The following is a 60677-nucleotide window of genomic DNA, read 5'->3' as shown; positions in this document are numbered from 1 at the left end:
CCATGCAGATGTTTTTTCTTCTTTCCTTCAAGCAGTCTTTTCCCAATCTAGTCCTTCCTGGAAATCCAGCCCCTGTCCTCTCTAATGCTTCCAGGAGCCTGCGGGCAGTGGGCATCCTGTTGTTTCTAAAACATTCCCTAGGAGCCTCAGACACCCAGGTGGTGGGTCTCTAACAAAGCTATCAGATGTTGGAAAATGTCTCAACTAAGTCATAAGTTCAAACCCTCTGCCTCCAGATAGGTCATTTCCTAATGGCTTCAAGGCAGACAATCATGGGTCTTATCTTGAATAAAATATCAACATTGCCACAGTCTCCTGAACATTCATTCATTCATTCACTCACTCTTTCATTCCTTTAACAAAAATGTATTTATGCCCACCTATGTGTCAGGCAGTGCTCTAGGTGGTGTGGATACAGGACAGACTCTGCCTCTGTATGTCCCCACAGTGAGCCCCTGCAGTTTCCTGGGACCTCAGGAGGTACTTGGCAGATGGTCTGAATCCTGTTGCTCTTCATATTCCTGAACCTGTCCAGTGGAAAGACCAGGAAGCTTTTCTCGAAAAATATCTGGTAGCAGATAAGGCTTCAAGGAAGTTGAGCTTGGCCTTGGCATTTGGCTAAAGTCTGTGATTCAGCTTTGCAGTCAGGCTTGCCTTTGGAAGGTCGAATAGTGTATTAGTCTGGTTTTGTGCTGCTTATAACAGAATACCTGAAACTGGGTAAATTATAAATACAAGAGGTTTATTTGGCTCACGTTTCTGGGACAGCTGCATCTGGCGCGGGCCTCAGGCTGCTTCTACTCATGGCAGAAAGTGGCAGGCAGCCGGCGGGTACAGGCAGATCACATGGTGAGAGGAAGCAAGAGAGAGAGAGACAGAGAGAGAAAGAGAGAGAGAGAGAGAAGGTGCCAGCGTCCTTTAAACACCAGCTCTCGTGGGAACTAATAGATCAAGAACTCACTCACTACCCGCCCCCCAGGGAGAGCATTAATCCATTCATGAGGGATCCACCCCCGTGACTCAAACAGCTCCCAACACTGACAGATTGGGGATCTGATTTCCACATGAGTTGTGGGGGAACAACACATCCAAACTCTATCAACTAGCCAACTTCATTGTCTTTCTGGACATCTTGACCTCGTGCACCTAGGTTACCGTTAACTCATGATGACAGTAATCTCAACAAGGAATGCTGTTCAAATTTATTGTTATACCTGAATATTTACTTTCAAATATGAGCAAATATTCCTGATCAATGTGTAATGGAAATACTCAGAGAACATGTTCTTTAAGCAATGCAGAGATCTTAATTTGTGGGGTTGCTTCAGTGAACTTTATCATTACCATCGATCAAATCTTTAAGTTCGGTGGTTAAAGAATAGATAAATCTTGGCCTTTATCACTTACCACTTGGAGAGGAAGAGAAGCTTAACAACTTGGTGACAACATTATCAACATCAATGCTTAGCTCTGGCAAAGCCAAGCCAAAAAAATTATTCCCCCCTCATCCCCACCACTGACTTTAGTTCTACGTGAATGACTAATCTCATAAAAATGTGGTTTAGTGACCACAAGAGAAATCTGCTCTGCATTGAAATGTCAAATTTTAAAAATCGACTTCTAAAATTTTTAATGATGGTGTTGCAATAATAATTAAATGATTTTTAATGAAATTTTAGATTTATTTTTGTAACCCACAAGTTTAGTCTTTGATGCTTATATTTGGCTTTGGCATCAACTGAATGTTGGTTTTAACACTCAGCCATTCCCATTCAGCCAAAATAAACATTCGCTGCTTCCGTAGTCACAGAGGAGACCCGCAAATTCAGTCTACACCATTCTAAATGACTGGCCTATGGGGGTGTCGGGGTGGGGACAATCAAGAACAGTGAGGGCAAAGGTCAAAGTGCAACCGAAATAGCTGAAGGAGTTGTGAGTTCACATTACACCAATCTCCCTTCCTTCTAGAGGAAGGGACAGCTGCATTTCTTTTTTGAGCCCTAAGCTCTGTAGGAACTAGCATTTTAGCACTTGGACCTTGCTCTTGTCCCCGTTCCTCCTCTGAGTTCTTTTGTCCAGAGGACTTGGCTCCTCCAGCAAAGGGATCGTGCCTTGTTCCCTACATCTACTCTTGAAACCCTGAGCTTGTGGATATGCCCCATGGCCCATTGTCGGGTTCTCTGAAAGAACTTTCCATCTCTCAGAGTCTAACCCTGGGACCCCACTGCACGCCCCCTTCCTGCAGCAGTTGCTTAGCTGAGCCCCAGCTCTCCAGGTTGAGTTGGTTCTGCTCCCGTGTTTGCGTAACCTGAAGACCTTGTGACAATGGCATGGCTGTCAAATTGTAGCAACTCACCTGATCAGAGTGTTAAGACACAGTAAACTGGAATTCAAGGTATCTTTGGGATAAACAGGTAAAGGAAGAAAAACATATCACAGATAAAGGCATTTCAAAAAAAATAGCTCTCGTACCAAGCCAGATGATGCCTGGCCTTGAATTGATGCTGATTGTATCAGTTAATGGGAGTGCGGACCCTTTTGAAGACCGAGATCAGGCAACAGGAGGGAGCAAGCCCCCTGCTGCAGAATCTCCCTTCATCCTGATTATATGCCTGGAGGAGTGGAGTAGATCCCCCCAAATCTCCACGTAATTAAATGAAATAGAAAATCTTTCTAACATATTTATTAATATTGAAATACTTACAATGCTTATGTTTTCTTTCTTTAAATTTTTTATTCTAAAAAACAAATCAGACATCAGAGAAGTTACAAGAACAGTACAATGAACTCCATATACCCTTCACTTGAATTCTCCAATTTTAGCCATTTTCATACATTTGCCTTCTTGCTCTTATTCTCTCTCCTATCTTATTTGCTTCATTCTCTTTCCCTCTCTCTCATATCTCATAAGAACAAAGACATTCTCTTACCTAACTACCGTACAAGTAGTCAAAGTCAGGAGATATAATAATAATAATAATAATGCCACCCTATTGTCAAACGAATTGCCCAGTAATGTTTATAGCACTTTTTTTCTGATCCAGGATCTGATTTAGGATTGTGCTTTGTAATTAGTTATTATATTCCTTTCCTTTCCTTTAATCCGGACTAGGTCCTCAGCCTTTTTTTTTTTTTTTTTTTTTTGTCTTTAATGACATTGTCATTTCTGAAGAACACAGGCCATTTGCTTTGAAAAATGTTCCCCCATCTCAGCTTTGTTTCCACATGATTACAATCAGCTTTTCTCTTGATTAGAGTTGGTTGAAAGACAGAGATCGTGTCTCCCTGAAGGAAAGGGCAGGCATGCTAACGCCTTTTATGAAAGCTTTCCTAAGCTCATGGCTCCTCCCCCTTAATGTAATGCACAGTGTATGCCGGTGTCACCTGGACTTCTTCAAGTCACCTATGAGAATTAGGGCTTGGGGACAAGAAAATACTGATAATGCTGACACTTGGCTCTATCCAGGAATCTCATGTGTTCTACCAGCATCATGAAACTGTGGCAGGATAAACTTGTTAGCTTGCAAGGACAAAATCCCAGACTCTTCACAGTCCTTGATGTTATCTTATAGAGTGGTCCTTCCTCAAGGACCATGCAAACTTAGAATTATCTAGTGACAAAGCAAAATCAATCTATCAAACAGACAAAACATCTAAAACCAAATCTTGGATTTTGTTTTAAATAAGGTGAAACACCTTGAAACCTTAGGATGAAAAGCATAATGGCTGAAATACGGCCTGTCATTTAACAGAGCCCGAGCTCCATCTGCAAAACGGGACAATAGTGGAGCAGATAACACAGGGTTGTTGGGAAGACCAGGTGAGTTCGTGCACAGTAAGAGCTCAACAGACGGTGACAATTGTTATTATCATAATTGTTTCCTTTTTGTAATAGTGGTCTTTCATCTCATTTGGTCCTAAAAATCCCATTTTTAACTACTTTAAAATGTAAAAATCTGTACAGTGAGGAAGCTCAGAATAACTCTTACAGTACGGAAATATGATTTATTGGACACCTATTGAACATGGATTCATTAATTTGATTAATATGGTTATTATCATCTATAAATAAAATCCTCTCCCTCAAATTTATCTTTTAATTGAAAAACATTTTCATTTCTCATGGAGACCACTGCTTAATCATTTTTATAATTTACTGATAATGAAAGTCCTACTTTTTCAAAAACAGGTTAGTAATTGATGGTTTTGTTCTATATTAGACTATGATGATAATTCTGAGTCCTCTGTCCTTGGAATTGTTTGGTTCACAGATTAAAACTGATAGAAGTTACTGTGATCAATTTTCAGAGTTTTACTGGAATTTGGCTATTTGCTTTATTCCAAGGTATATTTTTCTATTTTCAATATTTCATTTGGATATTAAAAGTTGTGCCTTTTAGGTCATGATAAAGTGTCTGAATGATAATATGCGAACATTCTTTTTTCAGCCTAAATCTAAAATGCAAGGGGAGTCTAGAATTTTTAAGAACAAGTCACTGAGCCTGGTAACCTCGTCCAGAGACAGGAACCAAGCCCGGGCGCGGCCCTCGTGGGCCTGCTGGAGAAGCCGGTGGGGCTTGAGTCATGGTCCCCAGTCCACAAACAATCCCCCGTCCCGGGTCTAACTGGCTGAGGAACACAGTTCTCACCGTGTCTCCTTAACACCCATTCTAACCAGGGAAACCAACAGCTAGTTAACGCCGGCTGGTTAGCAGGGATGAGAACCTCAGATTGACACATTTCTTGGGAAGGAATTGGTCATGGGGTACGTCTCATGAAGAGCTTGTAAGACAACAGAAGGGCACTGGCATCGAGTCCCATTGGTGGTGACGCCTGTGGTTTCCCCTTAGATCCCCTGGTCCCCCAGCCCGACCTTCCGCTCCTGTCATTTCCACACTCTTCTGGGGGGCTGGTGTCCCAGCAACTACGGTCATCTGGGATCTCTGCTCCAGTAGACGAATGGAACCGTGGCTAGGATCCGGTGCCGCTAGAGTTAGTTGCTTCTCTCTCAGGCGCCTGACCTTTGAGAAAAAGCGTCCTGTGTAGTAGCTGGTTCTCTGAGAGGCTGCAGCTAAAGCCACACTCCCTGCTGGTGACTGGCTGGGTATTTTCCACGCTGCATCTGCCCCAGGAGGCCGGTCTGCTGGAACCGCATCGATGGGCTCCTTGCATTCTGGCTTTGGGTGGGTTTGGCCGATGGGAGGCGGGAGGAAAGGGAGGTCTGGGTGTCACTGCCTGCCAGGTTGCCTTGGGTTGGCTGCATCCCTCCGTCAGAGACCCCAGCCCTCCCTACAGCTCTCACTGTTCGCTCTCCGAGGCTCGGTAACCACTCCTACCCCTTGCCCTGGGTCTAGCACTGGTGAGGTCTTTACGAGATCCAGAGCTTCACTGCCATCTGCCTTTTGCAGGGGGCCTGGACTAGTTTCCTAGGGCTTCTGTGACAAACCACCATGGATTGGGAGGCTTGACATAGCAGAAATGTATCCTCTTACCATGCTGGAGGCTGGACGTCTGAGGTGAAAGTGTGCGCAGGACCATGCGCTCTCTCAGGGCTCTAGGGCAGACTCTGTTCCAGATGTTTCTCTTAGCTTCCAGGGTTGCCAGCAATCCTTGGAGTTTCTTGCTTTGTAGACACATCACTCCAATCTCTGCCTTTGTTGTCACATGGTCTTCTCCCTGAGTGCATGACTGTCTCCCCGTCTCCTCTCCCCTTCTGATGAGGACAGCAATCATATTGGATTAAGGGCCCTCCCGAGTCTAGTACGACTTCATCTTAACTTGATTACAAAGACCCTATTTCCAAACAAGGTCACACAGTCACAGGTACCAGGGCTTAGCACTTCAGCATATCTTTTTGGAGAACACGACTCAACTTGTAACAGGGCCCGACTGATACCGTGCCCTAAGAGGGTTTTCTCTTCCTCCAGGTCCTCGTGGCCCCGGGTCTCCCTCCACTCACCATCTCCCTACCTAACCTCCCAGGAGCTCCCCTACTTGATTTCCCTATTACTTCACACCGTGAAGCTCTTCTTTCTGTCCTGCTCCCATTGCCACCACTCTAGGTTCAATGCGTTCATTTTCTCTGCTCTGTCCTGGTCTCCTGACTAACTTCCCCACCTCCCAGAGCTGAGGCGGTTGCACATGGCATTCTCTGTTTGCAGTCATTGGTTCCTCTCATCTACGCACACGCACGTTGGGCTGATTAAGGAAGCTCTGCTACTGGCATAGCCTTCCTGCAACCATGCAGAGAATCGGTTTTGGAATGAGACAAGAATCATGGGAATAGAGAAAGCCCGGAAGAGCATGAAAAGACTGAAAGAACTGGGTCATGATGACCTTGTAGAGCAGCAGGATTAAATAGCCTTGAAGGGCATCATGCCTTTGGACTTTCAATGCTGTGTATCAAAAAACATCCACGTTGCCTAAGTCAGTTTAGGTTCAGATTTCTGTTACTTGCAGCCAAAAGCAACTATACCACTTGGGCTATTTCCTATTTCTAAATGATTCAGCAGATGGAAAGACATTTTAAACAAAACAAGTCAGAAAAGCAACTTCCTGGATGTGTCATGGCCAGTTCCAGAATTTGAGGCTGCCTGGCTGTTGGGGCTGAGGATATTGATGGGGGTAACTTCTACTCTTCCTGGACCCCTGGGTTTTCATCCCCAACCAGGTCTGGCCTGAGCGGATACAGCCACCCAGCTGAAGGCTCGGAAGGCCCGGGAAGAGAGTGGGCGTGAGCAAATCTCTGCAGGAATCCCGCAGAGCAGAGCGTTGGCTCTGGGACGAGCTGGCAGACCAGCTGCACCTGGCACGAGGGCGTGTTGCTCCCAGCCTGCGACAAGCTGGCAGAGGGCAGGAGCATGAGGAGAAAGGACGCTCAATAAAAAGAAACTTACATTAGGACCTCTGGATAGAGATGAGGACCAAACACAAATATTTACATCTACTCCCTCCTTAAACTCACTAAAATGACAGTGAAGACGGTGAAATGTATTTTTTTATGTATAAGCCCAAAAGAATTTGGGACAAGACAGTATTGACCATTCCAGAAGCTGAAAAGCAGATAGATGAGTGGTAGCAGCAGATTTCAGAAAGCCAAAGCCAAAGCTAGCAGTAGAGAAAGCTGTAAGACAGCTCAGATTGTACACACACAGATGCACACACACACGTCTACACAAACCAGGAACCGGCAGCACCTGGTGCTGAGGAGCAGGCGCGAGGGAGGGCGACAGGTAGGAATCATCCATCCAGTCTGTCCCCCCTGCACGGCCAGGTACCTCTCCCTCCCACCCCCTCAGCAGGCAGCTGTAGCTTCTGGAGAGGGTGGAACCAAGGGTCACGGCCCAGGACATCTGGCACAATTGGGGGTGGGGCTCTAGGTGACAAACAAAGGGGCTAAATGAAGTTTCCACACTGAACGCTAAGACCTTCCTCCTCCTCTCGCACTCCAGGCTGGGGAGTGGAAACGCTCTTCTCTGGGGACCCTGCTCATCTAAAGGGAAAAGAAATCTAAAAACGCGCCTTCTGGGTTTCTGCAATAAAATGGCTCATCCAGCCTTCCCCATGGTGAAGACCACGGTCATGTGCACAGAGATTCCAATCAGCTGACCCCGTCCTTACATATGAGCAAACAGCTGGGAATCGTAAGACATTTGATAAAATCCACCATTTGAAAAACATGCTAAGAAACAAGCAAATCAGAAAAAAGAAGCAGCTTGGAGGAAATAGAGACTACACATGGAAGAAAATTTCCAAATATCTACATAATATTCCAGAAGTTATGAGAGAAGATACTGTAATCCCAAAATTCAAGCTGGATACTATAATCAATAACAGTTCAGATAATTTAAAAGACCCTTTGGATGAAAGAGATGATGGCAGAAATTTTTTTAAAAAAAGAGAATTTGGAACATAAGCTGAGGCAATCTCCAAAGAAAGTAGAACAGAAAGAAAAAAGAAGTAGGGGAGAAAGACAAGAAAATTAAAGGGCTGGTCAAGGAAGACTAACATCTAAATAACAGGAGTTATAGAGAGAGCAGAGGAAATGGAAGGGAGAAAATGAAAAATAAAAAATTCATGAAAATGTCCCAGAATCAAAGGACGTGAGTTCCCAGTTTGAAAAGGCCCCTGAGCATCTACCACAATGGATAAAAACGGGCCCAAACTAGATATATAACCATGAAATTTCAAATCACTAGAAACCAAGAGACGATCCTACAAGCTTCTAGAGAGAAGGATGTTTTTATACAAAAAAACCCAAAAATCAGAATAGCTTGGGCTTTTCAAATAGCAACATTGAAAGCCGAAACGCCGTGGAGTGATACTTCGAAATTCCCAGGGAAAATGACCTCCCACTGGAATTCTGCGCCCAGGTGAACGTCAGTCAAATGGGAAGGAAGAATAGAAACATCTGCAGACCTGGAAGGCCCTAGAAAAAATCTACCTCTCATGTTCCGTATCTCAGGAAGGCAGTACAGAAAAGTGCCCCACTAAAAAAAAAAAGGGAGGGGGGAATAAATCCAGAAAGACGACATCAGCTACAGGATACAGGAGGTGACAAAGTAGAAAGGTGAAGAAAACCCCAAAATAGTTTTTAAAGGATTTTTCTGGAATTGTGCTGTACAACAGGCCTCCAGATTGGAGTCCTTCAGAAAGTTCCAGAAGAAACACCTTCGAGATATTGAACTTGATAAGACACTTATCATCTTTGACTAAAATATCAGCCTCATCGTTCTCCACCCCCGTACCCTGTTCATCTCGCTTCCCAGCACCTCTCAACACCTGACGGCACACTCTTTACTCATTAGAATGTCTGGCCTACCTCAGTGCCTGGAAAATAGTAACGTTTACTAAATACTTGTTGAGTGAATAAGTGAATGGACGAGGATATACGTAACCCAATACAAACTCTGGCATGTAGGAAGTGCTTTCTAAGCGTGAATTTCTTTCCTGAATTCTCCCAGTTCAGGCAAAGCCAGTTGCTTCCATGCTGCCTGGAGCCAAACCGAGGAACGGTGGCCTCTACTGGAATCTGTACCTGAGACCGGACAGACTAGCAGTCCACTGTGCCGTCCCAATATTGAAACTTCTAGAAATATAAACAGTATCTGACAAGGCCTTCTGATGTGCATGCACAAAAAAATTCCCAAGAAAATGTTTACAGAAGCCTTTGTGGTCACATTTTCGCACGAATGGACTCTTCTGCCATCTTGTGGCCAAGCTGGGGAACTTCCAGACAAACAGTTTACCATGACCTCACTTGGTCAAAAGGAAAGGTTGGGGCAGCTGGGCTTGTCCACAGCCATGTGGCAAAACGCCTGTGGTCATTTGACCAGCCCCCAGGCTATCCAGCTTCAGGCTTCCTTTTTTTTTTAAAAAAAGAAGCCACTGAGGTGACTTTATTTGGTGGCTTCTGCTGAGGGACAGCTGAGAGAAGTGTAAGAGCCACCTCCCAGAGCCCAACCCTGCCTGACTTTTGTCCTTTCATTGAGACCCCATCTCCGCTATTAATCCAAGCACAGGTGGACCTTGAGGATTTGGTCTGGGTACTCATTAATGCCCGTGAACTCCATCAGAGCAGGGCTTTATTTTGTGCCCCAGACAGCATTTACTACACAGTAGGTGCTTACTAAATATCTGCTGTTGAAGGAATGAAATAATGGCTAGCACTTACAGAGCACTTATTGTATGCCATGCACTGCACCAAGCCCAAGCACTTTCTATATATAATTCTCATTAAATTTGAGTGACCAACTCATCCCTGTTGGTCTAGGACTGTCCCAGGAATCCCCTCAGTCCCAGGCAAATGCGGATGCTTGGGACCCTTACATTACATCTTTACAGCATGTCTCTGGGGTTGACACTACCACTGCCTCCGTATTTCAGATGAGAAAACTGAGGCTCAGAATTCTACTGACTTGCCCATTATCACACAGCCCATAAGAGGTGAAATAGGGACTTAAAAACCAAATATTGGATTCTACAACCTGCATTTTGAGCACGATTCTAAACTATTTCCTGAAATGGAGTGTGGCTCATTGTGGACTGGGGTTGGTGAATCTGGCTCCTTCTGGCTGCAGACAGGGGTGCCTCTCTCTCAAGGTCTTCCTCAAGTCCTTTCTGAAGAAACCTGACAGGCAAATAAGAGAATTATGAAGGTGAGCTGTGAGAAAGAGGGAGAGAGAGGACATGCTCTTCTTAGCAGTTAAACCTTGATATGTTTATGGACTGGAAGTTTATACCTAGACCAGGTAACCAAGAAGACAGACGGAAACTTGAGTTTCCTACTTCCCAGCTGTGGTTCCTATTTCTAACCACAGACTGTTCCAGTTACTTCTCTTTCTGCTGGGAGCCAACATCGACTCCATTTCCTCCCTAGCATGGGGCACTTCTGGAATGTGAGAGAACAGAGTCACAATAAAGCCTGGGTTCGTCTCCGTCACTTACAGAGTTGTTGGATCTCGTGCCAGTTACTGAACGACAGCGTGCCTCAGTTTTCTCATCTGCAGCATGGGGGTGCTGATGGCGCTCACCGCCCAGGGCTGCTCAGAGTATTACATAAGGTAAAACACTAGAAGCCCTCAGAACAGGCCATGCGGAAAGTAGCACCTTTCCTTCTCTCGTCCCCCACATTCAGTCCGTCAGAGGATCCTGTTGGCTCTATCTACCTCCGAAGTGTACCCGGAAGCCCACCACTTCTTGCCACCTCACTGTCACCCTCTGGGCTGAGCCACCCTGCTGGAAGGTCACCTGGGAAACTGCTTCCACCCTTGGCCTCTTTTGGTTTATGCTTAAGACAGCAGCTCGAGGGAAACTGACACCGTAGCAGTCAGTTCCTGTGATTTCTCTGCTCAAATCCCTCTGGAGACTTCTCCAAAGCCAAAGTCCTCACAATGGCCCCCGCAAGGCCCCCATGAAATCCGCTCTCCCTTCTGTCTCTGCCACCACCAACCACCACTGCCCTCGCTCCCCCTACCCCTGTGAGCTGGCCTCTTGCTGCTTCTTGAAGAATGGAGAGTGCTCTGCCTTGGGCCTGTGAGTGGCTGTTCCTCTGCCTGGCACTGTCTGTCCTCAGCTGTCCCTGTGATGGCTTCCCTCACCTCCTTGAAGTGGTTGCTTAAATGCCACCTCTCATGAAGTGTCCTCTGACCATCCCTTGCAAAATTGCACCCTCTATCCTGGTGCTCTGTTTTGTTAACCCATAGCACCTGATACCTTCTCCCATACTACAGAATTTCCCGTCATCTCCTTATTTACCACATTTATTGCTTATGGTCCATCTGCCGCTGCTAGAGTGCAAGTATGCACAAAAGCGAGGGTCTGGGTTTTTTGGTGGTGGTTGTTCTCAGATGTATCCCAAGTGCCCAGGTGGCGTCTGGCCCATGCAATGCTCAGGGAGCATGTGCTGGCAGAACAGCACAGGGTCTGGGCCAGCTCTCAGTGCCGTGAATGCTTCACACTGACCCTGGGAAGCGGGGACTGTCTCCATGGTACAAATAGTAACGCTGGCTCCTGCAGCGGCCTGCCCAAGGTCACAGAGCTCGATTTCTGTGTTCTCACCCAAGACCAGCTGTCTTGCCACTGGCCCAGCCCACCTGGAGTAAGTGGTCGCCCCGCTCCAGGGGCTCCAGCAGTGGGTCTGCTTCTCCCCTTCCCCTCCCACCTGCAGGCAACTCGCCCCCGAGTCGCTGCTTCTTTGCTCACGGAGCTCCACTCACCTGAAGGAACCTTCTGGACCCCAGTGTGGAAAGCCTGCTGCATTCATTTTCTCCTCCTGTCCCACGCTGATCACTGCCGTGGTTTCTGAGCCCCTGCCCTCGGCTACTGATTTTGGATCTTATTGGGTTCATATGTTTCTCTCGTTTTGTCTTTCCTGTAAGCTCTTTAGGGAAGATGGATACACACACGTGCACACACTCACACACACACCCACACATGTGTGCACACACAACACATACATGCACACACAACACACACATGTGCACACCCCCCCACACACCCACACACGTGCACACCCACAACACACGCGTGCACACACAACACACACATGTGCACACACCCACACATGTGCACACACACGCAACACACACATGCACACACATGTGCACACACACCCACACACGTGCACACACTCACACAACACACACATACACACACACTACACCTCCCCACACGTACACACACTCACACACACACTGGCTCTCTCTCCCGGGATGGCTGCTGCAGGTCCTTAGTAAATAGTTATTGGACACACATGGGTTGTGACTTTTAGTTTCTGAGTAGCACCTGTTAAGAATTCTTTCCAGGTTTGTGAACCGAACCAAGAACTTAGTAAGTCAGACCAATAACTTACTGAAGTTTAGTTTTATTGAAGTTCAGTCTTACTGAAGACTACAATCCAGGCTGAACAGCAGGAGGCAGCAGGGGGCTAAGAAGTAGACTGTGCCTAAAGGCACATCTTCGGGAAGGGGCTCTTGATCCCATTGGCTGGCCACTGCAAAGCTGGGGACATAGGTCAACCTGGGTTCTGTGACAGATGGCCTGAACCTCCCTTCTCTCTCTTACCTGTGGCGATGGGGCCCCCTATGAAACGGAAACTGTTAAGTGAAACACCTGTCTTGACTCATCACCAAGGACAGGACGGTTCCCAAGCACAAAGTCTGTCATCTGTTTGGATCAATCCTCTGATTCTCAGAAAGCAGGAAGCTCGAAGAGCTGTACATGGGCCTCTAGAACACTCGGCCCTAAGAAGTGCATGGCTCTCTATTCCAGGGGCCCCAGAATAGCAACCTACCAGATTCAGTTCCTGTTCCTTTTGTGCCTTTAGACACATGTAGACTAGGAGTCTCATTAGGACAAGCTGGACATTAGATCAAATAAAAACGCAGGTGGCTCTGAATCGCCAGAAGCTGCGGGGAGGCTGAGATGAAAAGCCAGCCTCCTCCGGCTGCACAGGCGGAGGTGGCCATGTCCCTGCTAATGAACCTGGGGGCCCAGCAGGCCCGGGCTCTCTCCCATTTACTGACTTCAGTCAGGGTTTAAGACAGAAGCCCCTGATGCACAGGACACTCTCTAGAAAGCCCAGAAGCCCGCGACATCGCAGGATGCAGGCAAGTGCAGAGAGAAATGTTCCTTCGCTTCTCCCACGCTGGTGGCTCTGGGATGAGGGGACATAGGGAGTTTCATGAGCATAGAGTTCCATTCGGGAAGATGAAAAGAGCTTTGGAGACCGGTGGTAGGGAGGTTGCCCAACAGTGTGAATGTTCTTAATGCCACTGAACTGGACACTTACAAGTGGTTAAAATGGTAATTGTATCTTATGTGTATTTTATCACAATTTTAAAAATAAATAAAAGAGCCTGCACATTCTCTGCTGCCCTTGCTGTAGGCCCAGGGACTTCGCTGCCTTCCTTTCCTCTCCGGCCCTGCCACCAGCCACTCCTCCTGCGGCTCTCGCTCACTCTGCCCCCAAGCAGCTGCCCCTCTGCATGGTGACATCAGAGCTAATCACCATGACCTTGCTGGAGGAGTCACCCACTGAAACTCCCACTGGCATTTGCAAACCAGGTTGGGAGGGGGTGGCTAATGACATCCTCATAGGAGGCCCTGACTCCGTCTAAGAAGGTAAACATGCTTCATGGCTTCTGGTTAGTCCTGCGAGAGCAGAGTTTTCCAGCCTCTCCTCCCTGATGCGCCCCCTTATCCATCCAGGCCGGCCCTGCAGCTCCATCCTGGGTTTCAAGGAGCCAGTCACCCTTCTGAGGCCCTCCAGCCCCACTTTGCCTTGCCCTTGCCCACTTTACATGGCCTCAGCCATCACGCATTTGCTTTTTGTGTGAGAAAGGAGACAGTACAGCCTAGTGGTTAAGAGGCAGGTCTTTGTCTTTGCTCAGACGTACTTGGGTTCAAGTTCTGGCTCAGCCAGTTGCTGGGTATATGGCCTCAAGCAAGTTACTGAAGCTGGCTATTCCTCAGTTTCCTTATCTCTAAAATGGGAGTAATAAACCCTTCCTTAGTGTTGTTATAAGGATTAAAATGGAACTAATCCTCACCGTCCATTAAACATTGGCAGTGAGTGGCAGGTCTGTGTACTGGCTACAGCCTGGGCTCTGGAGCCAGACCGTGGGTGTGGCCGTGGGCAGGTCACTTGGTCTCTCTGTGCCTGTTTTCTCCTCTGTGGAATGTAATCCATATTACAGAGCTGTCGCAAGGACTGCATGCTTGTAAACTTAATTCAGGAGAGTGCTTAGCACGCTGTCTGCACATATTCAGTGTCCCATAAAGGTTAACCACTCTTGTTTGTCATTAAAAAAAAAAAAAAAGAGGCTACAAAAAAAAATTCCACGATGCAGGACAAAATCTATGGCTAAAGTAGTCAACCCAAATCAAACTTGAACATAACGTTTATTAAAGCAATTTTATAAAGTCTAAAAGAGACTTCAATATAAATATTTTAGTGCCCTGAAAGATCATTCACAAAATGAAAAAAAAAAAAAATTGTGGGCATGTGGAAGCAAGACAACAATAGGCCAACCTGAAAAATACTCGTATGTACATCATAAACACTTCTCAAAATACTCTGGATTTCAGATATGAGCTACGAAGTCCTGCTATGTCCAGTGAAAGCATTTCCATTCCAGGGGCTTCCCCCAGCTCTCCCCAGCCCATGTTGAAGTGTGTTATTGGGCTATCCACGGATCAGCATGCAATTTAGAGAAAGGTGTAAGGCACAAAGGAGTGGGTTGTGTGAAAGCCAATGAATCACTTTCTGTCAGACCCAGACAAAACAGGGCCGGGAAAGGCACGAGGAAGGGGGCTCATGCTTGCTTGTCGCAGATAAGAACTGTTTCCAAGGATTTTCTAAAACCCATCAGAAATCCCTTCACATCCTTCATGTACGTCCTGCTTTGCACATGCACACGTGTTTCTGTGACAGGTTTATCACTAGACATTCTTTAGAACTGCAGAAACTGGTTAATGGACACAAAGAATGATTATGTTTTGTAATGACGAATATACTAATCTTATTTGAGCATCACCTATTGCACACAGGTATTGATATTCTACTCTGTATCCCACAAATATGTATGACCAATTATGTTTCAATAAATAAATAAATAAAAACAACAAAACAAGAAATGCAGTAATTCAGACAAGATGCTCCAAGAAGAAACCGCCCAGTAATGGCATCTCTACTGCTAAACTAATGACAAATCTGACTTTGAGCCTCTGAAACTCATGAACTCTACTTCCAAGCAGCTTACACGAACCTCTCCCTTTTTGCCAATAGAAGCTTTCTCTTACCTTCCCTCACCGAATGCACTTGTGGCTTGCCATGGTACACATCCTGGATTATAACCTTATTTTCTATCCCTGAATAATTTCAATATATTTGGAGATATTTTTCTCTAATTTTTTTTAGATTAATAGTGGCTAGGAAAGGGCAGAAGTGCAGAGGTTATTGATGTGGCCTCATGTGTTTCCCTTTGTCACCCTGACCCCATGACGATTGCCATGGTCTGAGGTCTTGTGAAGAGAACACCCATGTTGGCATCTGTCAGCCTTGATCATGCTTGGCAGAAAAGGTCAAATAAAAGCCAGTGGGAGGATTGCTCCGAAAACTCAAAACTGATGGGCAGAGGGCCCAAGCTCCCCTCTGTGCCCTTTTCAAGAAGGTCCCATAGGTGCCATTTCCATCCATGCGTAAAGCACACTGCAGTGTTAGTATCAGAGTTGGTTGCGGACATGACAATGTCTTTTATTCAAATATTTGGAAGCCCTTTGTGTGCAAGACACCCTCAAACAAAGGACTTTTAAGGCCTCAGGTTGTCTAGTGTCCTCTTTATTTCATAGGAGAGAAGATGGGATCTAAAAGACCAAGAGTTGCCCAAAGTTTCTCCGCAGCTATAAGAAGAGTTAGGATGAGAATCTCTTTCGAGGGTTTAGTTCTCTTTCATTGATGGTCACGAGTGGGGCGATGAGAACTGAGTGCTCATCACTGTAACTGTGGGTCTCCCTCATCAAAGGCACGATGTGCAGATTAGAGGGTAGAAACCATCAGGGTGCAAAATTAGTAGTCCCTTACCTCTAGTCTTTCACACTGGACCTTGTTAATTAGGCTCATTCAAATCACACTCTGATTAAATTTCAATAATTTGTTCAGTTCTCTGCCTCTTCCACCTCATGTCTCATAGCCCAAGAGGTTTACGACGTTTATTTAACAAATAGAACATCTGCCATGTTCTGGAGATTGAATGGTGACCGAGATGCATAGCGTCCTTTCAGTTTGGGGAAGCTGGACACTGTCGATACAGTAAGTGCCGCGCAATGTGAGGGTGTTCCGGTGTGTGGCGCGAGCTCAGAGCAGGGATACGATCCAACAAAGTCTTGCAAGAAGTGGCCTGAGAGTCAAGAGGACTTATCCGGGTGGATGGGATGGGGCGGTGGGTAGAGAGAATGTGCTCAGGATGTGATTTTTCTTTGCCTTTGATCTGGGAATGAGAACTTGATGCACTCCAGGAACGCGAAGATGCTCAGTGCTGATTGAATCCGATTGTGTGGGGAGAAAGGAAATGTGTCCAGAGAAAGAGCGAGCCTCGTGGGCCCTAGTTAAGAGACTAGGACTTGATCCTAAGGTAAGAAAAGGTGTGAAGCAAGGTTTGATCATCACATCTGCGTTTCTCCCTCTGGACTCTGAGTCTCCCTGTCAATTCAGCCTCCACAGTGCAGTGATGGGTTTGCGTACGAAGCACCTTCAAAGCCAAACGTGGAATATTCCTCCTAATCCAGGAACCAGTGTCAGTCTTCAGAGCTGTGCGCAAGTTTTTCTAAGAACTGTTGCTGGTTCGTGCAGGAATGCCAAAACAGAATCATTTTGGCTCTAATACCTGGGGTAGTTAAATGATAAATATCTGCAGAATGTATTAGGCATTGAGTGTTCACGATATTTTGGAAGAATTTTTACTCAAGCAGAAAAACGCTCATGAGTATTGAGAAAAACTCTATGAGATGACACACAAATATGCACATAGAAGGTCCTAGTAATCAAGAGAAAATGTGTATATGTATTTATCTCCCTGGCAAAAATAGGACCAGGAAGTAAACCTTGATGTTTCACGTCCCTGGGATTTATTATATGTGCTTTTGTGAATTACTTTATCACCTTCTGATGAAATTTTCATGAGGGTGTCCTGCTTTTATAATCAGGTAGCATATTAAAGATTTCTTACCGAAAATAAAGACACACGGACGCCTACTCTTAAGAACAGGAATTTATTTCATGCCACTGAAACTTCAAAAATCATTACTGGCCTTCACCCGAGAGGTCTTTTGAGTTATACATACTTTAAAAAGAGGTAGGGACTGAAAAAACAAAACAGAAAACCGAAAGGTAAAGCTGTCAGTTACTACTAGCTGGCACTTATCACATACCATTCTAAAACCTGTAAATTCACTTTTGGCCCTGGCTCCTGCCTCGTTTCACGTTGTTTTCATAAGTGTTAGAGCACAAACAATATGGAACTTTGTTACCCTTTCAAAATTTAGTTAGTCCAAAATATTTCATTCGTGTGGTAGGAAAGGAGTTAAATGCAGGGTATACGCTCAGTGTTGTAAAGTGTGTGTGTGTGTGTGTGTGTGTGTGTCTATGTGCTTTAAATAAGACTTAAAAAAAAAAAAAAAAAGACTTCTTCCAGAGTGTTAGATGCATTGCTTTCTTGGTTTAGTTCACCATTCTGAAGTCTTCTCCATCAAAGCCATCCAGTGGAGTGTCCTGCCACCTGGGGACAGAGGTCAGGGCATGTGCTGGGCCCAGCCCGTCCTCCACTTCCTTCCTTCACATCTGTGTCTGGGAGATGGACCCCACCACGGAATACGGGTTAATCTTTTCTGGGCTCTTTTTCTTTTCATCCTCATCAAACTGAGCTTCAATCTCTGCTGGATTGACGTAAGTGTAGAATCGAGCCATGACAGCAAATATTATACAGACGACCAGAAGCAACGCAGCAAACAGAATGTACTCGGCCCACTGTGAAGGAATAGGAGTTGAGACAGTGAAAAAAACACCAAAATAATACAGGTCTTATTCACGTACATATTGCATGCACCTTCTCTTGCTATGTCCAGGTGGAAGGTGTTATGAAATTAAATGGTTATGGAAAACTGGTAGGCAACTAATTTAGAAAAAGAAGGGCGGGCTTTTCTTGAATGCCCAAGTATGCAGATCACATTTTTTCCCAATAGCTCTGGAGTGCAGAAACACAGGCTTGGGAAAGAGGAGAGCAAATTTCTGAAAAATCAGAGCCTTGGGACACCTGGCTGGTCCGAAGGACAGAGACCAAGAGAACACAAGCAGTACCCTTGACGGAAAAAGAATGAACTGAACTGTGCCAAGTTAAGACCCCCATATCGTCCCCTGGCAACACCCTGAGCTCCTGAGCATGCAGCATTAGTCACCCTCTCATGACAGTCAGTGCAGGAAGTAATGAAACTGATGGTCTAACAGACAACTCTCTGATGAGGTAGATATGCTACAAGTGCTGAAGGAAAGAGTTTAAGTATTGGAAAAGCCCTTGCTTTATTTTAGCTGGTAAAATTACAACCATCTCTAGAATGGCTTTAGCTTCAGGAATTTTGAAAGTTTGTCGATAATGTGTCTGGTTTGGGGCTATTAAGGTGCATTCACTGAAGCTAGGAAAGATGTTTCCTTTGATAGTAAACCACATTACAGTGTGTGTATGTTAAGTCTATCAGTTTATTTTGATCACCAGTTCCCAACTGCGTAATACCATGTGGATATAAGAAGAATCATCAGAAACTTTGCCATAAGGCAATTTGGTAACAGCCCTCTCTGACTGGTCTGGCAGTTTTAACTAGCCATTAGCCCAGACTACGGCTGGGAGGGTCGTCATGATGACCACTAACAGACAAGAAGAGGCGCACGCAGCCTGTTTTCCTACCCCGTGCATACCTGTTTGCTGATCTGGCCAACCCCTGCCACAATGAGCACAATGATGTTGCCAACAGCCACTGTCAGCAGCCACCCTGCCTGCAGCACCGACTTCATGTTGGAAGGAGCCTGAGGAGGCAAAGCAGAGTGAATTCCAATCTAGATCTCAGCCCCAGGGCAGGAGGACACAACTCACTGATTCATTTCATTCATTCATTTCGTTGCATATAAAAGTCAGGTTGGTTTAAATGCTAAAAGGGTCATCACTTGGGTAACAAGATACCAAACGCTCACGTTATATGAGCATACAAGAGTCCTTTGTGTGTCACTCTCTTCACGCTTGCAAAGTTGTCCTCTTAGTTAAATGGGCAAATCTACAGATGAACTGACTCTGTCTACAGAAGTGTGTCCAAGCAAAGCCATCTGGCATGTTCTTCCCCCAAACGGAGGCTGCTGTCTGGGCTGCAAGCTTGCTCTTCTGTGGCTTTCCTGCCCCATTACCAAAGTCTCCCTTCAAACTCTTGTCACCTGTATTATAGTCATCTCCTTTATTAGACTGTGAGGTCATCACAGAAACGGACTCTCTGACTCATATTTATCATCTTTACTACAAAATGAGGGTCCTAGGCATCGTGGGATACAATAACTATCACTGTAGTTTTGACAAAAGAGTTCAGAGATTAAGCTCTGATTTGGGAATCAACAAAATTTGCCTCATTAGTCTAATACACTTAAAAGCAACATTATGTTTTAACTTGTTTTTAAAGCTAAGCCTTATCTGATGTGTTTATCGGGAGCTACAAAGAGACCTCAGCCCGACATTGAAGATAAGGAGGACACAGACTTGTAAATGAGCACTTCTGGGGAGAGTGGGTCCCACCGAAATGTTTCAGAATGTTAGCATCCACTGACTGTCAGGACCTTGGTGGCAGTCATTACTACAGTTTTTCCTCCTAAGGACTCTAAATCTCTAGCGTATGACACTAGAATACAGACACACAAAGCTGAACAGAGTAATAGCCTTATTCAGTAAAGACCAAGACTTGGTGATCTCAAAGACCTTGTTCTGTGGAAGATACCATAATGCTTTCCAGAATTCTTTAAAACTGAAGCACACAGCTATCCCTGATTTAAATGAAGTCCCAGCAGCATTTTCTGAAGGCAAGGCTCTAGCAGAAGTGTGATAAAAACAATGAACAAGAAACCTGAGAATATGAAAACTCCAGTCCAGTGATAGAGAAGACCACCTCGCCACAGGTCAAAAGGAAATACTGCGGGATTTGCAGAGCCATGTTAACTGTGTTGGGTGAAATATCTTCAAATTCCTTCACTTCGGCGCAGCCATCGTCCTAAACCAATCAGGCAAAAGCAGGAAGAAGAAATTAAAGTTGAAATGGTTTCTAGAATAACAATTGTTCAAACAGGTAAAATGAGTTTGACTTTCTAGGGTTACATCCTACAATTTGTCAAGTAAGTACACATTTTAAATGCAAATATGCAACGTTGCATTTTATACTTGTGAGGGGATTTTATATTCATGATGGGATATACAAGTATATTGGTATATTGGTATATTTCCTCTTAAATAAGAGAGCAGATTGGAAATCAGGTTTGTTTAAAACATTGCCATCTCTTTGAATTATAAGTTCCTAAAGTCCATGTTAATAGTCTATCCTGGTGAACATGAACTTTTCATCAGAGTGAGTCAGTTTAATTTTATTCTAATGGTTAACAATTTAAGCCAACAATAACCTAAAGAATTAGCAGCAACTTAAACTAATTCCAAGCCCATTTAAAATACAGATCCTAATATGATTCTAGTTAAATCATTACTGTGTCCTAAGTGTTTGTGAGGGTTCATATCAACAAAGTTTGAGTAGAGCCTCTGGTATGACGGATGAGTCACTAACCTGCCTTTTGATTACATAGGTATAAGCACTACCAAATTGAAGTTTGGAAGATTGGAAATCATGTGAACACGGTGGTAAAATCTCTGTTGAGCTTATTGTGAAGCTTTTTCTATTTAAAGAAAGAATAAAATAGGTTAACATTCTTGGTATTAAAAGCTTCAATGTATTTTTTAAAGAAAAAGACTTGAAATCTTTGAACTTTGGAGCAGTGTCCACTGTAGATACTTACATGCCAGAAGTAAAAAACTGATATTCGCTGGCATTGTGACTGGTGATATTTTCATAAACTATCCCACTCATTGTGATGTTGATGGCCTCATTAAAAGTATTTACAAATCTGAAACAGAAAATCATCTGTCTTGTAACCAAACTACGGTATAATTTATTCTAGTCACCATTGCACCTGCAGTTGGGCTGCACTCCCTTTTTTGAAGGAATTTAAGATATTTACATGTTTCTAGAGTAAAAAGGCAGAAAGTTAGCAACCCTAGGTTTGCCCTTGCTCACCCGCTCGTGAGAACATACCTAAAAGAATTTATTTAACACTGTTTATACGTGCCAGGTACTGTTCTGCGTACTTTGTAAATATCACCTAGTTCAATGCTATTTGGGGATATCAAGTAGGTACTGATCCTTTCCCCTTCAAGAAGGTAGGGATGCTTTCACGTTCCTTGCTTGAGAAGCTTTAGAGCTAAAGTGGAGGACCTAAAAGCTAGAAGACAGCCCCCAACCAGGGCTTCTTTTGGAGGGGTGGGAAGGGAAGCCCTGTAGGGATTTCCTTTAGGAGCCTGAGGCAGGAAAGGACTCCAAGGATTGGAGAGGAAGAAATGGGCCAACCCAGTAATAAGAGACAGTTTTAAGGAATTCTCCTTAGTTGGTGAAGACCTGTGTGGTCCTGGAGTGACAATGACCAGCGCCCTGCTGTTATATAGCTAGGAATGGAATATACAATAAGACTGGGCCCTTGGTCCCAAAGCTTCCAGACTCTGCAAAGTCCCCCATGCCCCAGGTCCACATGGAACCAGCTGAGCTGCTTGCCTTCACAGGACCAGACAGGTGAACAGTGTGGACAGGTGGTTAGAGATTCCTTCTTTAGATGTTTCAGGAGACAGAAGACCCTAAAACTCCTGTACTACCCTAAGGAGCAGGAGGGTGGTACCCCAAAGAGGACCAGGTGATTTATTCCTACCAAACAGATAAGTGAAGGCCTATAGCAGGTTATCTGATATAGAGAACAAGAAGTAATAATAGTATATAACTAAGTACCATAAAGAACAATTTAACCTTTATATTCCTAAAATATGCGGCCAAGTTTCATCAGCTTTGTAGCAACAAGTAATATTGGTCAAATTCTAGGTATTGGGAGAAAATTTCTATGAATTCAACTCAGGTCCTGAAGTCCTGAAGCATTCTACTTGGTGCAGTTTGACAGGTGATTAATATAGAAAATTGAACCGGACACAAGTCAACATGAGCCTAAGTAGAAAGAAATATAAAAGCTGCTTTTATCAAGGATTAAAATCATTCATTCAGAAGAGATAGACAAAGTATGAGATTAGGAAGTAAACCTTAGAGCCTGGGGCCTGGCTTTATAACTTACAAGACTCGACATTGAATGAATCCCTGAGTGAATCTCTGAATTACCTGCCTGACATAAGTCTCAGGGGTGGTGTGATAAGAAATGAAAACAGTCTGGAAAAAATGCAGTGTCATGCATATCTGATGTGTTTTCGTATGCAAACATGCAAACCAGTAGAGCCTAGCAGCAGACACACTCTGAGTGTCCTGGAGGGTGGGAGGAGCAGGGTCAAGATCTACTGTGCTCTCATAGTTTGGATCATCCTTCAAGTTAGCTTAGGCCTCGTAAGGAGCACCAGGATCAAAGGCTAAGAGATGGTCACAGGGATGAGGATGAAGAGTGGAAAACAGCTGAGAAAATGACGAGATGGGACCAGTTACTTAAAGACTAATCAAGAGGAAGAGGCATTTGTTCCTTCTCAATCTTTTTAAAACATCTCTAGGAGATATAATTCACATACCGTGAAATTTACCTACTTAAAGCACACATTTCAGTGGTTTTAGTATATTCATAGGCCTGTGCAACCACTGCAATAAAATTCTCGTCACTCCAGGTAGAAACTCCATACCCACTCGCAGCCACTCCATTTCCTCGCCTGGACCCTAATTAGTGGCCACTGATCTGCTTTCTGTCTCTATGGATTTGCCCGACATTTCATTTAAATGGAATCATACATTATGGATCTTCGTGACTGGCTTCTCTCACTTTGCATATTGTTTTTAGGGCTCATTCACACTGTAGCATGTATCAGTACTTCACTCCTTTTTATGACAGAGTAATATTCCATTGTATGGATATAGCACATTTTATCAGTTAATGGGCATTTGAGTTGTTTTCCCATTTTGTCTATTGGGAATAATGCTGCCATGAGCATTCATGTGCAAATTTGCGTATAGACATGTTTTCATTTCTTTGGGGTATATAGGTAGGAGCGAAATTGCTGAGTCATATGGTACAGCTCTATGTTTAACCCCTTGAGGAGCTGTTTTTCAAAGTGGTTGCACCATTTTACATCTCCACCAGTATTGGATAAGGGTTCTAATTTATCTGCACTCTTACATGTGGTGATTATAGGCAAGATCTTTTCTAGCTACTTATAAATATACAGTATAATATTATTAGCTCTAGTCAGCTTAGAACACCTATCTACCAGTAGGTTTGTACCTGTTAATCCACCACTTACTTTCCCTCCCCGCTCTACCCCCTTCCCTTCCTGGCCTCTAGTAACCATTATTCTACTCTCCACTTTTATGGGAACCACTTTTTTTTTTTTTTCTTTTTTTAGATTCCACATATGTGTGAGATCATGTATTTGTCTTTCTGTGTCCGGCTTACTTCACTCAACATGATGGTTTCCAGTTCCATCCATGTTGCTGAAAATGACAGATTTTAATTTTTTCTTATGGTTGAGTAGTAGTATATTGTATATCATAGTTTTTTTTTTTTATCCATTTATCTGTTGATGAACATTTAGATTGATTCTCTCTCTTGGCTATTGTAAATAGTGCTGCTATGAACTTGAGAGTGCAGGTGTCTTTTTGATATATTGACTTCATTTCTTTTGGGTATATACCCAGTAGTGGAATTGCTGGGTCATAAGGTAGTTCTATTTTTAGTTTTTTGAGGAATCTCCATACTGTTTTCCATAATGGCTGTATTAATTTACATTCCCACCAACAATATAGGAGTATTCCCTTTTTTCTGCATCCTCACCAGCATTTGTTTTCTGTCTTTGATAACAGTCATTCTAACCGGGGTAAGATGATATCTCACTGTGGTTTTAATTTGCATTTTCTGGATGATTAGTGATGTTGAGCATTTTTTCATGTGCCTGTTGGCCATTGTATCTTCTTTTGAGAAATGTCTGTTCAGGTCCTTTCCCATTTTTAAAATTGGGTTATTTGCTTTTTGTTGTTGTTTGTTTTGTTTGATTTTTGCTGCTGAGTTAAGTTCATTATATGTTATGGATATTAGCCCCTCCTCAGATGCGTAGTTTGCAAACCCTTTTTCCCATTCTGTAGGCTGTCCCTTCACTTTGTTGATTGTATTCTTTGCTGTGCAGAACTTTTAAGTTTGATGTAGTCCCATTTGTCTATTTTTGCATAAGTTACATGTGCCTTCACCGTCTCACTCCAAAAAGCCCTGCCCAATCCAATTTCATGTAGTTTTCTACATTTTCTTCTGGTAGTTTCATAGCTATGGATCTTAAATTTAGGTCTTCAGTCCCTTGGAGTTGATTTTTTGTGCATGGTGAGAAACAGGGTTCTATTTATATCTTCTGCATGTGGATATCCAGTTTTCACAGCACCATTTATTGAAGAGGCTGTCCTCTCCCCAATGTATGCTCTTGGCACCTTTGTCAAAAATCAGTTGGTTGTAAATGCATACATTTATTTCTCGGCTCTCTATTATGTTCCATTGGTTTACTTGTCTGTTTTTATGCCAGTACCATGCTGTTTCGGTTACTGTAGTTTTATAGTATATTTGAAGTCAGGTAGTTTCATGCCTTCACCTTTATTCTTTTTGTTCAGAATTGCTTTGGTTATACAGGGTCTTTTTTGGTTCCATACAAATTTTAAAATTGTTTTTTCTATTTCTGTGAAAAAAGTCCTTGGTATTTTGATAGGAATTGCATTGAATATGTAGATTGCTTTGGGTAGTATGGACATTTTGGTGATATTAATTCTTCCAATCCATATGTTTTCATTTATTTGTGTCTTCTTCAATTTCTTTCATGAATGTTTCATAGTTTTCATTGTAGAAGTCTTTCACCTCCTTGGTTAATTTATTCTTAAGTATTTCATTTTTCAGTAGCTTACTGTAAATGGAATTGCTTTCTTGATTCCTTTCTCATATATTTTGTTATTGGCATATATGACCATTGATTTTCCTATGTTGATTTTGTATTCTGTCACTGTACTGAATTCATTAGTTGTAGTAATTTTTTGACGGAGTCTTTATGGTTTTCTATGTGTATGATCATGTCATCTGCAGGTAGAGATAGTTTGACTGCTTCCTTTCCAATTTGGGTGCTCTTTATTGCTTTCTCTTGCCTTATTGCTCTGGCTATTAACTTCTAATACTATGTTGAGTAAGAATAGGGAAAGTAGGCATCCTTATCTTTTTCCAGATCTTAGAAAAAAAGCCTTCAACTTTTGTCCATTCATTATATTAGCTGTGGGTTTGTCATGTATGGACTTTATTGTGTTGATTTCACTCCTTCTTTACCTCATTTGTTGAGTGTTTTTATTATGAAGTGTATTGAATTTTATCAAATGTTTTTTCTGTGTCTATTGAAATGATCAAATGGTTATTGTCTTTTATTCTGCTGATGTGATGTATCGCATTTATTAATTTATGTATGTTGAACCCTGAGATGAGTCCCACTTGTTTGTGGTGAATGATCTTTTTAATGCACTGTTGAATTCAGTTTGCTAATACTTTGTTGAGGATTATTGCATCTATGTTCATTAGGGATAGTGGTCTGTAGTTTCCTTTTTTTATTGTGTCCTTTTCCAGTTTTGGCATGAGAGGGTAATGTTATCCTTGTAGAATGAGTTTGGGAGTATTCCCTCCTCTCCAATTTTTTGGAAGTGCTTCTTTTAGAATTGGTATTGGTTCTTCTTTAAATGTTTTGTAGAATTAGGCAGTGAAGCTGTCTGGTCCTAGGGTTTTCTTTGTTGGGAGACTTCAATCTTGTTACTTGTTGTTGGTCTGTTTAGATTTTCTAATTCTTCATGAATCAACCTTGATAAGTTGTATGTGCCCAGGAATTTATCCATTTCTTCTTGATCTTTCAGTTTGTTAGTGTATAATTGTTCATAATAGTCTCTTATGATCTTTTGGGTTTTGGTGGTGTAAGTTGTAATGTCTCCTTTTTCATTTCTGGTTTTATTTATTTGAGTCTTGTCTCTTTTTTTCTTTCTTAGTTTAGCTAAAGGTCTATTGATTTTGTTTATCTTTCCAAAATCCCAACTCTTTGTTTCATTGATCTTCTGTATTGTTTTTTTAAATCTCTAATTCATTTATTTCTGTTCTGATCTTTGTTATATTTCTCCATATTCTAATTTTGGATTTGGTTTGTTCTTGTTTTACTAGTTCCTTGAGGTATAATGTTAGGTTGTTTATTTGAAGTCTTTCTATTTTTTTGACATAGGCGTTTATTGCTATAAATGTCCCTCTTAGAAATGCTTTTGCTGTGTTCCCTGGGTTCTGGTATGTTATGTTTTCATTTTCATTTATCTCCAGGAATTTTTAAGTTTTCTTTTTAATTTCTTCTTTGACCCATTCATTGTTTAGGAGCATGTTGTTTAATTTCCATGTATTTGTGTAGTTTCCAAGGTTTCACTTGATATTGATTTCTAGTTTTATCCCATTGTGGTTGGAAAAGATAGTTGATATGATTTCAATTATTTTGAATCTGTGGAAACTTTTTTCATGACCTGACTTGTGGTCTATGAATTTAGACATGTGTTAAAATTCATAGAACTGTATGCCAAAAAGAAACCAATTCCAAGATCTCATCAAAGACAATTTTTAAAAAATGAAGCTTTAATAGCATCAGAACAAGAAAGGATATCACAATCTAAATTGCCCAAAGTTTCCCAAGTTAGGAAACACTTCTGAAGAAACCAAAGCAACAGAAACCACATTCTGAGGCAAAAAGGAAACCCTAGACATACTTCCAGTTCAGAATCAAACACAAAGATCCATAAAGGACCAGGTGACCATCCTCAGTGTATTCCTTCCAGATCTACTAGGGCAGCTGTGTATGCACATGTGTGTGGAATGAAGGAACAATCCGAGAGATCAGAGGTGTGGCAGGACAGTGGACTAGAGGTGCCCAATGTATGATCCTCCCACAGAGAGGGACTAGAGCAAGGAAAGAACACCTAAGTTCCAGGGAGAGTATCAGTGGGAGAGTGTGGGAGGGCAGCAGGAGGCTGGTGAGGACCCTGTGCAGCATGAAAACTGAGCAGGGTGGTGTAGAGGAGAGAGAGGCATGTGGCTTCAGCCACTGCATCTCCTAACCCAGGGTCAACCAGGACGAATTCTCCTTTGTGGTGGAAAGAATCTGCTCAGCTGTGAGCACTTCCCAGAGGTAACCCTCCTCCTGCTCCTGCCCCAGCCTGCTCCCACCACCACTGCAGTTGCTATGCCATTGCCCAGTCCCAGAGCTGTGGCCCTTCTCCCTGAACAGGAGTTCATCCTGTGCAGCACACCCCACCCCATGACCTATGTTGCCTGCACAGTGCCAGGTGCCTGCATGGCTCTGGCCTTCCAACCGCCTCTGTGGCCCCAGCAGCCCACATGACCCCAACTGCCTGGCCACCAATGTGACCCCAACCATCCAGCTGCCAACATGGTCCCAGCCCCCTGCCTGGGCTCAGCCATTCAACTGCCTGTGTGGCCCCACCCACTCATGTGAGCCCAGCCATCAAGACACCTGCACAGTCCCACCTGCCCCAGCTACCCATGTGGCCCCACCCACATGCATGGGCCCAGCCATCCAGCTGCCCAAATAGCCCCATCCACCTGTGTGGGCCCAGCTGCACATGGAGCCCCAGCAACAGATATAGCTGCCAGCATCACCCAGAAATACTGAGTCTACCAAGAACCAAAACTAAAACATCCCATATAATGGGCAATATAAAACAAATCTACAAGAGGGAGTCTCTCTCCTCAAAAGCCACTCCAGAGTAATAGAAGAAGCAACCACCAGATGACTAGGCATCAACATAGGCATACTAGAAATACGAAAAAACAAGAAAATATGACACCATCAAAGGATCAATATAGTTCTCAAATACCAGACCCTATACAACAGGAAACTCTTGATATGTCTAAAAGAGAATTCCGAGTAACAATCTTAAAGAAATTCAGTGAGATACAAGAAAATTCAGTTAGACAACACAACAAAATGAGAAAATCAATCCAGGACATGAAGGAGGAAATTTACAAAGAGATAAATACCATAAAAAGAATGTAGCAGAATTCCTGGAACTGAAAGACTCATTCAAAGAAATAAAACCTACAACTGAGAGCATAAGCAGCACACTAGAGCAAGTAGAAGAAAGAATTTCTGATCTTGAAGATGGTCTTTTTGAAATTACCCAAGCAGGCAAAACATATTCTCACTTATTTTGGGGGGCTATAAATAAATAAATAAACAAACAAATAAAGAAATAAATATACAAACAAGCAGTGGTGGGGGGGTGGCAGGGAAGAAGACACAACAATCACAACAATTCCTTGAACTTGTTAAGACAAGTGAACAGATATGATGTTGATGGGGGTGAGGAGGAAGAGGGAGGGAGAAAAGAGGAATCAGTAAAGGCACATGAAAATCAACTACAATGTATATTGATAAATTAAAATAAAAAAGAAAGAAAGAAAATCTAAGAGAGCTAGCAGACCACCTTAAGCACACAAACATCCAAATCATGGGTGCTCCAGAAGGGGAGGAGAAAGGAAAAGCCATTGAAAACATAATCAATGAAATAATAGAGGAAAACTTCCCAGGTATTGGTAGACATGGACTTCCAGATCCAAGAGGCTCAAAGATTCCCAAACAGATTCAATCCAAAAAGGTCCTCTCCCAGACACATTGGAGTCAAACTGTTAAAAGTCAGAGACAAAGAGAATCCTAAAAAGAGCAAGAAAAGTGTCAAGTCACTTATAAGGGAGTCCTTATTAGACTAACAGCAGAATTTTCAGCAGAAACCCTACAGTCCAGAAGAGAATGGGATGATATATTCAAAGTACTAAAGCAAAAATAAACAAAACTGCCACCCAAGAATACTATACCCAGCAAAGCTATCCTACAGAAATGGAGGTGAAATACTGTATTTCCCAGACAAACAAAAGCTGCAGGAGTTCACCACCACATGACAAGCTCTACAAGAAATCCTTAAGGGAGTCCTGCACCTGGAACCCAAGAAACAATAATCACCACCACAAATATGTGAGAAAGAATAAACACCACTGGTAGAGCAGATCCGCAAATGGGAAAGAGAAAGAAACTATACGATATCACCTCAAAAAATCAATGAAAACTGAAGACAAACAATAAAAGGGAAAGAAAGGAATAAGAGATATTTAAATCAACCATAAGAAAAGCAATCAAATGTCGGGAGTAAGACAATACATTTCAATAAAATGCCTAAGTGTAAATGGATTAAATTTCCCATTCAAAAGACATAGACTGACTGGAATAAAAAACTAGACCCAACTATATGCTGTCCACAAGAGACTCAACTCACCTTTAAAGACGCACACAAACTAAAAGTGAAGGGATGGAAAAAGATATATGACACAAATGGAAATGAAAAACGAGTAGAAGTAGCTATTCTAATATCAGATAAATAGACTTTAAACCAAAAATCCATAGAAAGAGACAAAGACGGTCATTACATATTGATAAAGGGATCTATCCAGTGAGAAGACATAACAATCATAAATATATATACATTCAACATCAGAGCACCCAGATACATAAAGCAAACACTCTTAGACCTAAAGAAAGAGACAGAACCTGATATGATAATAGTTCAGGACCTGAATACACCTCTCTCAGCATTGGACAGATATCTAGGCAACAAATCAACAGATTTAAACTACACTTTAAACTACACTTTAGACCAATTAGACTTGGCAGATATCTACAGAATTTTTCATCCAAAAACTATAGAATATGCATCTTCTCAGCACATGGAACATTCTCCAGGATAGACCACATGTTAGGTCACAAATCAAGTCTCAATAATTTTTTAAAAATTGAAATCATTTCAAGTATCTTCTCAGACCACAGCAGTTTAAAACTAAAGATCAGTAATAAGTGAAACTCTGGAAACTATACAAATACATGGAAGTTAAACAACATGCTCTTGAACAACCTATAGGTCAAAGAAGAAATTAAGCAGGAAATCAAAAAATTTCTTGAAACTAATGAAAATAAAGACATATTGCACCAAAACTTGTGGGACATTGCAAAAGCAGTACTAAGAGGGAAGTTCATTGCAACAAATGCTTACATCAAAAGAATAGAGAGATTTCAAATAAACAACCTACTGCTGCACCTCAAAGAACTAGAAAAACAAGAAAGATCCAAGCCCCAGATAAACAGACAGAAAGAAATAATTAAGATCAGGACAACAGTGATACAAAAGATCAATGAAACAAAAAGTTGGTTTTTTAGAAGATAAACAAAATAGACAAGCCATTATTAGTTAGGCTAACTACAAAAAAAAAAAAAAAAAAGAATACCCAGATAGCAAAAATCAGAAGTGGAAGAGGAGACACACAACTGACATCACAGAAATACAAACAATCATTAGAGTCTATTATAAACAACTATATGCCAACAATTTAAAAACCTGGAGAAAATAGATAAATTTCTGGACACATTCAAACTGATACTGAACCAAGAAAACATAGAAAACCTGAACAGACTAGTAACAAGCAATGAGATAGAAGCAGTAACCAGCAGTCTCCCAACAAAGAAAAGCCCAGGACCAGAAGGCTTTACTGTTGAATTCTGCCAAATTTCTAAAGAGGAATTAATACCAATTCTCTTCAAACTATTCCAAAAAATTGAAACAGAGACCATTCTCCCAAACTCATTCTATGAGGCCAGCATCACCTGATACCAAAACCAGACAAAGATACAACAAAAAAGAAAACTACAGGCCAATATCTTTGATGGACGTAGACACAAAATCCTCAACAAAATATTAGCAAACAGAATACAGCAACATATGGCAAGGGTAGTTCAACATACACAAGTTAATAAATGTGATACACCACATCAACAAAATGAAGGGAAAAAACCATATGATTGTCTCAATAGATGCAGAAAAAGCATTTGACAAAGTTCAACCTCCCTTCATGATAAAGACTCTCAGCAAATTAGGTATAGAAGGAAAATATCTCAACACAATAAGAGCCACATATGACAAATCCACTGCCAATATCATCCTGAATGGGAAAAAGTTGAAAACCTTTCCCTTAAAAACAGGAATAAGACAAGGATGCCCACTCTCACCACTCCTATTCAACATAGCATTGGAAGTACTAGCCAGAGCATTCAGGCAAGAGAAAGAAATAAAGGGCATCCAGCTTGGAAAAGATGAAGTCAAACTGTCCCTGTCTGCAGATGACATGATCTTGTATATAAAAAAACCTAAAGACTCTACCAAAAAACTCTTAGAGCTGATAAATGATTTTAGTAAAGTTGCAGGATACAAAATCAACATGCAAAAGTCAGTAGCATTTTTATACTCCAACAATGAACTAGAAGAAATAGAAATCAAGAAATCAAGCCCATTTACAATAGTCACCAAAAAATAAAATAAAATACCTAGGAATCAATTTAACCAAGAAGGTGAAAGATATCTACATTCAGAACTACAAATGACTGCTGAAGAAAATTTAAAAGGACACAAAAAGATGGAAAGACATTCCATGCTTCTTGGATTGGAAGAATCAACACTGCGAAAATGTCCATACCACTGAAAGCAATCTACAGATTCAATACATTTATCATCAAAATACTAATGACATTCTTCACAGAAATAGAAAAAACAATCCTAACATTCATATGGAACAACAAAAGACCCCAGATACCCAAAGCAATTCTGAGCAAAAAAAAGTAAAGCCAGAGCCTTTACACTACCTGACCTCAAATTATGCTACAAAGCTATAGTAACCAAAACAGCATGGTACTGGCATAAAAACAGACACTCGGACCAATGGAACAGAATAGAGAACCCAGAAATCAACTCACATTCTTACAGCCATTCTTTGATCTTCAACAAAGGTAGCAAGAACATACAATGGGGAAAAGATTGCCTCTTCAATAAACGGTGCTGGAAAAACTGGACATCCATAAGTAGAAGAATGAAACTAGACCCATACCTCTCACCATATACCAAATCAACCCCAAATGGATTAAAGACTTAAATATAAGACCTAAAACTATAAAACTACTAAAAGAAAACATAGGGGGAAACTTTAGGAAGTAGGACTGGGCAAAGACTTTATAAGACCCCCAAAGCACAAACAACAAAAGAAAAAAATTAACAAATGGGATCATATCAAACTAAAAAGCTTCTGCAGGGCAAAAGAAACAATTAACAGAGCAAAAAGACAACCTACAGAATGGGAGAAAATATTTGCAAACCATGAATCTGACAAGAGATTAATATCCAGAATATGCAAGGAACTCAAACAACTAAACAGTAAAAAAAAGTAACCCAATTAAAAAATGGGTAAAGGAGCTGAATGGGCATTTCTCAAAGGAAGATATACAAATGGCCAACAGACACATGAAAAAATGCTCAATATCACTCAGCATTAGGGAAATGCAAATCAAAACCACACTGAGATATCATCTCACCCCAGTTATATTACCAAAAAGACAGAGAATAACAAATGCTGGTGAAGATGTGGAGTAAGGGGAACCCTCCTGCACTGTTGATGGGACTGTAACTTAGTGCAGCCATTATGGAAAACAGTATGGAGGTTTCTCAAACAACTACAGATAGAATTACCATATGATCCAGCAATCCTACTGCTGGGTATATACCTAAAGGAATGGAAATCATCATGTCAAAGGGATACCTGCATTCCATGTTTATTGCAGCTCTATTTACAATAGCCAAGAGTTGGAACAAACCTAAATGTCCATTGATGGACAATAGGGTAAGGAAAATGTGATATGTATACTCAATGGAATACTACTCTGCCATAAAAAAGAATGAAATTCTGCCATTTGCAGCAACATGGATGAATTTAGAGAAAATCATGTTAAGTGAAATCAGCCAGGCACAGAAAGAGAAATACCACATATCCTCACTCCTAAGTGGGAGCTAAAAAATAAAATATATAAAAAAAGATACAACAATCACAATAATATGTTGAACTTTCAAAAGGAGAGAACAGAACTGAGGTTACCAGAGGTGGGAAAGGGGGAGGGGGAAGGTGGTTTAGCAAGAAATTGGTAAAGGGCCACAAAAAAATGCTTATAGTGTATAATGTTCTATATACTCATTATCCTGATTTGAGCATCACATATTACACACAGGTATTGATATTCAATGTGGTAACCCACAGATATGTATAACCAATTATGTTTCAATAAAAAATTAAAACAATAACCAAAAAGCAATAATCCCAAAGATTCAAAAGAAGGTGTTATGAGCTGAATTGTGTCCCTCCCAATTTTGTATGTTAGAGCCCTAACCCTGGCACCTCAGAACGTGACTGTATTTGAAGAGAAGGTCTTTAAAGAGGTAAAATGAAGTCATTAGGGTGGGCCTCAACCCAATATGACTGGTATCACACAACAGAATACTACTCAGCAAAGAAAAAGAAAAGGAACAAACTATCGATACACATAACAATGTGAACAAATTTCAAATGCATTATGCTGTGAAAAAGGCCAGTCAAAAAGTTACATACTGTATATCCCATTTTCATGACATTCTGGGAAAGCAAAAAAACCATAGGGGTGGAGAACAGGTTAGTGGTTGCCATGGGTTAGGAGTGGAGGAAAGCCTTGACTATGGGGCAGCACAATTTTGGGGGCAATGTATTCTGATTGTGATGGTATTTATGTGAATCTAGACATGTGTTAAAATTTATAGAACTGTATGCCCCCCAAAACCAATTTGCTATAAACATTTTTTTTTTAGAAAAATAAGAATAAATGATGGGAAAATGAGAACAGGTCTCCTCTTTGCCTCAAACTTCAATCTCAGTCCCTATTCCCCTGAGGCCATCATTTTAACAATTTCTGATTTTAGCTTTTACTAGTTACCACTAAAACATGAGATGATAGAGACAAAAGTACATACTAGCATGATGTCTATTCATTTACCTGTCCATCACCAGCTGAAGAACATTTGGGTGATTTAAGGTCTTTGGTGATTACAAATAGAGCTTCTATAAACATTCATGTATAGGTTATTAGGTGAAGATTAGTTTGCATTTCTCTGGAGTAAATGTCCAAGAGTGGGATGGCTGGATTTTACGTGTGTGTTTAACTTTATAAGAAACTGTCAAACTGTTTCTCAGGGGCTATACCATATCACACTAGCAATGCTTGAGAGTTCCAGTTGCTCTGTATCCTCACCAACATGTGGTATTGTCAGTTTTCAAAAAATTATTACAGCCGTCCAATAGGTGTGTCATGATAACTCATTGTGGTCTTAGTTCATTTTTCTCTAATGGCCAGTGATGTTGAATATCTTTTCATGTGCTTATTTGCCATCTGTCTATCTTCTCTGGTGACCTGTCTGTTAAAATATTTTGCTTTATTTTTAAATTGGGCCATTTTCTTATTATTGAGTTTTGAGGGTTCCTTATATACTCTGGATACAAACTCTTTGTTAGATATGTGATTTGTAAATATTTCCTCCCAGTTTGTAGCTTATCTTTCCATCCCCTTAAGAGTGAAATTGACAGAACAAACATTTTTAATTTTGCTGAAGTCTAATTTATCAAATTTTCCTTTTATGGATTGTGCTTTTGGTGTCATATCTAACAACCTAAGGTTACACACTATTTTTATGTCAATTTTATAGTTCCACATTTTACATGTACATCTATAATAATTTTTGAGTTAATTTTCATATAAGATGTGTAAGAATTTTATATATTTATGTATAAAATTTTTGCATAAGATGTGAGGTTTAGATCAGGTTCATTTTTTACATATAAATGTCCAAATGTTTCAACACCACTTGTTGAAAAGACTTTCCTTAATCCATGGAATTGTCTTTGCGCCTTTGGCAAAGATCAGTTGGCTATACTTCTGTGGGTCTATTTCTGGACTATTCCATTGATCTATGGTCTATTCCATTGCCAAAGCGCTTTGTCTTAATTTTTATAGTAAGTCTTAAAATTGGTAATAGTATGAGTCTTCCAACTTTATTCTTTTTCAAAATTATTTTGGCTATTCTATTTCTTTGCCTTTCCATATAAATTTTGGAATCAGCTTGTCTGTGTCTATAAAAATGCTATGATTTTCATAGGAATTGCACAAAACTCATAGATCGACTGTATTTAAGTGTTCTAATCAATGAACACAGTATGTTTCTCCATTTATTTAGTTTTTCACTGATTCCTTCCATAAGCATTTTGTAATTTTTAGAATTCAAATCCTGCACATCTTTTGTTAGATTTATACTTAAGTATTTTATATTTTAGGGGGAGATATTGTAATGATATGGTTTTTAAATTTTAGTTTCCAATTGTCCATTGCTAGTACATAGAAACATGATTTTGTGTTGTTGTCCTTGCATCCTGGGACCTTTCTAAACTCACTTACTGCTTCTCTGAGGGTTTTTTTGGCAGAGTCCTGAGGACTTTCTATGTAAACAATTGTCAACGGTGAACAAGATAAAAATAATTTTATTTTTTCCTTTACAACTTAGATGCTTTTACTTTTTTTTCTAGTCTCATTGCTGTGCATCCAGAAGGACGTTGAATAAGAGTAGGGAGAGTGGACAGCCTTTCCTCGTTCCTGGTCCTAGGAGGAAGCATTTAGACCTTCACCATGAAGTATAATGTTAGCTTGAGTTGTTTGTAGTTGTACTTTTTCAGGATAAGTTATCTTCTGTTCCTAGTTGGCTGAGAATTTTTATCATGAATGGATACAGAATTTTCTTTTCTTTTTTTCTTTTTTTTTTTTGGCAGCTGGCTAGTATGGGGATCCAAACCCTTGACCTTGGTGGGATGTAGAATTTTATCACATTTTCTTTAGCAATGGATGAGATAAGATATAGATTTCTCTTTTTATTAAGAGAAGATGGTGGATTATATTGATTGATTTTTTTTTTTTTTAATATTGAGCCAGCCTTACATTCTTGGGACAAACCCCATACTCTCACTCTATATCCTCATTACAGTCGAACTTTACTGTGGGTGTGCATTACTTCCGTAAGTGGCTGATATAACTTAAGTTTTAAAGAAATATACAGACCTGATTCCATTTTGTCCTTTTTCCGGCTTCTCGTTAAGGCCATCTTTTACCTGAGAGAGAAAACAGTAATATAAAGACATTTTCAAAATCTAATTCATTAGAATGAGTTCAGGTTACCGTTTCAGCCTTTGAGAAACAGAGTGATGTTGACACTTGTCCTAGCAGCTAAGGGCATAATTACATTGGAAGGGCTCCATTTCTTCAGCTCTGATTTTCCTTAAGGCTAACATGAGCCTCTACAATTTTTGATTCTTTCTTGCCAGTGGTTTCACAGAACATTGCCCTCCTAGAAGTCAGAGCAAGCCGCTCAACAGCTCCCTAATTACGCAAATGACCGAGAGTCCTAATTCTGTACTGCGGTTCTGTAGAGGCTCACTTAAATTCACCTTACAGAATGCCCACAGCTCCTTTGTTTAGTTCAACTACAACTTCACAGCTTCTTTATGTGCCGAATAGCATATCTAGATGTCTATATGGTGTCATCAAATACTTTACGTATATCATATCACTTTTACCTAATATGCTCACATTTTTTCAGCAACTGCTCTAATTTTCCAATTATTCAGTGCAAATTTTTAAGTTAATGCAATTAAAGATATATTTAAATGACATCTCAAAAAGTCCTTGAGAATGCACATATGTACTCTGTGTGACTTGTGTACACACACATGTACGCACATATGCACACACACACCATACCATACCAAGCTATTTTTTAAAATTTAAATTAAACATTAACCTTTCTTATATACCAGTCCAGCTTTTATTGGAAATCAAATGACATATGCTCTTAAAGAAGGCAGAAATTGAGGATTATCTAATGTAATACTGCATAGAGGTAAAACAAACTCACACCAATAAAAAACCATGTCTCCAGTATCACAAATTGCCAAGGGTCTGCTGCAGGTGCCCAACTACTCACCACTCGGTACTGACTGGGGGCCCACACCAGAAGAGTATGGCGATGGCCCTGCTCAAAGTCATAAGTTACTGCAGTGCCTGGTGATCCAGCAGAAGAAATGTTTATACTTGTCAGTTTGTCTGCAGTGAAAGTCATAAATTCATTTGTCTATAGATGGGGGAAAGGAGCCACAGTTAATACTACAGAGTCTTGCTCTTCACTGTGCAATTGAACATTGTAACAGCATGTTATCGAACATTCCAAGTTCATGTTCACACACATTAAAAAAAATGCCTTGTGGGGAGCTGGCATTTATTTGCCTCGTCCCCCCCCCCCTTATGAATTCTGTCATGAACTAGTTTAGGATTGCCACGGGAATTATACTTTTCATCTAGCATTTTACTTTTATTTTGTTTTATGAAGATAAATGCTATGGAAATTATTTCTACCATCAGGCAAAGGACAGCAACAGGGGAAAAGCAACAGCCGTGGTGAAATCAACACTGGGCTGCCCCAAGCATCAGGAGTCAGGCTTTTTTTCTTCAAGGTCGTTAGCTTGGCAAAGTCTATCTAAGGTAGTGGTTCTCAATTGTGGCTGGACAGAAGTAAGAGCAGCTAAATAAAAATCTCTGTGGTTTGGATCCAGGTATCAGCATCTTCAATGCTCTCCAGGGGATTCCAATATGGATTCAAGACTGAGAACCATAAATACAAAACCACCACCATCTGGGTAAGGGTTTTCCAACCCTGGCATTGTGGGCATTTGGGCCAGATAATTCTCTGTGTGGAGGGCTGTGTCTCAGCATCCCAGGCGTCTACACATGAGATGCCCAGAACATTCCCAGTAGCAACAACAAAAAATGTCTCCGGAGATTGACAAATGCCCTCTGGGGGCAAAATCACCCCCTGTTCTGAACCACTAACCTAGATCCTTGTAATTTAGAGTGTGGATCCATGCACCAGCAGCAGCAGTATCACCTGAGAGCTTGTTTAAAACGCAGCATTTCAGACCTCCTGATGAGGAATCTGCATTTTAACGAGCTTCCTAGGTGATTTGTTTAAAATATGATAAAGTTCGTTTTAAAAATGTTAAAGTTTGAGGCACACTGGTCTAGAGTAAAGCCAGAATGACATCAAGCGGCTCAGACATTTCGCTTTTGGGCTGGTCTTGGGATTTATACAAGGATTTGTACCGAGAGAAACATCTTCTCCAAATCCCATCATAACTCAGGTCAGAAGACGGAAAAGAAGGTTGCCTCTCCTGCCACTTACTTGAGACAGTTGGTCAAGTGTCACGTCCTTTCCAGGAAAAGATACAGTCATGTTGCTATCTCCTATATTCAAAACTTTAATTTGGACTTCGTTTCCTTTGGGGAAGACTGGAAGAGTTTTCTGAGCGAAATAAAATAAAATTGACAGTGAGGTCTTCAGTGCAACTTTGAGGGTCATCTTCACCTTGGTACGGGAGTCCCTTTCCTGTCCCCATCGAAAGCTGTGCTGACTGAGACGTGCCAAGACCCCCCACTAAGCCTGCCATTCACTTACCTCATGGCACCCACAGAAAATGATTTTTCTACACAATCCTGCAGTGATCAGAAAGAGGCTGCTCTTGGGCTTATCTAGCCAAGATTCCTCCAGGTCAAAGGAAGCCAGGACATGAAGCCCAATATCTGAGGGGGTCAGAGGAAGTGTCGCCTAAATGACTGCTTCTCCTGTCTTGGCACCTGAGGTCCGCACTCCCTGGACTCCAGGGTCCTCCCCTGTAACTTTGGAAGCCCAGTCCTCAGCCCTGGGCACAGTGCTCTACACATCCTCTCACAAATGCTTTCTGCCCTCCTGCGGCCATACTTTTGCTCCGAGTTTTTTTCTTTTTCTCTGTAAGGCCCTCTCTCAAATCCCAGTGTCACTAAAGCAATCCATGTCTATTTTAGCCCACAATCCATTTTCCACAAAGCTAGCTGTGTTCCAGAGAGAGTGAGCACAGCCATGTTCATAGCAGCGTTATTCACAATAGCCTAAAGGTGGAGGCAGCCCAGTGCCCATCCACAGAAGAATGGGTACACGAAGTGTGTCACATGCACATGCTGTGGTTCGAATGTCCCCCCGTGCTCATGCTGGAACTTAACTCCCAATGTGGTGGTGGAAGGTGAGGTCAGTAAGAGGTGATTGGATAGCAAGGACTGTGCCCTCATGGATGGATTGATCGAGTCATGGTGTCACAGGTTGTCATGGGCCTGGTTCTGATGGCTTTAGGACAGCAAGTGAGGTCAACTCTCTCGCTCATCCCATTCTCTTGCCGTGTGACACTCTGGTTGCCACAGGACTCTGTAAGGAATTCCCACCCAGAAGAAGGCCCTCGCCAGACGTGTCCCTTGGACTGTGGACTTTCCAGCTCCAAAACTGTGAGAAGTAAATGTCATTTCTTTAAAAATTACCCACTTTCAGATATTCTGTTATAAGCAGCAGAAATGGACTAATACAACATACAACGGAATATTATTCAGCCTTTAAAGGGAAGGAAATTCTGACACATGCTGCAACATGGATGGACCTTAAGGACATCAGGTTAAGTGAAATAAGCCTGTTATAGAAAGATAAATACTGAATGATCTCATGTGTATGAGGTGCCTAGAGCAGACAAATTCACAGAGACAAAAAACAGAATGGTGGTTGTCAGCGTCTGGGAGAAGAGGGGAGCGGGGAGCTGCTTAATGGTTCAGAGTTTCAGTTTTGCAAGATGAAAAGGATTCTGGAGATTGCACAATAATGTGAACATACCCGTCACCACTGCACTGCACGGTTAAAAAGGGACAAGGCGGTCACTTTTATGTTATGTATATTTTACCACAATTAAAAATTTTTAAAAAAAGAAATTGAGAGAGAAATTGAGAAGCCCTCTCACCTCTTGTCTTACGCACCTCATAATGCCCTACTTCTAGGAACTTATCTCAGACTAACAGCATTAGGAGCCTCGTTGAGTCCTCCGTGGGCCCAGCAGATGTGTGATGAGTTTGGAAACTATCCATTATTAGAAACGTTAGAATCCAAAATGCATTTTCCCATCAAAAAGACAACTTATACATTTTTGAAGTGATGCTTGCTTGTGAATGGTGAACTTCTTTTAACCAGGTTACCTAGGAGTTCAGACCGCAAAAGAACAAGTTCCGTAAACCCCGCCCCCATCATAAGAACGGTGTTATCAATAGAAGCTATTGATGTAAATGTTTTCTCCTAATGAAGCCCCACATTTGACCCTATCCCCAGCTGCACTCTTGCAGTAACAAGAATCTGCGGTGTTCACTTACTGGAAGGGACTATTTTGCCCCTTGCCTCACACTGTCCATAGCTCCAGGCCTTAGTTTACAGGAATAGAGCCTGGCCTCCACTAATCCTCCAGGTCCTGGAGAGACAGGTTCTGAGAGCTCCTTCTAAACCCACCAGGAAGGGACACTGGAGAATCAGAGGGAAACTCACGTCAATTTCCACCTGCACAATTGCAGCCACCACAAAAGCCATGGAAGCCAGGAACATCCCAACTGTCATCTTCCTCAAAGAGCTGGTCAGGACAAGAAGAGAGTGAACCTCAACCAGTCTCACACAGGTGAGCTAGCCATATGCCCCCAAAGGATGTACACCGTCCCCAAACAAAACTAACTTCCCTACAAAAACACATGGGCTTGAAAGGCTCTCTCCCACTGCTATTCATGAGCAGGAGCAAGGAGGATAAATGGAATACAGCTTCTCATGTGCATTTTTACACTTCTTTTCTAGAACTATAGTTCAGCTGATACTTAATCACACTTAACATTTCTATCACCTACGTACATAAGAGAGCCTTAATTAGAGGCTTTTTCAGGCTGCCATTAATAGCACTTTTATTTTAAAGGACATTTTCAGAAACATCGGCACACAAACCTTTGTTTAATCCATTTCTTCATAACCTGCATCATACACGTGTGTTGGGGGAGTGGCTGCTGGAGCCCTGGAGGGGAGGGGTGCAGCCCTATTTGCAAAACCCTAGGAACAGCAGAGCCTCAACCAACCTAAACCAACCAGCCACCTACGTGAAATTGAAGCCACACTTTGCGATCAGAGGATACACCACGGCATCCACAATGGGAACCAATATCACAATCAAGATGGCATTCACAGTCTGCAGATGAAGTAGAGAAAAAGTGTTAATGTTTCTCAGAGATGACCTTGATCTCTGGCAGCAATTTAAATATTTTCTCCTACCTGCATCTGATCTGGCTGAATTTCAATAGCTCCCTAAAAAGGGGGGGGAAAAGTCTCATTAAAAAATGTCATGAAAGGGAAAGAGAAAGAGGACAGAGGGACTAAAGCAAAGTAGTGGCCAGGGAAGGTGACGTTTCTTGATATTCCAAACTTACAATTTTCCCATTCATAGTTGTCGCTTGAAGTGTCCACCTGGAGCCCTTAAAAATGAACACATTTGCTACATCATTTGCGAACATGGGCTTTTAAAATTTTACAAGTCAGTATTGAATCGTCTCCAAATCAGGAATGAGGCCTGAAGTGTTACGGGATTTAAAATGGTTTTAACACTAAGTTTGTCTCCCAGCTCCATTATGACACTAGGCAAAAAGAAGTAAGCTGTGTTTCCGTTGTACAAGTGAACACAATGTATAGTTCTCCAACCCTACATGAAGATGTACAGAGTACTAATACAAAAGTGCATTTCTGAGGCTTGTTGGTGAGCATGACATCACCTGCAAGGTGAAAGCAGCTTTGTACACTGAGAACAGTCTATGTTCCCTGGCATCAGAGTTTCAAGGACATCATTATTAAGAGCCACTTTGGACGGTCTAGGTCGGCCTAACAGGGATCTCCATCAAGAGAGTAATGGATTTAATCCTGGGCAGCCTAGTTACAGTCAACCTGTTTTATAGTAAAAGATGACACATTACTGTACAAGTATATATGATTATTCCCATGGAAGACTGAACATGTGACTGTTTCAGTATGAATCTATCAACTCCACTAGGAGGACGTCATAGACAGCCAGGAGCTGTGCTACTCTTTGAGAGCTTCATATATGCCAGTCACCGAGTACTTTATATACGTTCTCTAATTTGATCCTCACAGCCTGGCGGTGGGTTATGATGCTTTCAGAAGGGTTAAGAGTTATAACCCCAAGTTATTACTAGGCGATGAATGTATTTCTAGCACAAGTCCAATAGCTGGCTCCCATCCAACATGCAACACTGGCCCCGTGGTCCCTAAGATGCTGGTCTAAATCTCATACTTAGAAATAAGGAGATTAATGTGTACACTCAAATTTTTTCCAAGAGGTGGTTTACCCTTATAATAATCCTTCCTGCACAATAAAACCACATGGGTTCATAAATTTTTTAAAACTTCAGTTTCTAAAAGAAACAATATCTTATTGCTTTGGCTACTGGGCAACAGGCTTTGAACTGTCTAACACTATTGTGAAAAATCCCTGGGCATGTGTCTTCCATCTGAGTAGAAAGACTGTGCCAGAAGCCAGATACCTGGTTCTAGGTCCTTGCTCAGAGAGGGATAATTTTGGTGGTGTCATTTCACATCTCTGAATGGTACTTCCAGCCCAAGCATTCCATTTTAGAGTGGAGGATATCACGCTTCTCTCAGTTCAGATATTCTGTGTATCCCATCAAAGGCAATACTCCTTTTTTCCGTGGTGTATCAGTAGGAAAACAAACTCTTTGCTCCCAGTTTTGATTGGCAAGAGTCCCGGATGCTTGGATGAAATCTTACCCATGGCTACTTGACTTGACCACACCTAATCTTCTTCATTATTTTGCAACAGAAATGTGGATAGAATCACCTAGAATTGGTTTTTTACAATAAACTCAATGTGATCTAACAAATAAGTGAAATGTAAAAAGAAACTGGAAGAGAACATTTTTATGAGCCTAATGCTAAGGACAGCTTGGTCCATGGTGGTGCCCAATGTGTGTTTGCTAAATGCAGATGCACAGAAACAGAGTTTCACATTACCTGCTGATCAAACAAGGCCCAGAACATTGGGAGTGGAATATACAGGAACAGCACCCTCGTAACCATCTTAATTTGAGAGACAAGCCGCTCCTGTAGTTGGAGTGGGGGAGGGACAGGTCAGCCGTGACTGTGTCACTCACAGTTCTCAGGCACTGCTTAGTTTCAGTGCAGAGATACTGGCATCTAGAGACAAACTGGAGGTGATTAATCGTTCCAAAGAACATGACCACAGGTTTCTTTAGAAAACTGAACATTTCTAAGCTATTTAAAATATGGACGAAAACATCCATTTAGGAGGCAAATTACTCGCATTTAATAAATGTAAAGCCCACCCCACCATCACCACCACTTAACTCTTCTATGTTCAAACGAAAGTTATATGCTCACGATCACATATAATTAATGGCAGATTATACTAAATAAATAACTATGAAAGGGTAATATTGTTTCCAGATAAATTATATCCATTGTTTATCAAATTCTCAATTTTTAAAAAAAGCACTCACACATACTCTTGTTTGATATGCTAATAAAGGTTGGGAGGATACAGCTGATAATTTTGTCCAGGTAGCCTTAATAATCTGAATTGAAATGTTGGATGTTTGCTTTCTAGAGGAACTGGGACCCCTGCAGCGGTGACGGTTACTTACATCATATTTCTCTTTAGCCCAATCCAGCCAATGCTCCCTCTTGGGGAATTTCTTACTCCGATGCCTAAATCTATTTTTGATGGCAAACTGAAGGAAAGAAGAAAAATCAGATTTTAAAAGAACCAACTACTTTATCAGGGAAACACGTTTCAACCAAACCCCCTTTAATGGAAAAGTATGCTTGGGAGAAAAGCAGAATACAAAATTGTGTATACTAGTAAACTGAGCATGTTGGGAGGCATAACTGATGCGTTTGTTTCTAGTCTGTTTCTAACTAAGAGTGCTTGAGTTGGGGTAAACAGAGTCACACTGTCACTCCTTTACTCTCCAGATTCTCTAGGGAAGCACATGTAGTAGAAAAATAATGCAAGACACATTTGTAATTTAAGTTTTTGAGTAACCATGTCAACAAGTAAAAGCAAGACAGGTAAAATTCATTTTAAATATATTTTATTTAACCCAGTAAACCTCAAATACGATTTTAATACGTAATCAATACTAAAAAATTGTTAAGAATTTTTACATTCATTTTTCTTACTAAGTTTTCAAAATCTAGGGAGTATTTTACACTTATGGCAAATCTCAATTTGTATGTTAAATTTTTATCAGAAATATTTGATCTGTGTTTAGAGTTTATAAAGTTTATGTTTGAGTAACTAGATTTACAAGTTGTTCCAAACATACTTAAAAGCTTTCCAATATCTGCATTGTCAGTTTTTAAACTTGAGTGAGAACCCACTACATAGAAATAAAGGTTATTTAAACCTTAAACATACAAACGTATTTTAAGACTTGTTTGTATGTTTAAATGTATTTTAAATATATTTTAAAATATGGTAACACTAATCAGAAAAATATGATGACCCACCCAGCATAAAATTAGGGGTACTAAGATTCCCTGTTAGTGGTGTTTGGGAGAGGCCTTTAGGAAAAGCAAAGTGCATCTGCAATGATGTAGCAACAAGAGGGTGACGGAGGTGGCTCCTGGGAACGTGCATGTGACTATGGGGAATGTTAAAGCTATGGGCTGATTTTAGGAAACTGGGCAATACAGTTCTCATGAGTTGAGGTAGCTTGAAGTTGCTCTTTTGGCATTTGAACTACATTGTCAATCACTTGCTAAGGAAAGACTTGGATAGATAATTGGTAAGTTCCCCTCTTTGCTTGGAAGAAAACTTTTCAGTGGGAATAAATCTAATGCTAGAGGAAAAGGAAACAGCTGCTCCTGAAGGGCATTTTTCCAACAGGTAGAGGGCACATTCATTGCACAAAATGAAATACGCCATATAATCGAATACAGCAAGGCCAGGTGAAGAGAAAGTAAGTGATCTAAAAGTATCTTACCACTGCCTTTTCATCCAAAATATTACCCACATATGTATCTGTTTGTAAATAAGCAACACATCCCCCCCCACTTTATATAACATATATGTTCACTCAAAAAAAACAAAAATGGAGAGTATAAGGAAAAAAATTATTTGACTCCATTATCTAGAGATTCCTACTGTCAACATTTGTTTCCTGCCTATAAATGTACCTGCATGCACATATACCAAGTAGATGCATATGGAAAAAAAAAATTCTTCACATTCCTATCACCGAATATTCTTTGAAAACAGGACTTTGGTGGCGGCTCCATGTGCCAGAGATGCACTATACTTCAAGCCTCATCTTCCTACTTCCAGCAATTTGGTGGACTTAAGTTTTTGCTGTTATAAATATTATCATGATAATCTTTGTATGTGAATCTGTGTTTGTTTTTAAAAATTATTTTCTTAGCCTTAATTTCTGACAGCAGCATCACTCACCCTAAGTGTTGGAACACTTTAGACTCTGGGTCCCCATTTTTGCTTCCCTGCTCCCCAGGAAACAGCAGGCATCGTCTGCCAACTTGACAAAGAGTCACTTTGATTTGCTTTTCTCTGACCATTGATCATATTTTATAAAGTCAAGAGCCGTTCCTATTCCTCCCGTTTTGAGTTCTGTTTGTGTCCTTTTCCATTTGGTGAGTTTTAGAAGAAACTGCAATTTATCAAAACAGTTCAGAACACTAAAAATATGTTTAAAGGAAAGTCAAAGCTTAGGTGGATTTTAATGTAAAGGAGGTAGAAGGTTCTGGGGGTGATTAAACGTCATTGAGAGAGAGCTACTGAAATACTTACACCAATGCACTTGACCACTTTAGCCATGATGTTACCCTGTGGCTGAAACTTCTTGTACATTCCACTGCCAATGACAAATACAACTAGACAGGGCAAAATAAGATGTGTTAATGTGGTGTTTGCCAGAGCTACCTGTGGCCTAGAGAGATGTGCTTTTATCTGAGTCATAACCTTGTTTCAGAAATAACTGGACTACTTATAGAATGGGTTTACCTACCTACCTCATAGTTAAGAAGTGCCTTTGATTCCAACAATCACAACAGCCTCTGAGTAATGTTTTATTTGTGTTCTAATATGCAGACATTTAAGCCTAACACTATCTACTTCCCAGAACATGGGGTAGCTCACAGACATTCAGTGCAACTAGTTAAGCACAAGTTCTTTCTCTATTTAAAGGGAGAAAAAAGGAGTAAGTGTGTTCACATAACAGATCCGTGTATATTACACAAAGACAAAAAAAAAATAGCTCTAATTTTCTGGCTGCAATGGCAAGAGAATCTTCCTAATATTCAGAAGAAAGGAATTAATTTGTTGAAACTTTTACTTAATCATATGTGGCGGAATCTTTTACTGTGGTCACTGTACAGAAGCGCAAATACAATGAATTACGTCTGCAGCTACGGTTTTACAAAAATTAGAAGCACCTTTTCAATGAGGCCATTCTTCCAAGGACCACCTTAGCAAAAGGCAAATTGTGAACACAAAATGCTTTTTTAGAAAAAAGCGTTTCTGCAAAAGACTCTGAAAACATGTTTCTATACTTGGATTTCTGATTACTCAATACCACAATTCAATAACTTGGAAACACAGCTTGAATTCTACTTCTTCTACTCAGTGAAGAGAGCCTGAGATTTTGACAGGTGCGAACCCTCAAGCATATCTCTAAGTACGTGCCTGTACTACAGGTGCCCTTTATCGCTGACGGAAGAGATGTTTACTTGTATTCTTGCCTAATGCCAACCTTCCTCAATGCACACATGAAGGTAAAGATATCCAGTAGACCGAATCTACATTTTCTTTTGCCAACTAATATTTTAATCTGTAATCTTCTGATGAATTGAAACCTAATTCAAGCATAGAAATTTCTAGAGGTGGTGTTAACACATAGGATTTGGTGTTTTCTTAGTTTCTCAATAAGAAAAAAGCATAATCTTTGATGTAAGAATGACTTGCACAGACTAAACGAGAATTTACTCGAAGTGCTTAATACAGTGTCTGACAGAAAGCAAGGCTTTTTGAAGTGCTCTTTGTCTCCTGCCCAGAATTAAAGAGGAGAAGGCATAAATGAGCCTCTGAAGACTTTGAAGAATTACAGTATCTGAAGAATTACAGAAGAAAAGAGTCATTAAAAGGAGGAGGATACTGAGACACATAAATGTAAGAATAAGGCTAAATTGCTAAACATGAACAAAAGAGGTTAATGGTGGGCCTATTCGATACTATCGAGATCTGAAAACAAAATTCGGTGAGAGTGACGTCACTGCCAGGCGAGCAGAGCTGGGAGCTTCCCCGGCTGTGGGAGAAGAGGCTGTGCAGACGTGGGCTGGCCACGGGGCTCTGCTTCCTTCTTGCATGACCATCTTTCAGGTCAGACTGTTCTATGTAGAAAACTCTTCACATTTCCTAAAAAGCCACTGTCAAGACTAATGTGCAAACTAATGCATCTAATATACACATATGTTCTTTCCAGACGGAAGGAATTTCAGCCAAAGCATTTTGGGATGACCGATTATGGAAATTCAGACGTTCATTGGAAACATTTCAATGGCAACTGAACCAGGTTGCCGTTTCGTCAAGCAAGTCATATATAAGCACAGGTTGCCGAGAACAAAAGCTTTCAGCCCTCGGTCCAGCAAGTCTAGCAGATTCTATCAGCTTTCTCTTAATCTGCCTAAATAATATCAAATCTTTAAATGTCCAACTCCGTTGATTCCTTTTCCTGTCAACCTTTTTCTAATCCAATTCCCTCTGAAACGATATGCTCAGAGCACGTCTGCTGGCAATACTTCACACTGTTTTGTTTATTGCAACTTGTTACATGGACTTTAAAAAACTTGTCAATAATACATGAAAAAATGCTCAACATCACTCAGCATTTGGGAAGTGCAAATCAAAACCACACTGAGATACCTCAAACAATTGCAGATAGATCTACCATATGACCCAGCTATCCCACTGCTGGGAATACATCCAGAGGGATGGAAACCATCATGTTGAAGGGATACCTGTAGTCCCATGTTTACTGCAGCACTCTTTACAACAGCCAAGAGTTGGGACCAGCCCCCATGTCCATCATCAGATGAGTGGATACGGAAACTGTGGTACATCTACACAATGGAATTCTACTCTGCTCTAAAAAAGGATGAAATACTACCATTCGCAGCAACACGGATGGACTTAGAAAAAATTATATTAAGTGAAATAAGTCAGGCACAGAAAGAGAAATACCACATGTTCTCACTTATTTGTGGGACCTAAAAATAAATAAATAAATACACAAACATGGGGGCAGGGAAGAAGACACAACAATCACATTGCTTGAACTTGTTAAGACAAGTGAACAGATATGATGTTGACGGGTGGGTGGGGGGAGGTAAGAATCGGCAAAGGGACATGAAAGTCAGCTACATTGTATATTGATAAAATAAAAAGTAAAAAAAAAAAAAAAAAAAGCCAGGAAAAAGCCACCATAAAAAAATATTAGTCAATAATTAACGTAGAGCCTGACTTGGTCATAGGCTTGCATTAATTCCACTGATTTCTACTTACTGAGCGATACAGCCATGAGAGCAGCAGGAACCCCAAACGCCAGTGGGTAACAAGCCTGCTTACTGTGAATTCCACATTGCTGAACTGGGAAGAAATGACAGGATTAAAATTCATTATGGCATTGGTGATGTGCATATTGTTCCCATTAAAAAAAAAAATCCCTCCCTGGTTATTACATGTTGTTTTCACTTCATGTTCTAGACTTATCCATTTGCCTCACTGATATCATTGCCAGCTGAGCAAAGTAGCATTGGGGTAGAAAGAGCAGGAGATGGAGACAGATTCTAATCTTTGCCGCTAAATAGATGTGTGATCCTGGCTTGACCAAAAACAGTGGGCCCGTTTGTTTGTTTTGTTTTGTTTTTGTTGAAACATAACTGATTATACATATTTGTGGGGTACAGAGTTGACTATCGGTATTTGTGCACAACATGTGATGATCAAATAAGGATAATTAGCATATTCATCATTGCAAAATGTAATCATTCTTTGTGTCCATTACCCGATTTCTCCCTAACCACCCCTTTCCACCGCTAGTTATCACAGTCCTGTTCTCTCCTTCTGAAAGTTCAACGTATTATTGTAATTGCTCTTTCCTTCCCTTCCTCCCTTCCTTCCCTCCCTCCCTCCCTCCCTCCCTCCCTCCCTCCCTTCCTTCCTTCCTTCCTTCCTTCCTTCCTTCCTTCCTTTTCAGCTCCCACTTATGAGTGAAGACATGCAGTATTTCTCTTTCTGTGTCTGGCTTATTTCATTTAATTTTCTCCAAGCTCATCCATGCTGCTGCAAATGACAGAATTTTATTCTTTTTTATAGCTGAGTAGTATTCCATTGTTTGTTCTGTGGATTTTCTTAGAGGAGGAGATAAATGTGACCCAGATACAATAACTTGGATATATGGGACTCGGTAAAATAAGATCAAAAGTGCACTGGAAAATCATTACTGCATGTTCCTATATTTATGCCAGTTAGGTAACAATTAGATGATTTGGTCAGAGGTTGACAAACTTCTCTGTGAAGGGTCAGATAGCAAGTATTTTAGGCTTTGTGGACCGCTTCGTCTCTGTCTCAAATCAACTCTGCTTTTGTACGGAGAAAGCAGCCATAGACAATATGTAAATGAATGATCTGGTCCAGATTTCTGGATTTGACCCATGGGCCATAGTTTGCCAACCGCTGACCGAGGGTTATTTTAGTTCTGAAATCTTAGGGTTGATAAGGAAAAAAATAAGGCTTTGTAAGGGGCAACAGAGATTACTGGAAATCCTTTCAGTGGAATGCTGGAGTCTCCAGGAATTATCTAATCCTATAGGGGTTTGACTTTGTCTCTGTCTAGCTATTCCACAATTCTGTAGAGGAAGAAGTAACTAGCAGAAAAGTGATAGTCATGCACATGTTTCCTGTTCATAACTGTGCGAGGGATTCCTGGTCATGGCAATGCAAAATATGTTTCCCCTGTAAAGAATGTAAGTCTTCCTTAGTCAAATCCTCATTTGATGGATTGCAACAGCTTTCCAGTTAATTAATAAATTAAATAGAATTTTGTCACATGTTCATTTATATTAGTAGGAAAATCGTAATTTTACTTTTAAAAAAAAATTCTCCTTTACCACAGTCTATAATTGAAACATGCATAGTGAGTACTCTGGTAGAATGTGAAAGTGCAAGAGGTGAGAGATTGTCACTCAAAAACAAAAGCTATAAAATTTTTATATGAAACATGTTGGAATGGGGTCTAAGTGTCTGTCATCTCCAAACAACTATTCTATGCAGAAATATGTAAATCCTCATAAAATAGTTTATTTTGTAATTTGAACTGATTCAAGTGTGGGCACCATGGTCTTGCTACGTTGTCTCCAATAACTAACTCCAAATATTCTCTCCACACGGGAGATCCACCGACTCTCAATGGAGCGCTGGCAAACACAGACACCTGAGTGTCACTGGTAGCTATTGGTACTACCTCCTTCTCTGGGTTGTTCTTTTGGAAATACTTGAGATGATAGGAAAACAAAGGGTAAGAACTTGCCCGCTAAATTCTTCTAAACTCACAGAAACATCACTGGGGAGCAAAGCCTGGAGGCTGAAGTGTCAACTACAGCCCACGCAGGCAGTGTTCCAAAAAGGCCTCTCTTGTCTCTTATCTCAGACCATGAATTGAACTTTGCATTAATAATAATTTAGATGGATTGATGCTCATGCTAAGGATGTTTTAGACTCTACAGTGGTCATTGGGATAAGGGATTCAAATAAGACTAGAAAAGGAGGTAAAATTTGAAAGAAGCCCACCTTCTGAATCTTAGTGTGTATTTCAGCATGTATGTGACAGCTGACGTATACAAGGAGAACAAAGGGACAAAGAAAACAGACAAAACAGAGACTTAGCCTTTTTACCTTTCTTTCTCACATTTAAACAAAGAAAACCAGAAGATATTTCTTACCCTTCAGATATTTCTTACCTCTGAGCGTGGGAGTGATGATTGTAGAAAGCAAACTTCCAGCATTAATGGCCAGATAAAAGATGGAAAAAAATCTGTTTCTTTGTTTTTCCTGTCATGGAAAGGATACAGTTAAACTGTGATGACTCTGGCTACATATCAACTGAGAAGACAGCTGAGGAGCTGACTTCACCTCTAACTTAATAGTGGTCAGCATCTGACTTTCACAGGCACTCGAAAAGAATCAAATGGAGAAGAGACTTTGTGGCCGTGAAATCTGATTCCCGGATATTTAGAATTCATTGATGTGGTTTCCGTGGAGACACATGCTCTCACCTGGGCTTCTTCAAACTGGTCTCCACCAAATGCAGACACGCAAGGCTTGATTCCTCCGGTCCCGAGAGCTATGAGAGCGAGGCCGATCATGGACAGTACCCTAGAGAGAAAAGGGGGTGCAGAGCCTCGAAAGCAGGAGCCTTCTCTTTCCCCTAAATTCCCTCAGGGACCAGGTACAGTGGTAAACACATAACTCACAGCTGAATGAAAACTTGAGCTCATGGGCCTTCAAGTTCCTACCTTTGTCTAATCATTTAATATCTAGAAAATGTAAAGCACTAGTTTGAAATCTGAACAAAGACTTACATAGGGAATTCTTTTATAACCTTATCATTTCCAGTAAAAGCATAGGTAAATGAAATATTAATTGAACAAATAAAAGTATTTTGTCTGGTGCTATCATAATAGACTCATAATAGTCATTAAATGACATTGGAAAACATGATTTCATCACAAAGCAGAATATCAGGTTCTGTATCTGATATTAATTTGTTTACAGAGTACAGAAGACTGGAAAGAAGTAGAGCAAAAGATTTCTTGTTATGTCTAGGTGGTGAGATTAAGGGTTATTTATTTTAATTTACTTTGTATTTTCCAGGTTATCTGTAAGTGTTTTACCTCCTGGATTGAAAAAATACATATATTCATAGCATTTATCAGCCCTCATTTTGTAGTTATGTTAAATTTACAGTTAGGTTCTACAAATTTCAGGTTTTACAAGTGTGTATCCCGTATCTTCTTGATTGCTAATGTTGCTTACAAATACGAAAAAAAAATTATGAAACAGATAAAGTCAAGGCAGATATTGCACAGGGAAAGAATTTCTTAAAAATCATGCTTCCTGAGTTGATCTTCCTTAATCAACCAGCCAAAGCACCTCTTCAATCTTGTTTGCCTCTTAATACAACTTGCGTTTAATGTCACTCTAAGCATTTAAAAACATGGCCAATTGAATATTGCAATACCAATTACTCTTATGAGAATCTTAGGCATGTTCCAATACTAATTCCATGAAATAAAAAAGTAGTTAAGATTTCTTGAGCACTTACCACTTAAGTGCTCAAGGTGCTCAGGCAGTGTTCTAGGTGCTTTCCCTGGACTAATCCACACAGTCCTACATATGGTAGGTACTATTACAAATGAGGAAACTGAGGCACAGAGGTTAAGAAACTTGCTCAAGATCAGACAACTAGTAAGAGGCACAGCCAGAATTTGAACCCAGCCTGGCTCCAAACTCTGTGTTCTTAATCGATATTGCAGATTAGAAAACTAAGGCACAGAGAAGGCAACTTGCTGGAGGCCATGCAGCTGCTCCGTGGGAGAGCTGGGAATCAGAGCCTGACAGTCGGAACTGACAACGGTGCTCATAGCCATTCCCCTGTACCACACTGTTCCCTCTGGCCACCAAGGAGGTTGCATCAAGGGACCTAGTCTGGACAGCAATTTGATCAACTGACAAACCAGAAATGCAGGGACTGTGGATACTAATCTGAGTTTCAATTATATTTTCCCAGCCCAAAAGATGGTTTACTCATAGGTCAAGGAACTGAAGCACAAAAACAGGAAACACAATAAATCTTGGCAACTAGTCTCCTGGGCCAGACTGCAGTGAAGGGAAATTAATCCAGCAGAGGAGCATTTGTCAGTAACATTTGCCATCCAGAACCCATCACAAAGGCCTGGGACAAATATTTATGAAACTCAATTACTAAAAAATAAGCAGGAGTGTGGTACAAGACAGAAAACCAAAGGTCCCAGAGTCTTGAGGAAATCTGGAGGTGTTAAGGATCAAGGTTTGTGGGAGGTATGTCCCTCTCGGGAAGATCAGGACTAACATGAATACCCTGCCCACTGACCATACATCGTGTGGAACGGGATGGCCCGAGACAGCCAAGCCTCAGCATGACGAATGCCCCTAGACAGCCAGCAGGACGGCGACACACTGAAGCCCCAATGCTGAGTCCATTAAACAGCCTTCTCCGTACCACTGACGAGGGAGGAAAAGCCTCCTCACACCCACGGCGAAGTTCAAGGAAAAAGATGAAGAGATACAGCGCCAAGCAGCCGGGGGGTGCGGTGGGGTCCGGGCAGCCACCATTGTCTACTCACACGTGCACGGGAAGGCTGTCGGGGGTCCCGTCATGGTTGTGGTCCGTGAGGTCATTGATGGAGCTTACCGCCATGACTACTTGTCCAATCGTGTAGACGATGGAGAGTGACACAATTGTCCTTTGTTTAAAAGGGGTAAGGAAATCAAAATTAGTGGCACAATAGCTGTTCTCTGCCTGCTCTACCACAGAAGACCCCTCCTTTAAAACACACCGGAGCCCAGGCACGGAGGCACGTGGTTCTCAAACGTGAGCAAGACTGGCACCTGCCACAAAGGCGCACCGCACACAAAGGCAGAGGGAGTTTGGGCTACAGGACTGAAAGGCGGGGAAAGACACACCTTACCTGTCAACCGTTTCAAAGATTCAACGTCTTACTTTACTGAACTACGGATAGGCCAAATAAGTAATATTTGGTCATTTTTATAGCATTCTCTCGAGACAGTGAATGTCCTTGCGTCTGCCATGTCCTTCCTCTGGCCTGGAGGAACCACTACTTCCTTCCTCACTGAGTCCTGGGACATTTCCTGGCACCCTCCATGGGTTGTGCTCTTGGAGCTCTTGTTGGAAGGCCAGATGGGTGCCCCCTCAGCCACATCAGACCAAGTGTCATCCCTGCGCACTAAACAGTAGCAGGAGCCCCTCAGCAGCCAGGACTAGTACTAGGGAGTGTGTTTTCCTAGTTCCTCAACTCTGGGCCTCACACGTCACCCTGCTCCTATTTCAGGGTGAGACAAAGACACCATGTCTGTTTGAAGGAGGGAAACCCTCTACGCATGCTCCTTGCATTCACGTTGCTAGATGCCAGGTGCTGTGCGAGGCCCCTGGGGACACAACGTTGTATGGGAACAGGCCTGCAAGTGCTCTCCTAAGAGCCCACGTTCCTTGAATCTTCCTTCCCAGATTCCACCGTCCCAACCGCAAAGCTTGTATTTACGCTTTGGCTTGCTTGTTAACCAGAGAGTTCCAAGCACTCACTTGAACTTTCCCAGCCACGAGTCAGCGATGACAGCCCCGAGAATAGGCGTCAGGTAGCACAGAGCGACGAACGTGTGGTAGATGGCCGTGGACAGGTTGTCGCCCCAGCCGATGAAATTCGTGAAGTACAGAATCAGGATCGCTTTGCACAGAGGGCGGGGGAGAAGGGAGACAAAGTTAGGACGGTCATGGCCAGTGCAGGCTTCCCGAGGGGCGCCACGTGGTGGCAACAGTTACCTCTCATTCCATAGTAGGAGAATCTCTCGCAGAACTCGTTGACCACGATGAAGAAGATGCTGAAGGGATAACCGAGGCAGCTCTGTCGAAAAGAGAAACAGTGTGGGACTGACATATCCATGTGCTCACACTGGCGTCGCTGCAGAAAGAGCAGCCCGTGCACACTCAGTCACCGAGCAGGGACCGTCCGAGGGGCAGCCGGGATGGGGATGTGTCTAGTCCCGTGCAGGGATCATCCCACACAGAGACAGCAGGGAGTAGGGCAGCAAGCTTGGCTGCTAGTCTGGGAAGGCGGGTTCCCAGCATTTGGCAGAGAGGACACCTCACCCGAGACTCAGGACGGCTCCTCATGCGTATATGGGAAGCCAATGAGTCACAGTTGTGAACATTTAGCAGCCAAAGAGATCGTAAAGTTTACAAAATGAAGATCCATGGAGAAGGAAAAGGGCTACTCACATATGATTTGGACATTCCTGAAAGAAAAACAAAACGCCCATATTAGAGTCAAGCACGACAACCCTGCCTGCCACGTGCGCTCTGGGCCCCTGCGACGTCTCAGGGCAGCAGATGAGCTGCTGGTCCCTTCAGCCTCCCCGGCCCGGCCCAGCTGGCCTCCCTCCCGCGTGGGGCTGGCGTCTGTGTCCTGCTGTAATGAGCCCCTCGGGCAACGTCCATGCACGGTGGGAATCGAGAAGCAGAAGCTCAGGAATCACGCCCAAAACATCTCCTCCTTAACGCACTGCAAACGCTGCCCATCGGGGCAGAATCTAAGCAAGTTAGCGTGTTCTTCACTATCTCCTAAGGTCATGGGCTTTTGCCAGGATTAAATAAGTGACATACAAAGTGCTGATGGGAGCTTTCCACAGCCAGGCTTCCACCTCCATTCCTCACCACCTGGGCCTGCCAGCCCCTCCCCACACACAGACGACGCCAGTGACACCTGCTGTCTGCTCAGGGACCAGGCTGTGAGCTCACCTAAAGTCCTGCACACATAGGACAGCGACTCCTCTGCAGGGACGGCCCCACCCCTTTTAATGTGCCCCTTCCTGCCCATGCTTGAGTCTCAGCACCGAAGCGTCCTCTGGCATGCCTACGTTACGACGTGTAATCATGGACAGTTTATATTCTAGATGGAGTCCCTCGAGTGCAGGAATCACAAGCTGCCCAGCATACCGCCATCTCCGCATCCCAGCACCTTCTACGACACCTACCACCAGTGGGACGAATGAACCAGAAGAGCATGAAGAAAAGGCAGGAGAACAAGCAAGTCGGAGCCAGCCAGGTCCGATGGACCCTCCTGTCCCTCAGTCCACAACCCCAGCCCCTGCTCTCCTGTCTCCCCTGAGTTTGGCAGGAGCTGAGCCATACCTTGTCTCTCGTCCTCACACCTCTGTGCCCTGCTCCCTGCACCAACACATGGCCCTCTATTTATCCACATTGGTCACATGCTGCGCCCTTTTCCATGGGAATCCATCCCCTCCCCCTCACCAGTCCCTGCTGACCTCATCCTTGAGGTCTTTGTTCTCAGGGCTCCCCGAGCACGCCCTGCCTCTGTTAGGAATCAGTGACCCTGGAGCTGTGGGTCTCACACGCAGGTGTGCCCCAGAGTCACGCTGCTGGGCCCCGGCCCCCAAGGTGCTAACGCTCAGGTCCAGGGTGAACTCTTGAGCTTGCATTTCTAATGATTCCCAGACGCTGCTGCCGCTGGCCTGGACAACGCGCTTTGAGAACCACTGCACCGGAGAATCAAACATAATCCTTAAATCCCCATCGCCACCCACATGGCGCGTGCTGCCACACAGCTGCCTGTCTGAAACGCAGCTCGACTGGAAATCAACACTTGTCACTATGGCCAGTATCTGGGGAGACCAACGAGTCCCTGTACCCAAAGACTTGTGTTTCTAACAGGTTCCAAGGTGGTGTCAGTGCTGCTGGTCCAGGGGCCACACTTTGAGGACCACATTCAGGCTGTGATGTCTTGTGGCCCGATGGGCCCAAGTGAGTAAGTCTGATCACTTCCCTAGCTCCGCACACGCCGGTTGTCCAGAGGAGAAACCGAGTTCAGAAGCCGACAGCACACTGACGTCTCCACCACGGCTCCCCACCAACATCTCACACCCTTCCCCATTTGGGACCCTTCTTCAGAGGGGTCACTTGCATTGTCATTATGTGCAAGTCCCAGGCCCCATGCCACCATGAGCAAAACCACAGCCCTGCATGAGGAACTCTTCCCTGGCCCTGCCCTGCTCCCCCCTGGCCATACCCTTCCTCCCCCCTCGAGTCAGTGGGCCCAGGGGGCCTCACAGTGGGGGGGGTCTTCCATTCTTGCCTACTTAAGTGCATTTTAGATGCTGTTTTAGTCCTGTCTGAAAACGGGAAATAAACTGTCCTGGCCTCCCAGGACCCCAATCCCCCCCTCTTTCTGCCTATTAAAGCTCTGGATGGAGACTCCCCAACACTCATAAGCTGATTTTCTCCCCAGTTAGACTCCCCTGTGGGGAGGGCAGCCCATGAAGAGTGGGGGCCATGCAGTCAGCCTGTGGTGGGATCTCAGCTCTGCCACTTGCCAGCTGTGACTGGGCGAGCCTGTCCCTCCTCCTGCCAGCACAACAGGCGGCCATGGCAGCCCTGGGGTGGAGTCTCAGGGAGCAGGAGCCCGAGCAGAGCATGCTCTGCAGCGTGGAAACTGAGCACGTGTTGGGCATGTGCCGAAGAACCGTTGTGGTGGTATTTCAGTGACCTAGTACAGTGCTCAGATTCCTGCTCTGCCACTCACTGGTGCCACTGGCCCCTCCACACCCACAGCCTCCCTCAGCCCCAGGAGGCTGACCTGCATGGATGCATCAGTGTCCCCATGTCCCGCCCTGGCTTCCACCGGGTTTGTCCAGTGGGAGGCCCAGGAAGATCAGAGGGAGGGAGGAAAAGTCAGGTATCCATTTTCCCAGTGTCCTCCCCGCAAGGTCACCTTGGACTAGCTGTGTCTCCATCTGACTCTCCCCTCCGTCCAGGTGTGGGTGACTGTTCTTTCCCTCATCCTTCAGGCCAATGGGGGTAAGAGTGGGGCAACTACCGGCCAGGGTCCATGTGCTACCATCTACAGTTCCCTGCCCCCCCCCCCACTTTTTCTAAATAGTCCCTTTGTGAGTAAACCCTCCTGCTCTGAGTATGCCATCTGCTTCCCGATAGGACCGTGGTGGTCCAGGGCACAGGTGCAGATGCACACGCTGCCATCTTTTGTCACCCATCTCCAGTGACATAGGAAGGACCAATCAGGCAAACCCGCCTTGTGTAAGCTCGACACAAAGCCGGCTGTTGGAATTATTCACAGCGCGGGGTTTCACTGCACGGCTGCATTTTCTTGAGGACACGGATTGCCTTGGGATGCTTGGTCTGCCTAGGCTTCAGATAATGGAGCCTGCCCACTGTCTCCCAAAGACGATGCAGGAGTGAGACCCGCATGGACGCTCCTGTTGTCCTCCAGATGGCCTTTCTCTGGAAAAGCAGGAGGGAGCTCTGAAAACCCCAATTCAGCAGACGCAGCCTGCAGCTTCATTATGATGATTCCTCCCCTGTGTTCCTTGGAACTTTGATTCGCAAGCAAAGACTTCATCTTCACAGGTTCCACCTATGCTTTTTTGCTAAATATTATTTAGCACCTATTATTTGCTAAATAATAATGGCAAAGATGTTGTTTCCTTCAAACATATACAGGGTTACAAAAAAGAGACCAAAACATTCAGAGAGCTTAGATCTTATTTGAACAATCATCATACCCAGGACTAAATTATAAGGAAAAAATTCCTTAACTCGTTCAAGGGCAAATCTGAGATTGAGTACCCAATGATTTAGTACTTCACTCAAGAAGCATTTTATTTCCTGAAGTTTATGCATTCCAAAGAACTGTTTTTATTATTGCAGGGCATAGGCTGCCAAACTCTTACAGAATTTAGAGTTATCTACTAGATGGAATGTTGCAGTCAGCATTTCTTATCTTAATACACCTGTGTCAACAGGACTGCTATCTTAGAAAGCTCAGGTACAGAAATGGTGTGTGCATTGAGACTTAGGTCTGAACTCAGATTTCAGCTGTCACAAATAAGCAGCTGTTAACTTTGGTACAGTGGTGTCTGTAGTTAGTATCCTGATACTGAATCTCATCAGCATATTTGACTGGTCTGATGTTTGTGGCATCACTCCTGGACCACTGGGACTGAACTATTGATCAGAGCCAAACCGAGTTGGAATCCAGACTCCCACGTGGCGAGCTTGGCCAGCACCTGGCACACAGTAACCACTGCGTAAGTGCTGGTGCTTCTTGCTGTCCTAAGCCTAGCAATGGTTTTGCCTTTCTCTTGGCTAAAGAATTTAATAAAATAGATATATATTATACATTTCTATGATTACTGACTTGGGGGTGGGGCGAGATGGGAAAAACGAGGAAGGGACCCCCCTACTCCCCACTACTTAATGAAATCTCCCCATTAATGCAAATATTTACTACAAGGCATGTTTCATATTTTGAATAATTTAGGAATAAAAACTCTAACTTTAATGTTTTATTGCTTAGATAGCAGTAACTCCCTCAGCGACATGAAGGGTGCAGAGAGTGCATTTCTAGGAGGTGGACTTGGGAAGTTAGAAGGAACAAGACATTTTGCTGAGGTCTAAGAGAAGCTCTCACCTGTGGGAGGAGAGAAAACTGTTTCCTATCATTACCTGGAGTCAAACTGAGGAAGTAATGTAAGTTGCGCATAGTGTTTTCGGGGCCCTCCCGCAGGGCTCAGCCTGCACACTGGTAAGCAGTGGCCCTACCACCTTCACTGTACTCCACAGGAACAGCCTCCTTTCCACAACTGCCTTCTCCCCCACTGAGAGCGTCGTTACTCCTCTGACACATCGACAAATAGCTACACGAACACAGCACATGTGATGGATGGCTTTCAGAATGCCACTTTAATCAGTCTGCTGGTTTGAGCTACCACTGCCAAGAGCAAATGAGTTATCTGTCTTTTGAGAATGAAGAAAGTCATTAAATCCTAAGAGCATGAAGCTACTTCAGAAGTATGGGGAGAGTGGCACTAATGGCAGAGTGTGGGTTTTATTAAGTGACTTTGCAAGACTGGCAAGATGACACTGTAGGGGACGGCTCAGCCCTGGGGACCTCACACGTGTCCACACAGGTCACCAGGCAAAGGCTTGACCACAGCTGATCTGAGTCCTGGCAGATGCCCCGTGGTCCTCCCAGAATACAGAGGGTGGGGGTCCCTGAGGAGCCCCCCTGTCCCTCACCTCCACAGTTCTGACAAGGTGGGCTTTCTCCCAGCCCCTCAGGAGAGAGACGCAGACATGAGACCACTGAGTGGTGGTCTGGCAGCGGCTCCCCAGCTGTGGGTCCCTGCCCGACTTGCCTTGGGTCATCAGCCCTGTTGTTTTGATGTCACCCTCTCTGTGGTGTGGGGCAGGGAGCCCAGGAGTTGGTACCCTCAGCTACTCCTCCTGCACTGTCGTGTGAGTCATAAACGGTCTCACTGTGTCATCACCGTCCATCCGTCAGGCCTCGCTTTGTGTCCTGTGTGTGACAGCCACGCCTCCACCTTTCCTTAAAACATCTCCCTCAACCTGGGTGTCTGCTGCCCAGGTTTGGGGGCAGCACTTGGTCAGCGTATGAGTTTTCTAGGG

The 60677-nt window shown here is 42.6% G+C and overlaps 1 protein-coding gene across 1 annotated transcript; it reads right to left on the bottom strand.

Annotated features, from left to right (window-relative positions):
- Positions 1–17833: 17833 nt before the first annotated feature.
- Positions 17834–56177, bottom strand: SLC15A1 (solute carrier family 15 member 1). The gene is made up of 22 exons (XM_063101515.1): positions 56172–56177; positions 54999–55137; positions 54762–54903; positions 53785–53904; positions 51676–51775; positions 51361–51451; positions 48905–48988; positions 46136–46218; positions 43974–44060; positions 43324–43413; positions 41712–41756; positions 41557–41589; positions 41385–41473; positions 40795–40876; positions 38593–38712; positions 37342–37488; positions 36420–36469; positions 21086–21193; positions 20857–20965; positions 20152–20295; positions 18968–19075; positions 17834–18025 (listed from the first exon to the last, which is right to left on the bottom strand). The coding sequence occupies exons 1-22, from the start codon at positions 56175–56177 to the stop codon at positions 17834–17836; spliced, it is 2169 nt and encodes a 722-aa protein (XP_062957585.1).
- Between the last annotated feature and the right edge of the window lie 4500 nt (positions 56178–60677).

The sequence above is a fragment of the Cynocephalus volans genome, chromosome 7 (genome assembly GCF_027409185.1).
Source record: "Cynocephalus volans isolate mCynVol1 chromosome 7, mCynVol1.pri, whole genome shotgun sequence".
Classification (NCBI taxonomy): Eukaryota; Metazoa; Chordata; class Mammalia; order Dermoptera; family Cynocephalidae; genus Cynocephalus; species Cynocephalus volans.
The sequence above is the reverse complement of the archived record's forward strand: the minus strand, read 5'-3'. Positions and strand labels throughout refer to the sequence as shown.

Bases quoted from the DNA above. Each gene is read 5' to 3' on its own strand.
- SLC15A1 (XM_063101515.1), bottom strand. The intron at 48,989-51,360 runs GTAAGAAATATC...ATTTCTTCCCAG, and splicing joins CATCACTCCCACGCTCAGAG to TTCAGCAATGTGGAATTCAC. The intron at 20,296-20,856 runs GTTAGTGACTCA...TGATTGGTTTAG, and splicing joins CCTATGTAATCAAAAGGCAG to GACGATGGCTGCGCCGAAGT.